This window comes from Syngnathus typhle, linkage group LG3, assembly GCF_033458585.1.
Source record: "Syngnathus typhle isolate RoL2023-S1 ecotype Sweden linkage group LG3, RoL_Styp_1.0, whole genome shotgun sequence".
NCBI lineage: Eukaryota > Metazoa > Chordata > Actinopteri > Syngnathiformes > Syngnathidae > Syngnathus > Syngnathus typhle.
The window spans coordinates 14,435,285-14,507,373 of NC_083740.1; the positions used below are offsets into that span (position 1 = coordinate 14,435,285).

The following is a 72,089-nucleotide window of genomic DNA, read 5'->3' on the forward strand; positions in this document are numbered from 1 at the left end:
AATCAGGCTATCCATGCATATCCAGAAACAGGTGTGTCTCACAGTAGAAGCGTCATTCAAAATCCACCTACTCCGCTGTTGGGGCACAAGTTGACAACCTGTGCTTGTCCACAGTCATTTGTGTAAGGGCAATATTTAATCACACAACTAAATGCCTAATACGTATATCAATTATATTTGAGTCAGAGGACTCAACTAATTTAAAGTGCTTTGTCAAACACACATTAGAAGGATAAGGAATGAATGGTTTATGTCTAACTCCAAAGGTTTATAAATGTATAATGTTTATCCATCCATCTATCCATTTTCTGTACCGCCTATACACACAGGGTTCGCGGACGTCATCGGGCAGTAGGCGGGGGACACCCTGAACAACCATCCTCACTCGCACCTATAGGCAATTTGGAGTGCTCAATCAACCTACCATGCATGTTTTTGGGATGTGGGAGGAAACCAGAGTGCCCGGAGAAAACCCACGCAGGCACAGGGAGAACCTGGAAACTCCACACAGGGAGGGCCAGAGGTGGAATCGAACACGCACCCTCCGAACTCTGAGGCGAACGTGCTAACCAATGCGCCACAGAACTGCCTACAGATGATGATAATTTGTTCCAGAAGGAGCGTCAGAAAGCGAAACCATCGCGTTATGAAGCAACAATACATAAAACCACAATAAACAAAAAATTCAGTACACCAAAAGCTTGAAGCATAACCTTACGTGGTCCGTATGTGGCACTTGACATGTCTGACATTTAAAATATTTGAAATAATAAGCTTGCAATACATTAAACATGACAAAATCACACTAATTAAACACACAATGTACTTCTTCATGTCATGTCTCGTCCCCAGTTTTGTTAGGTGTCTAGGTTGCCATGGTTTCTATTCGGGTTCTGACATGTCTCATCCCCAGTTTTGTTAGGTGTCTAGGTTGCCATGGTTTCTGTTCGGGTTCTGTCATGTCTCGTCCCCCGTTTTGCTATGTATCCCTGATCATGTCCAAAGTTTCTGTCAGTGTGTCTGTGTGCTCGCCCCACCCCTCCTGTGTGCCCATGATTAGTTTGATTATTCTCACCTGCCTCTTGTTACCTGTCGTGTATATACCGTTTTTTTCCGTGTATAGTGCGCAAAATTTAACTAATTTATTGTCCTAAAATCTGGGGTGCGCATTATACATGGGTACAAAAACATTTAAATTTTTTTTTTTTTAATTTTTTTTTTTTTTTAAAGAAAGTCATGGTACAACAAAACCAACAACAGGACTGACCGACAAAGTCGTGGAACAAAAAGACAGGGTGACATTACCAAAGACAGGAACAGAAACCAAACAGAGATCATGACAGTAACACATGCAATGATCCGACGGTGAGCGAGGGGCAGACAGGACTTACATAAATACAAAACACGTTACATCGATTGAGGTGACACAGGAAGAGAGGGGCGACGCGAACAGAAACTATGGCAACCTAGACACATAGCAAAACTGGGGACGAGACATGACAAATCTCCCTTGAAATAAAACTTGAAATCACCTTTCTTCTTGTTTGTTGTCAATCGCGCATCGCACTCAGCCATCCTGCCCAACACACTTAGTAAAATTCATAATTGACGACACATCCTTTGATGCGATGGTGCAATCCTTGATGGTGTGTTATTGTGAAATATTGTTTGTTTTTTAATCTCCATTGCGGACCGGACGTCATACGGAGGCCGCCATTACAGATGCGCAGAACGGTTGCGCAAGACACTTCAGCTATATAAAGAGCGAGAGTTCAGTTCTCCACCTATTAGTTTCAATTCACAGTTTAATTAGCAGTTTCAATCAGCAAATAACAAAATGCGTATTACAGGTAATATTTTATTTCACAACACTTTGCCTTGTTCCTTTGGTCTCTGCTGTTCATCCTAAAACACAAAGGCGCTCTTTAAGCAATGCGACAGTGAGCGCCCGGCGCGCTGCGGTTGCGCGACCGCACCAAATTAAGCTCCCTGCGCAGAGCGCACTGAGGTCCACTTAAATTTTAGAAAGTACATCAGGACTTTAAAAATATCTTCTAAATTTCAGCGACGGCTCTGTCACAATAATGCGACCAGCGCGGTGCAGTTGGGCGGTCGGCGGCGCGCTACGGTTGAGAGTTCTTTCTCGCGCTCTCTCTCTCGCTCTCGCACACACGCGCACACACGCACACGCGCACACACGCAAACCGGATATCATACGGAGGCCGCCATTACAGATGCGCAGAACGGATGCGCAAGACACGTCAGCTATATAAAGAGCGAGAGTTCAGTTCTCTACCTAAATCCGTATTACAGGTAATATTTTATTTCAAAACACCTTGCCTTGTTCCTTTCGTCTCTGCTGTTCACTTCAAACACGCTCCATACGACCGCAATGCTCTGGTATCAGACAAGGCTTGCTCGATCACCTGCTCGTTTGCTGTCACAATGTACCCTACACAAATCCGAAACATTTGTTGCGGCTCCGAGTCACGACGAGGGGCAAGTTTTGGTTTCCAAGGGTGTTTTTATTCCTCTTCAACGTCTCTCCCATACAGAGCCGCCTTTTTCACGTCCGCACGCCTTTTTCACATGCGCGCACGGAGCGCGGTGGTGCGTTTAGGGGCAGTCGGAGAAATCAACGCCAACAAAAAAAATTACATCCAGCCTAGTTAAGACCATACCAAAGACTATAAAAATGGGATCCATTGCCTCCTTGCGTGTGTGACGATCATTGGGACTTAAAAAAAAAAAAAAAAAATTAAAAAAATTCATAAAAATTGGGTGCGTATTATACATGGGTACAGGCTTTTTTCCAGCATCAGCATGCCATTTTTAGGGTGCGTATTATACATGGGGGCGCACTATACACGGAAAAAAACGGTAAGTCCTGTCTGCCCCTCACTCCCCGTCGGATCATTGCATGCATGCTTTTGCTGCTGTCATGATAATGCCACCCTGTCTGTTTTGTCTCACGTCTCTGTTCGGTTCCTGTTGTTGATTTCGTCAGTAAGTTAAGTTAATTTGCCGAGTATGTCTTTTGAGTTCCTCAATAAACCCTGGTCCAAGCTGCACTTGGTCGCCCTGCTCCATTTCCACACTCCGAAACCTGACACTTCATCCATGGTAGAAGAGCCAAAGTCCTGGAAATAATGTCCCAAAAGTAAATCAACGTGAACAAAAGGATGTCTATTTTTTACAAATACAGTGTAACATACGTAGGTAGTCCATACAGTGGGGCAAAATAGTATCTAGTCACCCACCAACTCTGCAAGTTCTCCCACTTGAAAGATGAGAGATGGCTGTAATTTTCATCATAGATTCACTTCAACTATGAGAGACAAAATGAAAAAAAAAATCCAGAAACTTATTTTTAAAGAATTTATTTGCAAGTTATGGTAGAAAATAAGTATTTGGTCAATAATGGCCTCGATCTGGGGCTCCGGTAAGATCTCCCCCCGTGGGGTCAAAATGATCACAAGAACAGTGAACAAAAATCCCAGAACCACACAGGGATTCAAATCCTGCAGTGCCAGACGTGTCCCCCTGTTTAAGCCAGTAAATGTCCAGGCCCATCTGATGTTTGACATTCAATATGACATTCTCTCAATCCTCTTCTGGATCATCCAAATGCTCTCTAGCAGTCTTGTAAGTGCACACAGGCACCCGGACCTACCGTGGCATTGTGCATGTGCGTAAGTTGTGCTGGTGTGTTGCATTTCGTGGATGTGTTCATTACTGAAAAGGCCCCACATTAAAGCTTGTTCTTAAAAAGATCCGTCGTCCAGCCTTTTAAATATAACATAAAATAGTTCTCTTTTTACACAGTTATCTTGTGAACTCAACTCTTCACCGTGAACCCCCATGATCTTGTGGTCTTGTTGGTGCAACTTTCCGTTTATTGTTTACAAATACATACAGTAGCTCTTGGTTCTTATTGCGTGAAGTCAACTCTCAGCGTGAACCCCTGTGATCTTGTGGTCTCGCGGGTGTATCTTTTCCAAGAACCGAGGCAAGAGTTTCTGACATTTTTTGCCAAAAAAACGAAAATGTCTGAGGCGGTTGACTGAAATGGTTGGCAACCAAATCAGGGTGTCCCCTGCCCACTGCACGAAGAAAGCTGGGACAGGCTCCAGCACGTCGGTGACCCTCGTGTGGAGAAGCAGCCATCCATCCATCTGTCCGCCCGCCCGCCCATCTATCCGTCCGTCCGTCCATCCACCCGCACGCACGCACACACACACACACACATACACACGACCCATTAATCCATCGATCCATTGATCCATCCATCCATCCATCCATCCCCATTTTTTGTACCATTTATCCAACTAATATCAGTTCTTGTCATTCTTCAAATTCCAGTTTGTTTACACAATATGGCGATGTATCACAGTGAGTATCGTCACTCCCTTGTCATCTGTTGGCTCCAGTGAAGTGCAGTAAGCCATTAGCACCTTTCAGAAACAACGAAAATAACTTGAGCAGGACTTCTTATGCATATTTTTGAAGATAATACGGAGTACATTTTCTCAGTTTTGTTCATTATGATAGCCATGTACTCATAACCTCAAAAAACAGCCAAGTCCTGAAAAGAAAAAGCTCCCAAAGCAAAGGGACATGTACCATGAACATAGTAATTGTCTTCCAATGTGCACGCCATTATCCAAAATCAGCGGTGTTTTTAGCTACCACAGATTTTGCTGTGATGTTGATTGAACCCACTCAGGATTACATTTATTGATGTCCCAGCATCTGCTTTCTCAGACACCAAAGTGCATGAAAACACCCAATCTAAAGGAATCATAGACTTGTGTAGGAAAGATATCTGGCAACGAAAAACACATTACACATTTGGACAAACAATTCAGCAGAACTGATGTTGACATTCGATTCTATACAATGTTTGATTGGGAACAGCGATCCATAACCTTATGTAGTCTTTTATCCAGTGAGGATTTTCTTTGCTACTTGCAGAGACGTATCTGCAACTTCTGGAGACTGGGTGGGTTGCCAGGGAGTCTCAGGGAATTCACATTAGATTATTTTTCTGGAATCTGTGTACTTTTTTTTTCTAAAGTAAAAAGTATGACAAATACACAACCCACTCAGCAGGCAAACATGACAGGCTGCCTGACCTGGGTGGTATATATGACAAATGGAAGATTGTTGGTTTGACTCCTCGTTGAGCAATTTCAGAGAGTCAGAGAGTAGGAGTCAGCTTTATTGTCAATTCCTTCATGCCAAGACACACAAAGAAATCGAAATTACGTTTCCTCCATCCCACGGTGACGAGACACAGTACACGAGTAACATACAAGTAAACAACGGGGGAGAGAGTTCAGGACCCCAAAAGCCTGGAGATCACAAACTTCGCCAGAGGCGAGCAGTGCTTGCATCCCACCACAGAGTCCCGGCACCATTCGCGCATTCCACCTCCTTGCGATGTTCCCCCTCGTACAATGGCCCGGTCCGCCCGATAGCACGCTAGCCGCTCCAGATGCACAGCAGTTACGCACTGTCCGGTTCGTAGATCTCAGCAGGCATGTTGATGCCCAGCAATCGAACGTTCGCCAGAAGAAAGGAAGGCACGGCCGGGCGAGCTGGGTTGGCCGCCAGCCTGGCCAGGACGCCCCCGCTCTCGCCCCTCTTCAGCCTCCTCGCACACCGCTTCCGACGCTTCAGGACGGAGCAGACCGAGCGCCTTTAATGTCCCCGCTTCAAAGTCCAGATCGCCACAAAAGCCGCTTTCGCCGATGTCGAGCAGAACCAGCCCGCTGTACTTGTAGCACAACCCGGTGCGACGAGACGAACACACAAAACTGTCGGACAAACCCACATTAAACGACAAAACAAAACACCGTTCGGGACAGAGAGAGGCCGCTGCGTGTGCACGCGCCGCCATCTTACTTATTTACAGGCCACACACTGTTTTGAGTATATTTCTTTAGTCGAGGTGTTATGAGTTACAAGTATAAATGTTTTTATACTTTTATACTTTTGGTTTTAAAACCAGCTCAGTGGCCTAGTGGTAGAGTGTCCGCCCTGAGACTGGAAGGTTGTGGGTTCAAACCCCGGCCGGGTCATACCAAAGACTATAAAAATGGGACCCATTGCCTCCCTGCTTGGCACTCAGCATTAAGGGTTGGAATTGGGGGTTAGATCACCAAATGATTCTCGAGCGCGGCACCGCTGCTGCTCACTGCTCCCCTCTCCCCCAGGGGATGAATTAAAATCACATGGGGATGGGTTAAATGCAGAGGACAAATTGGGACTTTAATCTTTAATCTTTTTTTTTCCACGGAGCAATTCAACACGCCTGTGCATACAGACACGCACAGACATACACACATGCTCTCGCATGCGGCTAAAGAGCTTTTGGTTGTGTGTCATAATCACATTTAGTGGAGGCAAGATGACACTAGAAATGTCTGCCAAGGACAGGAAAGGCAATGTGAGAACTTGTGGGTTTGTATTCAAACAAGAAATGAAAAAAAACCCTCAAAATTAGTCATATGCTGAGGTCAGACAGATTATCACTAGCTTCCCAACACCTTAGAGAAGACCAGCATGAGTGTGTGTGTTTGTGAGAAAGGAAGAGAGAGGCAGAAAAAAAAAAATCAAACACCCATGAGCCAAATTGTGTAAAACAATTCCAGGTTTCATGATGGTCAAAGTACAGCAAATGGTTAAACATTTGACTAATCACACAAGATCCACAAAAACAGATCCTTTATTACCCCCACACGCACGCACAAACGCGCACTCATACACGCACGCGCGTGCCCGTGCACACACACGCACGCACGCACACACACGCACACGCACACACACACACACATTGCCCCTTTAGATCAACAACCTTACTTTTCAAGTCCCTCAGCAGTGTATTTAATTATCTCTGTTGGATGAGCACACTTGATATACCCTTGTACCACTGTAATTGCTGATGAATGAAGTTACTGCACAACTCCCTCCGGCTGATGATGAGTGATTAAGTGTTAATAGTCACTAGAGAAGTAACTACCTTTCGGTAAAGTCCCATCAGCAAAATATAGATTTTGTTTTCTTGGTCAGACAAAACAAGTATTACAACTAATAATGACTCTCAACAACAACAAAATGTAGACTGCAGTTTGTAAAGAAAAACAAACTTAAAACACAATACACAGTATATTTTATTTAAATAGCACGACATCTATATACCGTATCTTCCGGCCTATAAGGCGCACCGGACTATAAGGCGCACCTTCAATGAATGGCCCATTTTAAAACTTTATCCTTATATAAGGCGCACCGGACTATAAGGCGCACCATTAATGCATCATGTCAGATTTTTAATCATTCTCCATTTTATCTTTTTTATTTCAACTTCAGACGGAACAAATTACTTTATAATCATAAAATAATGATCCATAGTCTTTTTGAGTCATGATTCATAGTCTTCAGCGGGCCACTTGTGATTGATTTCATGACACAATGCTTTGGGCCAGTTTAAATTTAGGAATTTGGTCCATATATAAGGCGCACCGGACTATAAGGCGCACTGTTGGTTTTTGAGAAAATTTTAGGTTTTTAGGTGCGCCTTATAGGGCGGAAAATACGGTACACACCCTAATCAGCGGGTAACACGGTACAGGTAGCAGCGATCAGTGCTAACTCACGTCCGTGCCACAGGGCGCTCGCTCAGCCGGCAACTTCCTCAGCCACACCCCTTTCATCACCGTAATGACTGTCACCTGTTCCCTCTTGTATTTGAACCCTGCACGTGTATTTCTCCCTGTCGGTGTCTCCTGTTGCTTCCCGTCTGTGTTCCTGTTGTTCCTGTACTGCTCGTCTATTTCCCCTCGGTCTCGTGTGGAGGCTCATGGTCAGAACCTGTCCCAAATCTGTTCCTGGTCCAAGCCGAATTTTGTTTCCTGCCCGCTGTCCGTGAGCCTCTTTCCCACCTGTGTCTTTGTTCACCTACCCCCCTTCCCTTCAATAAACCCTGGTCCTAGCTGCATTTAGTCGCCCTGCTCCACTCATTCCCTGACACTAATCCGCGCGCACAGTTCCACATTGGCGATGTGCGTCACTGCAGACGTGACTGAAGACAAGCGCAGGAGGCGCGGGAGTCCGGCAGCCGACCACGCACGAGGGAACAGCATCAACCGGTTTTGGAAGAGTCGGGGACACGTGACAATACATATTATGTGTTTGTTTTGGAGAGGGTTTACAAAGCCTTAATATTATGTAAAGGACCAAAATCCATCAGGAGATGAATGCGCAACCATAACTCACTTAGGTTTCGCTATGCATGATGTTCCCCAGGTTAGTGCAGTGTTATTTCTGAAGGTTAAAAAAAAACACTCCCCAATTGACTTGAAATACACCCATGTCCTCTAGGACCAACAAGAAATACTATGTCAAAGTGTCACTTCGCATTGCTTGACAAGGTAAACCACACCTCAAATTAACTTGCAATACCCATGCCCTCGAGCAGCAAACAAGAAACACTACGCGTTGGAAATTTCATTACAATGGTGTTTAAATTTCTAAATAATACATACACCGTTTCTACTTTGCAGATCTTCGTTCATTGTGGGTGGTTCTGGAACGCATCTTGCACCGTACAACAAATGAATAAGAAGTGGGGAAAGTGGCAGGCGGTGGTACCGTAAGAGAGGGAGGGCAGTAATGTCCTAATGATGTACTGGCTGTCAGTGCACTTGCTTCAGAGGCCAAATGATACTGTAAGAACAGTAGAGCTATTGATCCAGTCATTACACTGCACCACACAATAATGATTGTTTGTGTGTGTATGCATGTGTGTGAGAGCAGGAGAGCACTATACGTATACTAATACAGACTCACAATGTGTCTTTACAAGGTGGAGTAATAAGTTGAGATAAATGTTATGGTGTTGGTTTGTGTGAGGGAAGTTCTTACATAACAGTTCATCAATACTTCTCTCATTACCATGTGACATGAAACTCGACCTGAACTTGATATGCTTGATATGCGATATAAATTCTCGGCTTGAAAATGTCACTATCCCTAACTCACACACTAGAACACATCACTAGAAAAATAGAACACTGTAGTTCATGTGAATGAAAAAAAAAATTAAATTAGACCTATGTTTCTGTAAAAAGTAGGGGTGTAACGATACATCGATACACATCGATTAATCGATATAATGCTCTACGATTTATTGGCATCGATGCTAAAAGTAAACATCGATTTATATCGCCGTGTTTGACCTCGGACATTAGACGCGACTTTATTTTGAAATCCAGTTCATTGTTGCTTGCTTCCTCTTTCCGGGAGCAGGGAGCAGTGCGCGGCGTTGCTGCACGTGAAAGGGGAGTCGACAACTAGTACGCGGCTCCTGGGCTGGTGCTATGGCTAGTGTCCAAAAAGACGAGGAAATTGGCTCCCCTTTAGGCTTCAAGTCATTCGTTTGGAAGCACTTTGGATTCCAAAGAAAAGATGGCTCAACGGACAAGACACGTGCAGTTTGTAAATCCTGCCATGCGGTGATCAAATATTCAGGGAGCACAAATCTCGCCGCACATTTAAAGAAAAAGTTCAGTGTTAAAGTAAGCAATTTGTATACTACAATACTCTTGTAATTTCCTAAATAAAGAGTTTGCAGTACCTTGTTGATTTTGCGTATGAATTGTTATAAATCAGGATATTGTTCTATATTTTTTATTAAAAAAAAAATATATCGATCGTAGAGCACTATATCGCGATATATCGTGAATGAATTGCAGCAGGCTTTAAGATATCGGCAAATATCGTATCGTAGTTCTTTATATCGATATTATATCGTATTGTGACAAAACCCGCGATTTACACCCCTAGTAAAAAGTGTATGCTTGCATTACACTATACAAAAGTGTCAATCTCCCACTTGGTGTACAGAAAATCACATCACAACTGAGCACAACTGATATTTCTCACAAGCCAAGGAACATCTCAATTTCAAAACAAAACTATGCAAGTAAATCAACATTGGAATCTACCATTATTGTTTCAATAGCTTGCCATGTATTAATTGAAGGACTTGATTGTCACTGTAAAATTTATTATGGTTTTCTTTTCATTCTCTTTGTCAAGCTCACTTGTTTGTTTGCTCTCTCGCTGCACTTCTGGTAATGGATTCTTTCTAAATGGATTCTGAGAAATGAGAGGGCCTGATGATAGAAGGAGTAGATGGAAGTAGATGGAAGTAAAGGACGGAGAGGGGAGAACTTATTGCTCCTGTCAATGGAGTATCTTGGTTATGTATACCTCTCGATAAAAGGGCTAATTAAGCTTTTACAATTGAAAATTGTCTCTTTTACTATAATTTGCCGGTTGGCCATTCACTGTGGTAGGTTTTTGTATAGCTTTAAAACTCTAAATAGATATTACCTCTAAAGTTTAGAGGTAATATCTATTGGTTTAATTAATTAAAGACAATTACGTTTTTTTGCCATGTATAATGCGCAAAATTTAACTAATTTATTGTCCTAAAATCTGGGGTGCGCATGATACATGGGTACAAAAAAAAAAAAAAAGATTTATTTATTTATTTGTTTGTTTTTTATCCGGATATGATACGGAGGCCGCCATTACAGATGCGCTTTCTTCTCTGCTGTTCACTTCAAACACGCTCCATACGAACACAATGCTCTCGTATCAGACGCTTGCTCGATCACCTGCTCGTTTGCTGTCACAATGTACCCTACACAAATCCGAACCATTTCTTCGCTATTGAGTTTGCTAGCGCATGCGCAGTGATACTGACCGACAGAATAACATCCGGTTGTTCCCAAAGATGATCTTTTTTCTGAAATAATTTTACGTTTACGGACTTAAGTAGGGGTCAAAATTTGGGTGCGTATTATACATGGGTACAGGCTTTTTTCCACCATCGACATGCCATTTTTAGGGTGCGTATTATACATGGGGGCGCATTATACATGGAAAAAAACAGTAAGTAATTCCATTGAAAAGTACAGTTGTTTTACTGTTACTGATAACGGTGTTTTTTTTTTTGCTCAGATAATTATCATGATATCATTAAAAGAAAGAAATCAACATGTTTGTGGCACCAAAGTTAATCCCTCAAGGAAGCGAGTGTGTTAGTTATTGATTTCTGTGGTCAGCACCAGATTGCTATTGAATATGACTGGCACCATGGATTCTGAGTGTGTGTGTGTGTGTGTGTGTGTGTGTGTGTGTGCGCGTGTGTGTGTGTGTGCGTTCATGCGTCTTATAAAACAAGCATAACCACTTCTACTAGTCAGTTACTTCTTCCTATGAAAGACCAAAAGCAACACATTAACTCGACTTGATGGACTTGAAAAAGTTTGAGACAGAGAAAGAGAGAGCGAGAGAGAGACAGAGACGGAGAGAGAGACAGAGACAGATAGAGACAGACAGAGAGAGCGACAGACAGAGAGAGAGAGTGAAAGAAAATGAACTGCTATATGGTATAACTGCGATATAAAATCTACTGTATTACCCAGTCCATCTCTTTGCATGGGGATTGGTTTATGAAAGTCTTCATTTCTCACAGTTGTGAGGAAATCCAAATTTCTACCCTAGTCTGTACTTGTAGTCATGTCATCATTACAGTAAATATTTGCATGAAAAGCACTTCGGCTCGGTGATGCACTGGTTAGCACGACTGCCTCACAGTTAGGAGGGTGCAGGTTCGATTCCATCTCCGGCCATCCCTTTGTGGAGTTTGCATGTTCTCCCCGTGCCCGTGTGGATTTTCTCCGAGCACTCCGGTTTCCTTCCACATGCCAAAAATATCACTTACCAAAAACATGCTTGGTAGCCAATTGAGCACTCCAAATTGTCCCCAGGTGTGAGTGCAAGTGCAAATGGTTGTTCGTCTCTGTGTGCACTGCAATTGGCTGGCAACCAGTTCAGGGTGTCCCCCACCTACTGCCCGATGACTGCTGGGATAGGCTCCAGCACGCCCGCAACCCCCTTGGGGACAAGCGGTATAGAAGATGGATGGGGCACTTCTAGGACTTAAATGTAAAACAACCAAATAAAAAAACAGCGAGTAAAGCTATAGCTGAGGGTGCCATTGTGATGTTTTCTTACATCTTTTTTCTTACATCATTCTTTAGCAATACCATTACTTTAAACTACTGTCAGAGTAAGTTCCCATTAAACTTCTGCAACAATAAGTTGTCAGCAGAGTTCACCACCCTGAGAATGACGCAGCAAGCACTATCTTAAGAAGCAAACAGTATATGTTTTTGGATAGAAGCGGTCCCATAAGTGACCATGTGTTGGCATTTCAGCTATTTAATCAAACATGGAAATGAGAGATAGCACAGGTTTAATAAAATGAGCTGCACACCAAACACCCACTCAAAACTAAACAGCTGCATCTTTAAGTGTCAATTAGCCATTGAAAACTTGACGACTACTCACTTTTAGAGGGGAAGTGTATTCACTAGAGCTCTGACATACACAACATAATGTCATCTAATAAAAACATTATCAAACTTAATATAGGAAATGCAGCGACTCAGCACTTTAACTCAGTGTTAATTATCACATCGTCTCTTAATGAAGACTCACTCAGGAGTGTTAGTATGTCTTAATGAAAATACAGTGTACGCTCTGTTTGTGAATGTGTATACATTAATGCCACTGAGAATTTTTTTTGCCGTAATTAATTATGAAAATCACACCTGTTTGACAAACATGCTTTGAGGATAATGAATGTAACCACAGACACACAGAGGCAACCATATACCTGTGAGCCAAGCATTATACAGACTATTACCATACTCTGTTTTGTTAGCCTCACTTTTAAAAAAGTGAAGTTATTGGACACCTGCACATGATGCCAAATGTACAGCAGTCAAGATACTGAAAATGCTTATACTGTACATCTCACATCTCTTTCTCCCAGTCATAGTTCATTCACACTCCAATGACACTGCATCACAAGCAGGGACTTAAAGGTGGGGTTTCAGTAGCAAATCCAAACCTTCAAGTTGAGGAATTACAACTAGTACCTTAGCCACTCTATACCGCGTCTACTGTATATTCTTTCAAGAATTAAGGAAATACTTTAGCTTTGTGATTCATCACACTATCATTTTAACAAGAGCAAAAGACATATGGAGAGAAGACAAAAATTCTGTCCTACCGTTCTCACTGTCGGACTTGTTCTCGTGTTCGGTATCGGTAAGAGTCAGCACTGAGTTGGAGCGGCTGGATAAACAGGAACTCTGAGATGACTTTCCCAAACCTCCGTGGTCCCACAGCCGCATAGCTCTCTCTGATGACATCATAGCTTGACTGTCCACATCTTGGTCCTGGGCTGTAGCAACAGAGAAACCACCGTGGGGGAGGCACATCTCAGAGCAGAATGCTAGGCCTTGGCGTGATGGTGGATCGCAGATGCCCAGTTGACGGAGACTAAAATGATGACCTGTAATATAGTTAGGCTGTTTCAATGTTTCTTGAACCATTTGAAGCAAGACACCGTGATTTCTGGACTATAAACCGCACCCGATTATACAACTAAGATTAGGGGAAAATCCTGCTATATATACAAGCTGCACTGGACTATAAGACGCAGGTGTTTTAATGTTTAATTTCCATGTATAAGATAATATGCTCAAATCATACAATGCCATAAAAATCATGAAAAGTCTATAGATAATCAACACTATAAACCACAGGGTTCAAAGCTTGTGCAAAACGTTGCGGCTTATTGTCGGGAAAGTACGGTAGATAATAACATCGACTTGACGGCAGAACTGTAGAGAGTGGTTAATGCATCTGCTTTTTTATCCCAAAAAATCTGAATCAGAAGAATACAAATTGTCCATTGGTGTTATTGTGACTGATTAGTGTTTGTCTGAGCCCTGCAATTGATTGGGGGTGAGTTCAGACCACCCTGTCTCTGATACAAAATCACCTGGGCGCGGCTACAAGGATAGGCTGCTGCTTACTAATGGCCTCCAATAAAGGCAGGCCCAATAGAAAAGGGATGGATGGCTATTCACTTCATGCAAATGAAACCCGGGAAAAATATTAAACGACAAAAAAAATAAGCATGCCAACTTTTTATATTTGAAAATATGGAACTTTTGTGATTAAAGTATGAATTTACCGTAATTTTCGGACTATAAGTCGCACCAGCCATAAAATGCTCAAAAATGTGAAAATAAACATATTCTCAGTCGCATTTTGGGGGGAAATTTATTCGACAAAATCCAACACCAAGAACAGACATGAACGAGCAACAACAGGCTAAACGATACGGTATCCTAACGTGACAAACACAAACTAAGAGCTGAGAACGGCCCTGACGTAAAATTCAGTTATTTAAAAAAACTATCACATAAATAACACGTTTATAAAACCATCTGTGTCTCTCCAATTCATTAAATCCATCGATCGTCCTTTGTCAACAATGCCGTGTACCGCGCCGCAGTTCAAATTATTTCACAGGCCCATACAACGATATATAAACGATATTTTAAATAACTATCACATAAACAACAATATTATCAAACCATTTGTGTCACTCCAAATCATTAAATCCATCGATCAAATTTCTCGTCTTTTATTGATCACCCTTTGTCAACAATGCTGTGTGCCGCGCCGCAGTTCAAATTATTCCACAGGCCCATACAACGATATAGTATAAACTATATTTTAAATAACTATCACATAAACAACAATATTATCAAATAGGGGTGTAACGATACATCGATACACATCGATTAATCGATATAATGCTCTACGATTTATTGGCATCGATGCTAAAAGTAAACATCGATTTATATCGCCGTGTTTGACCTCGGACATTAGACGCGACTTTATTTTGAAATCCAGTTCATTGTTGCTTGCTTCCTCTTTCCGGGAGCAGTGCGCGGCGTTGCTGCACGTGAAAGGGGAGTCGACAACTAGTACGCGGCTCCTGGGCTGGTGCTATGGCTAGTGTCCAAAAAGACGAGGAAATTGGCTCCCCTTTAGGCTTCAAGTCATTCGTTTGGAAGCACTTTGGATTCCAAAGAAAAGATGGCTCAACGGACAAAACACGTGCAGTTTGTAAATCCTGCCATGCGGTGATCAAATATTCAGGGAGCACAAATCTCGCCGCACATTTAAAGAAAAAACACGACATCAAAGTTCAGTGTTAAAGTAAGCAATTTGTATACTACAATACTCTTGTAATTTCCTAAATAAAGAGTTTGCAGTACCTTGTTGATTTTGCGTATGAATTGTTATAAATCAGGATATTGTTCTATATTTTTTATTAAAAAAAAATATATCGATCGTAGAGCACTATATCGAGATATATCGTGAATGAATCGCAGCAGGCTTTAAGATATCGGCAAATATCGTATCGTAGTTCTTTATATCGATATTATATCGTATCGTGACAAAACCCGCGATTTACACCCCTATTATCAAACCATTTGTGTCACTCCAAATCATTAAATCCATCGATCAAATTTCTCGTCCTTTATGTCATCCTGGTGACAGAGGACATGTCCAGAGGATATGGCGCTTTAAAGTGTTAATTACTTTATTTGATTTTTTCTCTCTGTTTTTCACGTTTTGAATATGTTCAGGATAAAGATATCAAAGCATCTGAAGTGATCAACTATACTAAAAGTAACATGTGAAGTGGTCAACTACACTTGTAAGTGATGTGTTAATGATCAAGTAAACATTTGTGAAAAAAAAAACATATACCGTTTATTTCCGTGTATAATGCGCCCCCATGTATAATACGCACCCTAAAAATGGCATGGTGATGCTGGAAAAAAGCCTGTACCCATGTATAATACGCACCCAATTTTTTTTTTTTTTTGTGTTTGTTTTTTTAAGTCCCAACGATCGTCACACACGCAGGGAGGCAATGGGTCCCATTTTTATAGTCTTTGGTATGGTCTTAACTAGGCTGGATGTATTTTTTTTGTTGGCGTTGATTTCTCCGACTGCCCGTAAAGGCACCACCGTGATCAGTGCGGACATGTGAAAAAGGCGTGCGGACATGTGAAAAAGGCGGCTCTGTATGGGAGAGAAGTTGAAAAGGAATAAAAACACCCTTGGAAACCAAAACTTGCCCCTCGTCGTGACGGAGCCGCAAAAAATGTTTCGAATTTGTGTAGGGAACATTGTGACAGCAAACGAGCAGGTGATCGAGCAAGCGTCTGTTACGAGAGCATTGCGTTCGTATGGAGCGTGTTTGAAGTGAACAGCAGAGACGAAAGGAACAAGGCAAAGTGTTGTGAAATAAAATATTACCTGTAATACGCATTTTGTTATTTGCTGATTGAAACTGCTAATTAAACTGTGAATTGAAACTAATAGGAAGAAAACAACTCTCGCTCTTTATATAGCTGATGGGTCTTGCGCATCCGTTCTGCGCATCGGATCCATAGTGCGCATGCGCAGTGATACTGCCTCCGTATGACGTCCGGTCCGCGATGGAGATTAAAAAACAAACAATATTTGACAATAACACACCATCAAGGATTGCACTATCACATCAAACGATGTGTCGTCAATTATGAATTTTACTGACTAAGTGTGTTGGGCAGGATGGCTGAATGCGATGCGCGATTGACAACAAACAAGAAGAAAGGTGATTTCAAGTTTTATTTTGAGGGAGATTTGTCATGTCTCGTCCCCAGTTTTGCTATGTGTCTAGGTTGCCATAGTTTCTGTTCGCGTCGCCCCTCCCTTCCTGTGTCACCTCAATCAATGTAACGTGTTTTGTATTTAAGTCCTGTCTGCCCCTCGCTCACCGTCGGATCATTGCATGTGTTACTGTCATGATGTCTGTTTGGTTTCTGTTCCTGTCTTTGGTAATGTCACCCTGTCTTTTTGTTCCACGACTTTGTCGGTCAGTCCTGTTGTTGGTTTTGTTGTACCATGATTTTCTTAAAAAAAAAATAAAAAAAATTTAAATACCGTTTTTTTCCGTGTATAGTGCGCCCCCATGTATAATACGCACCCTAAAAATGGCATGCTGATGCTGGAAAAAAGCTTGTACCCATGTATGATACGCACCCAATTTTTATGATTTTTTTTTTTTTTTTTTTAAGTCCCAATGATCGTCACACACGCAGGGAGGCAATGGGTCCCATTTTTATAGTCTTTGGTATGGTCTTAACTAGGCTGGATGTATTTTTTTTGTTGGCGTTGATTTCTCCGACTGCCCGTAAAGGCACCACCGTGATCAGTGCGGACATGTGAAAAAGGCGTGCGGACATGTGAAAAAGGCGGCTCTGTATGGGAGAGAAGTTGAAAAGGAATATTTTGCCCCACTGTATGGACTACCTACGTATGTTACACTGTATTTGTAAAAAATAGACATCCTTTTGTTCACGTTGATTTACTTTTGGGACATTATTTCCAGGACTTTGGCTCTTCTACCATGGATGAAGTGTCAGGTTTCGGAGTGTGGAAATGGAGCAGGGCGACCAAGTGCAGCTTGGACCAGGGTTTATTGAGGAACTCAAAAGACATACTCGGCAAATTAACTTAACTTACTGACGAAATCAACAACAGGAACCGAACAGAGACGTGAGACAAAACAGACAGGGTGGCATTATCATGACAGCAGCAAAAGCATGCATGCAATGATCCGACGGGGAGTGAGGGGCAGACAGGACTTACCGTTTTTTTCCGTGTATAGTGCGCCCCCATGTATAATACGCACCCTAAAAATGGCATGCTGATGCTGGAAAAAAGCCTGTACCCATGTATAATACGCACCCAATTTTTATGAATTTTTTTAATTTTTTTTTTTTTTTTTTAAGTCCCAATGATCGTCACACACGCAAGGAGGCAATGGATCCCATTTTTATAGTCTTTGGTATGGTCTTAACTAGGCTGGATGTAATTTTTTTTGTTGGCGTTGATTTCTCCGACTGCCCCTAAACGCACCACCGCGCTCCGTGCGCGCATGTGAAAAAGGCGTGCGGACGTGAAAAAGGCGGCTCTGTATGGGAGAGACGTTGAAGAGGAATAAAAACACCCTTGGAAACCAAAACTTGCCCCTCGTCGTGACTCGGAGCCGCAACAAATGTTTCGGATTTGTGTAGGGTACATTGTGACAGACAGCAAACTAGCAGGTGATCGAGCGAGCGTCTGATACAAGAGCATTGCGGTCGTATGGAGCGTGTTTGAAGTGAACAGCAGAGACGAAAGGAACAAGGCAAAGTGTTGTGAAATAAAATATTACCTGTAATACGGATTTAGGTAGAGAACTGAACTCTCGCTCTTTATATAGCTGACGTGTCTTGCGCATCTGTTCTGCGCATCTGTAATGGCGGCCTCCGTATGATATCCGGTTTGCGTGTGTGCGCGTGTGTGTGAGAGAGAGCGAGAGAGAGAGAGCGCGAGAGAGAACGCTCAACCGTAGCGCGCCGCCGACCGCCCAACTGCACCGCGCTGGTCGCATTATTGTGACAGAGCCGTCGCTGAAATTTAGAAGATATTTTTAAAGTCCTGATGTACTTTCTAAAATTTAAGTGGACCTCAGTGCGCACTGCGCAGGGAGCTTAATTTGGTGCGGTCGCGCTCACTGTAGCATTGCTTAAAGAGCGCCTTTGTGTTTTAGGATGAACAGCAGAGACCAAAGGAACAAGGCAAAGTGTTGTGAAATAAAATATTACCTGTAATACGCATTTTGTTATTTGCTGATTGAAACTGCTAATTAAACTGTGAATTGAAACTAATAGGAAGAAAACAACTCTCGCTCTTAATATAGCTGACATGTCTTGCGCATCCGTTCTGCGCATCTGTAATGGCGGCCTCCGTATGACGTCCGGTCCGCGATGGAGATTAAAAACAAACAATATTTGACAATAACACACCATCAAGGATTGCACCATCGCATCAAACGATGTGTCGTCAATTATGAATTTTACTGACTAAGTGTGTTGGGCAGGATGGCTGAATGCGATGCGCGATTGACAACAAACAAGAAGAAAGGTGATTTCAAGTTTTATTTCGAGGGAGATTTGTCATGTCTCGTCCCCAGTTTTGCTATGCCATAGTTTCTGTTCGCGTCGCCCCTCTCTTCCTGTGTCACCTCAATCGATGTAACGTGTTTTGTATTTAAGTCCTGTCTGCCCCTCGCTCACCGTCGGATCATTGCATGTGTTACTGTCATGATCTCTGTTTGGTTTCTGTTCCTGTCTTTGGTAATGTCACCCTGTCTTTTTGTTCCACGACTTTGTCGGTCAGTCCTGTTGTTGGTTTTGTTGTACCATGACTTTCTTTAAAAAAAAAAAAATAAAATAAAAAAAAAAAATAAAATAAATTTTTTTTTTGTACCCATGTATAATGCGCACCCCAGATTTTAGGACAATAAATTAGTTAAATTTTGCGCATTATACACGGAAAAAAACGGTATAAGTTGCTCCTGAGTATAAGTCGCCCCCCCACCCAAATTATGAAAAAAAAAACGCGATTTATAGTCCGAAAATTACGGTAGTATGAATAAGTTCAAGTTATTTATCTTGTTATATTAACTATTCATTCATTCATTCATTCATTCATTCATTCATTCATTCATTCATTCATTCATTCATTCATTCATTTATCCTCTGAACCACTTCATTCTTGAAAGGGTTGTGGGCATGCCGAAGCCTGTCCCAGCAGTCTTTGGGCATTTGGCAAACTGGTCACCAGCCAATCGCTAGGCAAATATTTTTTCTGTGAAACTGAATAAAATCATAAAGTGAAATACAAGCAAAATGCCAAGTTTCATCTGCTGCTATTAGATGTAAAATGTAAAAGGTCATTGTAAATATGATACCGAAGGCAGTAAAAACTGTCACGTTGAGCATTCATTTTCTCTGAGGTCAGGCCGTGAATTAACCAAGACTAATATCATAATTTATTTTTATTTAACCTTTATTTACCCAGGCAAACAATTAAGAACAAGTTCTTATTTACAACTGCGGCCTGACGCAAAGAACAAGGGCTCTTTGAGGGGGGTGGGGGATGGAGTCACATTATACATTACAATGTGATGATATCACTGATGGAATTTTTGAAACTATACACTATGACAACAACTGTTTAATAACAACAACTTGGTTATTATTAAGTACTTATAACGATTCATTCACAAACACTATGAATTATGACCAATTTAAAATGGTTACCATTGAATGAAATGTTTTGTACCGTATTTTCCGCCCTATTAGGTGCACCGGGGGAAAGGCGCACCTTCAATGAACGGCCCATTTTAAAACTTTGTCCATATATAAGGCGCACCGGACTATAAGGCGCATAAAATAGAAGCTTTACTGCAACAAACTGAGGTTGACTAGGGTTGCGGTATGCACCCACTAGCCAATAACCAACGAGCCCTCTGTAAACAATCGCGTTTCTCAAACGATCTCCTATAAAATGATTGGAACTGACTAAAGTTCAATCTAACGCATTGGTACTACTAACCTATGTTTCACTTCCATATCGATCCGTAGATTTACTCGAAACATTAACAGAGCAGCCTATTTTGACATGAAATAGCCTCGCGCCTATAGCAGCTATCGTTATAGCATTAGCCATCCGCAATTTCCTATGAGCCTCAGCTCGCAATCTCCCATGAGCCTCAGCAAAGTGTAAACCAGTGGTCACCAAACTACGGCCCACGGGCCGGATACGGCCCACGGGACCGTTTAATCCGGCCCGCCAACCCTGATTATTAAACCTTTTTGTTTTGGTCATTTTGCCTGCAATGACTGCATTTCCCCAGTAGATGGGGAAGCGCTCGCCTGCGCATTTACTACCGGAAGCCGTGTCAGAAAGCTCGGTGCACACTCACAAGTGCGTGTACGTACGGACATGGCGCACTCGCGCTCTATTTGTATCAGTCCCGAATTTAGAGCGTGGGCTGTGACGACAGCATTCTTGTAATTCGCACAAACTGACACCGGCCCCCCATCAGAGAAGGGAAAAGTTATGTGGCCCTCACAGGAAAAAGTTTGGGGACCCCTGGTGTAAACAATCGCGTTTCTCAAACGATCTCCTATAAAATGATCAGAACTGACTAAAGTTCGATCTAACGCATTGGTACTACTTACCTATGTTTCCCTTCCATATCGATCCGTAGATTTACTCGAAACATAAACAGAGCAGCCTATTTTGACATGAAATAGCCTCGCGCGTATAGCAGCTATCGTTATAGCATTAGCCATCCGCAAAAACCCATGACCCTCAGCTCGCAATCTCCCATGAGCCTCAGCAAAGTGTAAACAATCGCGTTTCTCAAACGATCTCCTATAAAATGATCAGAACTGACTAAAGTTCGATCTAACGCAGTGCTTCTCAATTATTTTCTGTTACGCCCCCCCCTAGCAAGAAGAAAACTATTCGCGCCCCCCCTCCCCACCGTGACTATCCTAACTTGTCTTGTAAGTCGTAAAAGGGGGGCGCGCCCCACTATTTGAGAAGCACTGGCCTAGGTGACTGATTCACAATTTGGTTTTGTCTGATATCAGAGATTAAATAAAGAAAACCAACTGGCTGATTGATTTGTTTTAATTGAGAGGGGAAAAAAACAGCAAAAGCATTTCACTAGCTGACCAGGAGATGGCGACAGCGTGGCATCTGAAGACCATGGATTGTTTGTTCTGCTATAGCCTAGGATGGAAGTAAGATGGCGGCGCGTGCACACGCAGCGGCCTCTCTCTGTCCCGAACGGTGTTTTGTTTTGTCGTTTAATGTGGGTTTGTCCGACAGTTTTGTGTGTTCGTCTCGTCGCACCGGGTTGTGCTACAAGTACAGCGGGCTGGTTCAGCTCGACATCGGCGGAAGCGAGTTTTGTGGCGATCTGGACTTTGAAGCAGGGACATTAAAGGCGCTCGGTCTGCTCCGTCCTGAAGCGAGAGCGGGGGCGTCCGGGCCAGGCTGGCGGCCAACCCAGCTCGACCGGCCGTGCCTTCCTTTCTTCGGGCGAACGTTCGATCGCTGGGCATCAACATGCCTGCTGAGATCTATGAAACGGACAGTGCGTAACTGCTGTGCATCTGGAGCGGCTAGCGTGCTATCGGGCGGACCGGGCCATTGTACGAGGGGGAACATCGCGAGGAGGTGGAATGCGTGTCTACATCCGTGACGAATGGTGCCGGGACTCTGTGGTGGGATGCAAGCACTGCTCGCCTCTGGCGAACTTTGTGATCTTCAGGCTTTTGGCGTCCTGAACTCTCTCCCCCGTTGTTTACTTGTATGTTACTCGTGTACTGTGTCTCGTCACCGTGGGATGGAGGAAACGTAATTTCGATTTCTTTGTGTGTCTTGGCATGAAGGAATTGACAATAAAGCTGACTCTGACTCTCTGACTCTCTAGGTGACTGATTCACAATTTGGTTTTGTCTGATATCAGATATTAAATATAGAAAACCAACTGGCTGATTGATTTGTTTTAATTGAGAGGGAATAAAAACAGCAAAAGCATTTCACTAGCTGACCAGGAGATGGCGACAGCGTGGCATCTGAAGACCATGGATTGTTTGTTCTGCTATAGCCTAGGTGACTGATTCACAATTTGGTTTTGTCTGATATCACATATTAAATAAAGAAAGCCAACTGGCTGATTGATTTGTTTTAATTGAGAGGGAAAAAAAACAGCAAAAGCATTTCACTAGCTGACCAGGAGATGGCGACAGCGTGGCATCTGAAGACCATGGATTGTTTGTTCTGCTATAGCCTAGGTGACTGATTCGCAATTTGGTTTTGTCTGATAATAGATATTAAATAAAGAAAACCAACTGGCTAATTGATTTGTTTTAATTGAGAGAAAAAAAAACATCAGCAAAAGCATTTCACTAACTGACCAGGAGATGGCGACAGCGCGGCATCTGAAGACCATGGATCGTTCTGCTAGGCCGGTTTAAAAAAAAAAAAAAAAAAAAAACGTAATTAGCTAGGGGTCAAAGGTCAAAGTTTACGGTTCAAAGTTCACCCAGGGGTCAAAGGTCGGTTCAAAGTTCACGGGGTCATGTGCACATTTTCGATTTTTAACTAGAGTTGAAAGTTCAGGGTTCAAAGGTCACCCAGGGGTCACCACGGGGTCACCACGGGGTCACCGCGGGGCCACGGGGTCACCACGGGGTCACCGCGGGGTCACCGCGGGTTCAAAGTTCAGGGTTCACTTTTTCTTTTTTTTTTTTTTTTTTTTATAAGGTTAACCTTTATTTAACCCAGTGCTTCTCAATTATTTTCTGTTACGCCCCCCCCCCCCCCTAGCAAGAAGAAAACTATTCGCGCCCCCCCTCCCCACCGTGACTATCCTAACTTGTCTTGTAAGTCGTAAAATGTTGCACTGTCGCAAACGTGACAGACGTAACAATGAGAGCGCCACTGCCCCCTGCTGTAGTAAACGCGCAATTACACTTTATTCTAGTACTGCCAAAAAAAAAGCCTGTTCCCCAGGGTCACACGCGCCCCCCCAGGAATAGCACCGCGCCCCCCAAGGGGGGCGCGCCCCACTATTTGAGAAGCACTGATCTAACGCATTGGTACTACTTACCTATGTTTCCCTTTCCTTTTCGATCCGTAGATTTACTCGAAACATGAACAGAGCAGCCTATTTTGACATGAAATAGCCTCGCGCGTATAGCAGCTATCGTTATAGCATTAGCCATCCGCAAAAACCCATGACCCTCAGCTCGCGATCTCCCATGACCCTCAGCAAAGTGTAAACAATCGCGTTTCTCAAACGATCTCCTATAAAATGATCAGAACTGACTAAAGTTCGATCTAACGCATTGGTACTACTTACCTATGTTTCCCTTCCATATCGATCCGTAGATTTACTCGAAACATTAACGGAGCAGCCTATTTTGAAATGAAATAGCCTCGCGGGGTACAACAGCTATTCGGTGACGCCCCCTGACTACAGTTACCGTAATGTTGGGAAGAGATGCGACCTTGTCATTTACTAGTCGTACTAAAACGTACTAAAGCATTTTGGCAGAGGACTGTGTACAACCAGTATGGATCAACAAATTCATCACTTGATCCATATATAAGGCGCACCGGACTATAAGGCGCACTGTTGACTTTTGATAAAAATTTAGGTTTTTAGGTGCGCCTTATAGGGCGGAAAATACGGTAATAGATATTCAAAAACTAAAGAATATATCGTGCCCTATTTTCAGTCAGGGCGCAAGCCTAGGGCAGTGTGGCGCAAAACGGGTGGGGCCAAACAAGGTTTTGATACATTTGGAGACCAATGCTGCTGGGCACAGGGAGACGAAGGCTGTCTGCGCCATGTGAGTGTCAGTACAGTCATTTAGTCATGTGGCTTCTTCCCATCCCTTTAAATATGGCACACCTTTTTTGCATAGAAAGTCTAGACATGGCAGAAAGTGCAAGACAACCCAATTTCTGCAAAAAAACATTTGCTCAAGGTCAAAGTACGCAATATAACCTACGTATTTACGGAACTACAGTGAGGTAAAGCCCTTAGACACGGCTTTACTTCGTGTCCATGCCTTCAGTAAAAAAATAAATGAACAAAATGAAAATTGAAGAAAAAGGAAACGCACACACGCGCACACACAGACACACACACGCGCACACACACACACACACACACACACACACACACACACACACACACACACACACACCTAAAACAATATTATGATGATAATCATGTGTTTTTTTACTAATAATTCCTACAATGATTCAGAAGAATTGTCCCACACAGTTGCTATGGAGAAACGGTTTCCCTGCGCTTTGATCAAAATCCACCAATGGCATCGGACCATCTGCGCCATGAACCAGAGTCCTATTTTTGTGCCCAGCACAAATGTAAGCACGGGCATGGGGATTTCCTTTTTTTAACAATACGCCGGAACGCTTATTGAGGCTGAAAAGTAGTACGGAAGAGGATTAGGGCCAGTGAAGAAAAAAAAAAACGAGGGGTACAGGATTCTGACTTTTTTCTCAGAATTCTGACTTTAAAGTGGGAATTCTGACTTTATTCTCAGAATTCTGACTTTATTCTCGGAATTCTGAGAATAAAGTCAGAATTCCGACTTTAAAGTCAGAATTCTGAGAATAAAGTCAGAATTCTGAGTTTAAAGTCAGAAATTGGGAATTCTGACTTTAAAGTCAGAATTCTGACTTTATTCTCAGAATTCTGACTTTAAAGTGGGAATTCTGACTTTAAAGTCAGAATTCTGAGAATAAAGTCAGAATTCTGACTTTATGGCGTGGGGTGGCGGAGGGAGAGTCAGTGTGGTGTGGTTTTGACTAGAGGGACATTATGTCGTAAACGAGTGACTTTTTGCGTGCCAGAGGATTGCCGGAGGACATCATTTCACACTTGGAGGAGCAGGGGGTGAGTAAATAAAGCATTGTGTTCATTTTCGTGACTGTTGCGTATATAACTGGCTCCGTGTAGCATGTAGCTCCGTTGCTAATTGATAGCTCTTGACGGGACGCGCCGCATTTACACGTAAAGAAGCATTATGCGTATTTTTGTTCATTCAGTAGTCAGTTTCATTAAACCGATGACGTAATGCACGATTATAACTATATATACACGTCACGGCAACGTCACAAAGCGTCGGTAAAACACCGCGACTCGCGGCATAAACTATGCCTTGCTAATTGTGACCGGCCGCAATATCATTAAATTAACCTTAAATTTAACTCAATACACTGATCACACTGTTGTTTAAGAGTGGTGATTCTACGCGCCACAATTCAAGGTTACATCATTTGAAGGATAATCATGCACACACGCACGTCTTTATTTACTCACTGGATGAGACTTGTTTAGTGATGTTACACCTGACATCGTACCAGGAGTATTAGTATTAAAAACAACTTTATACAATAAGCATACTGTCATAAAGTCATTTTTCAAAATGCCCACTGTTGTGTTTGACAAATTGTAATTGTTTTTACTTTGTTGTGCAGATAAAGTGACTGATGGAGGGTGCAACTCAACCAGTGCCTGATTTGGATGACTTAATCAAGCTATGCTTTAGACTTGCATTCAGCAACAAGGAAATACTTGCAGTTTTAGCACATAATGCTCAGACTATTATAAGTATTAGGACTCTGAAGAGAACTTGTAAAAGACTTGGTCTGTTCCGAAGAAAGAATCAGTCGGACCTGGGAGATGTGTTGGCTTTTGTCCAGCATGAAATCCTGACTTGTGGCCAGATGCAAGGTTATCGCTGGCTTCATCGACGTGCGATTCAAAAAGGATTTGTTGTCTCACAAGATACAATAAGACAAATTATAAAATTGGTTGACCCAGTCGGCGTGGAATTAAGAAGAGCACGATGCCTTAGAAGACGCCAGTACAGCTGCAGAGGCCCAAATGCTCTTTGGCACATGGATGGCTATGATAAATTAAAACCCTGAAAATGGTTGTGTTGACAAAACCACTCTGACAATTTTGCTGGGGAGAAAAGTTTTCTTTACGGGAGAAGTACTGCCAATCAGCGCATTGAAGGGTGGTGGTCCATCCTTCGCAAACAGAGCGCACAGTTCTGGATTAATTTATTTCAAACTCTTCAGGAGGATGGTCACTACACAGGAGATTTTCTGGATAAAAGTCTTATCCAGTTCTGCTTTCTTAATCTTGTGCAGGTAAAATATTTTGTCTCTCCCATCATATTTTTGAAGTTGAAATGAATAAATTGAATAATAAAAAATAACAATGTACTTAAATACTTAACTATGCTGCTCTTGTGCAGGATGAGCTGGATGAAGTTGTGAACACATAGAACTCACACAAAATAAGACCAAGGTCGAACGGTGATACAGCTTCAGGCCGGCCAGTCGTCATGTATTCATTCCCTGCCATGCACAGTGCCGAGGATCGACTGAAACCCACTGGAATGCAAGATATCACTGCGTGTATGGAAGAGTGCACTCCAAAATGCCAGTTTCCTTGCGATGAAACTGTATTTGAACTGTGTTGTCTGCTAATGGAGGAAAATGAATGGCATGCTCCATCAGATCCATTGCATGCAAGTGACTTGTATCTTATGTTGAGAGAGGAATTACTGAAGATTGTTTGACAAGCGTATTGATGTAATACATATAAACTCAGAAAATAATTTTTCAGATTTTTTTTAATCAGTAGTCTGTATACTCAGTTACTATGTTTTTTTCGTCCTACAATGCCTTCTTGACCTTTAAATATTCCTTAATGACCCAAATTAAACAGAATAATTCATTGCAAAATTGCATTTTTTTAACTATGCTTACCTGATCTATGGTTATTCTTTTCCATTTGTGACTAACAAGATGTTACATTTTGCTTGAAATGTCCTGAACTTGACTGCTTAAATATGTATTAAGTATTAATGTATTACTTGTATATTAAAAATTGTGTCTTTTCATAGAAGGCATCTGTACAACATAATACTTTATTTTTATATACCAACATTCAGGTGCAGTCAAGAAATACATAGTGGATGAAGAGTGAGTTTATTGAATGCAATAAAATATTACCACTCTTCATTACAGAAGCATTCACTTAATACTATGTAGCTGCTGAAAACAACCATCCAATGGTTATGCATAACATCTTGGGTCATTTTAATAAAGCCCTAGAACTTTTATATAACTGGAACACAATGCCAAATGCAAGCTGTTTCTATAAAATTCTAAAAACTGTGAAGGAACGAATACAAAGTTTGTTTCTATTTGACCAATACGAACAGTGAACAAAATATGTTGTGTTGATGCAACTTACAACGGATAATTAACGGAGTTATGGTTATTGACAGAATTAAACAATATCCATGACCCAGATATTGCTTTCGAGAACGGCATTGAATTCTGATCGGAAGTCTGGGAAATTTTCATAGCTGTCAGCAATGTACAAAACCTTTCCACACGTGTCCCCCACTGGTCTTCTACTAAACTCTGTCATTTGTTGAAACTGTTCCTCTCTGGTCAAAACCACACCACACTGACTTTCCCTCCGCCACCCCACGCCATAAAGTCAGAATTCTGACTTTATTCTCAGAATTCTGACTTTATTCTCAGAATTCCGACTTTATTCTCAGAATTCTGAGAATAAAGTCAGAATTCCGACTTTAAAGTCAGAATTCTGAGAATAAAGTCAGAATTCTGAGTTTAAAGTCAGAAATTGGGAATTCTGACTTTAAAAGTCAGAATTCTGACATTATTCTCAGAATTCTGACTTTAAAGTGGGAATTCTGACTTTAAAGTCAGAATTCGAGAATAAAGTCTTTATTCTTTAAAGACTTTAAAGTCAGAATTCGACTTTAAAGTCAGAATTCCCACTTCAAAGTCAGAATTCGAGAATAAAGTCAGAATTCTGACTTTAAAGTCAGAAATTCGTAATTCTGACTTTAAAGTCAGAATTCTGAGAATAAAGTCAGAATTCTGAGAATAAAGTCAGAATAAGTCAGAATTCTGAGAATAAAGTCAGAATTCTGAGAAAAAAAGTCAGAATCCTGTCACCCTTCGTTTTTTTTTTTCTTCACTGGCCCTAATCCTCTTCCGTAGTACGCCTCTTCCGTAGGAAAAGGGAGCAACAGCAATGTCTAAATGTTTTATGTTAACTTTATATTAATTTATACAAACATAGTTGCTCCGTCAGAGCACAGACACGGTACACACAGCTTGGTAACTTTTCCATTACACATAGGCAGAGCTCATTAACGTCATAACACATTTATTCAAAACATTCAGTAGATAACAAGACATTCTTATGAGGATATGTTTTTCCTTCTTTTCCCCTCCCCTTCCGTATTCCTGCTTGCGGACAGTATAAAACCATCTGATCTGGAGTCTGACGTTGTTCTCATCTCCTGAAGTGCACTTGTACTGACTGCCGTGAAGCAACCCAAGATCTTGCAAAAATAAAGAATGGTTTATGTGGAGGTGGTTGTTTCTTTATGGTTTTCTTCTTTTTTGTGTGTTAAAACTGCCGAGGGTGAATCCAGAGTTTTCTTTTTAATGTGTTAAAACTTCTGAGGGGGAATCCGGGGTTTTCTTTCTAAAGCGTTAAAACTTCCGAGGGGGAATCCGGAGTTTTCTGTCTTTTGTGTTAAAACTCCGAGGGGGAATCCGGAGTTTTCTTTCTAATGTGTTAAAACTTCCGAGGAGGAATCCGGAGTTTTCTGTCTTTTGTGTTAAAACTTCCGAGGGGGAATCCGGGGTTTTCTTTTATGTTGTGTCATTTGTGAGTGTTTTTGTGCTGTTGTGCTCGTGTATTGTCTTGTCTGTATTGTGGAGGGCGATAGGGTGTTGACTTGCTATAAAGCAGAGCAGACATATTCAGGGCGTTGGCTCTTGAATGTCTGGTTGTAATATTGTTGCAGTTTTTTATTCATGATTGTTACAATAGTTGTTTTTATTACTACATATTATTACCGTATTTTCCGCCCTATTAGGCGCACCGGGTTATAAGGCGCACCTTCAATGAACGGCCCATTTTAAAACTTTGTCCATATATAAGGCGCACCGTACTATAAGGCGCATAAAATAGAAGCTATACTGCAACAAACTGAGGTTGACTAGGGTTGCGGTATGCACCCACAAGCCAATAACCAACGAGCCCTCTGTAAACAATCGCGTTTCTCAAACGGTCTCCTATAAAATAATTGGAACTGACTAAAGTTCGATCTAACGCATTGGTACTACTTACCTATGTTTCCCTTCCATATCGATCCGTAGATTTACTCGAAACATTAACAGAGCAGCCTATTTTGACATGAAATAGCTTGCTGCGTATAGCAGCTATCGTTATAGCATTAGCCATCCGCAAAATCCCATGAGCCTCAGCTCGCAATATCCCATGAGCCTCAGCAAAGTGTAAACAATCGCGTTTCTCAAACGATCTCCTATAAAATGATCGGAACTGACTAAAGTTCGATCTAACACATTGGTACTGCTTACCTATGTTTCCCTTCCATATCGATCCGTAGATTTACTCGAAACATTAACGGAGCAGCCTATTTCGAAATGAAATAGCTTCGCGGGTACAACAGCTATTCGGTGACGCCCCCTGACTACAGTTACCGTAATGTTGGGAAGCGATGCGACCTTGTAATTTACTAGTCGTACTAAAACGTACTAAAACATTTTGGCAGAGCACTTTGTACAACCAGTATGGATCAACAAATTCATCAATTGATCCATATATAAGGCGCACCGGACTATAAGGCGCACTGTCGACTTTTGATAAAAATTTAGGTTTTTAGGTGCGCCTTATAGGGCGGAAAATACGGTAATAGTATTAATTTGGATTAATGGTGAAAATGGAAGGTGAATTTGATCGAGAGAAGGATTGGTTTGATCTGGAAGCACTCCCATTGGCAGATAAGAGTCTGAGAGATCAACTGATTGCCACAGTTGCAATTCAAGTGGAAAACATTCCGCCAAAAGAGCGCGATGAAAAACGAAAATAAATGACTGATTGGATTAAGAACTTTCAAAGATCTGGACACTTCCCTACTGATGATCACAAAGCTGATGTGTGGCATTGTTACAAAAAATGAAGCTAAATTAGTTGTCAGATAGGAAGAATTGACTGCTGTTATGTGTTTGTGCGTGATGTCTGTGGAATTTTAATGTCAGTCTGTTGTCGTCCTATTATGTCTTTGTGCGCGCAGAGGATCCTCATGAGTGGGTACATGAGTGTGTGTGAATGAGATGTGTGTTCAATGGAAGAAATCAGTAATGGAGAATGTTCAGGAGGCTGTTGAGCGATAATAGGGAAATTGAGAAGTGGATGATGGTGTGTTTAAGTTGGTTAGAGAAACTAAGATGAGCAAGGTGTGCCAGTAGAGAAAATAAGACGTGTGTGGCAGAAAGTGACTAGAACGGTGGCTTGATAGGATGAGAATAAGAGACAACAAATGTGTAGAAGACAATGAAAGATGACGAAGGGCGCAATAGCAAAGTTGGCCTGCCCTTTGAGAGTGGGAGACTGAGTGTGCATGCGCTCCTCCCGGGGCGTGTGGCCTGGTCTCTGCGCATGGTCGTGTGCTGTGCACGCGCGGGTGGGGGCCGGCAGCATGATCGCTACAGGGGTGGCCAACCTGTGACGTATCGATGTTGCAATGCCGGGCCCTCTCTCGCTTGGGCGGGGCTGTGGCTGCGCGCGGGGTCGGGATGTGCCAGCTTCGGGGGTGTGTGTGATGGCGAGTGAGACTAAGACAGGATGATGGGAGAATGAATGATGACGGGCAAAGAATTCATACGCGACATTGACTATTGAAACTGCCGCCCAGAGAGATGAACGTTTAACTGCTTGCCAACAGGTGTGAAAGAAGCATGCTTAGACTAATCATTGCAATATTATGTGTAACTGTGGGCCTAACGAACGCCTACATGATATATATATATATATATATATATATATATATGTGTCTATATATATACCGTTTTTTTTCATGTATAATGCGCAAAATTTAACAAATTTCTTGTCCTAAAATCTGGGGTGCGCATTATACATGGGTACAATTTTATTTTATTTTTTTTGGACATGTCAGCTATATAAAGAGCGAGAGTTCAGTTCTCTACCTAAATGCGTATTACAGGTAATATTTTATTTCACAACACTTTGCCTTGTTCCTTTCTTCTCTGCTGTTCACTTCAAACACGCTCCATACGAACACAATGCGTCAAAAGTGGAATGGAGTGAATCGGTTGAATTATGTGGAAGTAGTAGAAGGACAGAAAAGTGAGGAGAATAAAATAGAAGAAGAAGAAGATGAAGGAAATGAATGGTGTAAAATAACATAAATGTGAAGGCCTATTATTAAATATTATGAATATTAAAAGAAATTTAGCAGTTGAACCATGAACCATTTTGGAAAAATGATGAATGATTTGAACATGAATTGAATTGAACATGAGATATAGATAAATAAAAGAATTAACTAAATTTGAATTGGGTTCAAGCACTCCGTCTCGCATTGATGTGTGTGCATGTGTCTGTTAATGCCCGAACTGGGCACACCCCTTTTGAGTTGCAGAAAGGTCGCTGTTTTCCTGGACCAATTTCGTCCCTTCCAGTTGCTGATCCGGATGGTGGTAAGCGCACACCCACACATCTTAGACCAATTGTCCGGTTTTATGATTCCAGGTTTGCTGAGCACACTGCAGCGGACCCAGATGGGGCCTCCGAGATTCAAATCACCGCAACTATCTGGCTGAAATCCTGAAGAGAAAGTGGACAGAGCCTCGGTGGACTGGACCCTTTGCAGTGGTGGAGCGCACATCGCATGCTGTTCGGCTGGCCGGCAAAGGAGACACGTGGTATCATCTATCCTAGTGTGCCCCTGTGAAGGATTCTTGAAAAGATCTAGATCCGCCATCGACAGCGTCCCCACTCCCAATTGAAAAAGAGGCAGAATAATCCTCTTCCCCTTGGTGGCCAGGTAGTCTACCCTGAGCCACTGAAGACAAAGACTGGACAGCAGACATTTTCAGGTTCCTTCCCGACGGAGCAGAGCTGCAAAGGGGGTAAGAATTGTGCTTACCCTCCACCAGTGGGCGTGCCAAGCCCCCAACGGCTGAACTACGATGAGCAAGTGTTATCTCGGACTGATGTTATTGATAACATTTTGGTCACCTAAGACAAAGGGACCGTGTGAGCCTTTTCCCGCATTATAGCATGCCGCAGGTTTTTCACTCACACACTCAAGTTGAACAGGAGAATTGAGGTTAGACATCCTGCTCACGGCGGTTTCTTGCTGACATTGAAGTTTTTGATCATGTATCACCTTTTGCAACCCCCACCCTGTCCTCCCTCATTTACTCTCTTAATGTTAGGTATTTGTGCTCTTGCTCTCTTTATCATGTCTCCACTTATTTGAATTGAATTGCAGCCTTCCCTCGAAGTGATACAAATTTCTGCCGCACATTCTAATGACACCTGCACGGACATTGATACTCTCATGCTTACAGCCGCGACTATTCCCCCAACCCCGACATAAGATTGACCTATCAGATGATCCAATATTCCCGTGTTCATGACGCACTTTGTTCGTTTGTCCTTGTCTTTTGGTTGACCTCTGTCGAAGTCAATAGGGGGACTGAAAAGGGAGCAACAGCAATGTCTAAATGTTTTATAATAATTTTATATTAATTTATACAAACATAGTTGCTCCATCAGAGCACAGACACGGCACACACAGCTTGGTAACTTTTCCATTACACATAAGGCGGAGCTCATTAACGTCATGACACATTGATACAAAACATTCAGTAGATAACAAGACATTCTTATGATGATATGTTTTTCCTTCTTTTCCCCTCCCTTTCCATATTCCTGCTTGCGGACAGTATAAAACTTTCTGATCTGGAGTTTGACGTTGTTTTTATCTGGTGAAGTGCACTTGTACTGACTGCCATGAAGCAACCCAAGATCTTGCAAATAAAGAACCAACTATTACTCCACGTCTTTGTTTTCTTTGCTCCACGACGGACATATTGAGCAAAACGCAACAAGGCGTATCATGGTCAGCCACAATCACAAAAACACTAAACTGGACCGACCCCAACATGAAAATTACAATGCAACCCTTTTTATGTAGAGCGAAGTCAACTCAACGAATTTCCAGCCCGTTACTAGACTCGTGCCAGCAACGAAAATGTATTTCCGTCAGTTTTTGCATCAAACGCAAGGGCGCCAGTCTACCAAAATAGGGCTCATAGTGCTCAACATGAGCATGCCTCAAACAGATTTGTTAAAAAACCTTGAGTTTATTTTAAGACTCACTATTTTATGGCATACAGAAATACTGCAAGAATATTTCACAAATGTAACAGACGTCAAATGTGTACACCTAAAAGCTTACTTTGGAAGGTGGGAGTATTGATTTATTTTGACCAATGTAGAAATAAAGATTTTCTTGGGGAAAAACACTAGGAGCAATTTTGCACTGAGAAATTCTAAGCACAGGACATGCCCCCTCCACCATTCTTTCTGCCATCTGCACCCAGGAATGAGTCAGAGTCAGATGACTTGGAGGCTTGTCTAGATTTGAACATGGTGGTGGTGTTTACCGAAATAGGCCGTAGTTTGTCTGGTGGTCATGATGAAGACACAACGTTGGCAGCAAAATGGACAAACAACACAGTACAACATAAATGTGAGGCTGCTTTTGGCTATTTCCCGTCACGCTCCATGTCCCTTATTGGTTTCAGTTTTCAGGGAGAAGGTAAATTCTAATGAACAATAGCGGCAACAAATGCCTTCAATTTGGATGATAGTAATACATTTGAGATGGGGCAAATAAGTATGGAGGGGAAATTGAGCTACTTTCTTTTTCAAACAGTAAATCAGGTTTAGATTACATGCATATCAGTCCATTGAAAAATAAATGAAAACGGGCAAAGGAATGACCTGAAAAATCACAAAATGCCCCTTTTCATCTTTAATCAGCAAATGAAAGGGGAATTATAAAAGCTTTTTGTAATTAATGTCACAGCTGAAGATGAAGAGCGCTGCTCTCCAATTAAAAGTTGTATTAATTTTAAATGAGCTCCAATTAGACAAACTGGAAAAAAGGAGATAAGAATTTCCCCAAAATGATGGTGTATTAATTGGTGCTGGAGAGCAACTCTGACGGTTGGCATATTTTATTACAATTTGTTATTTTGCCCTCCCCCTTTTTTTTACATTTACTTAGCAATATGCTTACTATTGCATAATGTGTTAAATTCTGTCATACTGCTGTACTCAATGTATTGTATTTTTCGGACTATAAATCACGTTTTTTTTTTATAGTTTGGGTGGGGGGGCGACTTATACTGAGGAGCGACTTATATGTGATTTCTTTCACAAATCTTCGAAATTTAAACAAAAAAAAGTGAAACCGCGATAAACGAACCGCGATGTTGCAATGGATTACTGTAGTTTGAACTGAAAGTGACGTCAGTGGCGCGGCGGTTGTTTACACGAAGGACAAACGATTCGATCACGGGATGACAAAGATGACGTACTACCGGCATCATTAGCGGCTTTATTTGTAAGTGACACGGAGGACGAAGAGTTTGAAGTATTTAATGATTTGGAGTGACACAGAAGGTTTGAAAAACTATTATGGCTTTTACGCACGCCCGGTCCTACTCTACGGAGCTCTCTTTCACCTCCGTGGATGGATGTTGGGGGCCGGCGCCCGGCCGGGTGGCTGTCCGGGGACGGTGGATGGGGCTCGGACATGGCTTTTACGCACGCACGGTCCTATTCTATGGAGCTCTCTTCCACCTCCGTGGCTGGAAGTGCCCCCTCCGGGGATGGAAGTCCACGCCGCCACTCGCCGCGGTGAACTATTTATGTTATACTTATTTGATATATTTTATTTCGTGTAGCAACTTGTATACGTTTTTATCATTACAGTTCAGTAGTTTTTGGCTCGTTGAACTCTTGTTTTGTTAAATAAAGAGCCGTTTACCAAACCCACGTCTTTCCTGGTACTTTGTTAACGCTACAATATTGTTATATAATAGATCTGTGGAATAACGACGAGGCTGACGTCAGTGGCGCATGCGCGGCGTTGTTGACAAAGGACGAGGAATTTGATCGATGGATTTAATGATTTAGAGTGCACAGATGGTTTGATTATACTCTTGCTTATATAATAGTTATTTGATATCTAATTTATATATCGTTATATGGGTCTGTGGAAATTTAGAATATTTAGACGTCAGCGGCGCAGCGCTTACGCGGCATCGTTTCCTAAAGGACGATCGATGGATTTAATGAATTGGAGTGACACAGATAGTTTGATAAATGTGTTATTTATGTATGTAATAGTTATTTGAATAACTCTGAATGTTATGTCAGGCCCGTTCTCAGCTCTTCGTTTGTGTTTGTCATGTTAGCATACCTATCGTTTAGCCTGTTGTTGCTCCTTCATGTCTGTTCTTGATGTTGGATCTTGTCGAATAAATCTCCCTCAAAATGCGATTTATACACCGGAGCAACTTATATATGTTTTTTTTTCACTTTATTGGCCATTTTATGGCTAATGCGACCTATATTCCGGAGGGATTTTTAGTCCGAAAAATACGGTAAGATTTAACCAGCTCGTACTAGTTGTATCAGCTTTCAAATCACAAAAGCAAATTAAATATTCATACATATAAGGAAACAGTGATTTTGGTCTAAATGCCGGCACTTGAAGTTCTAAGGTTCTTGTAAAAAAATGAAATATAAAAGAAGTAGAAGCTGTATTACAATATTCTATTATGCTCATGTCATGGGTGTGTTTTGGCTGACAGCTTCCTTTAGTGTGTGTTTGATTTTTTCAGATTTCTTCATTTATGTTATGTCAATTCTGCCTTTGGCTTTCTAAATCATGGGTTCACATAAACGTACACACCGTGAGGCTGTTTCTTAACCAGTCAAATTTCATTTTTAACACGCCTGGTCTTCATGAAGCCTCGATATACGTATATATGTTTTTCGCATTGAAATAAGACTTGTGCGCACCGGTAAGTTAAATGTTGAGTATGTTGCTGTGAACGTGTGCGTCTTTGACACAAAGTGCGTATATACATTTTATTGTTACTACTGTCCACTGTTGTGCTGTCTGTCCTATCGTGGTTTGCTTCATGTGTGCGCCATTTGATTGACAGCTCCGGCACACTCCTTTAAGTTTGCCTCTGATCGCACGAGTAGCTGTTATGCAGCGGCACGGCGACTAATGGTCGCCAGCAAATGTATTTTATTGTCTCGATCATTTATGTTTGGTGTGTTGCAGAAAATATTTCATTTACACACACACACACACGCACGCACCCCCACACACACGCACACACACACTATCGATCTATCTATCTATCTATCTATCTATCTATCTATCTATCTATCTATCTATCTATCTATCTATCTATCTATCTATCTATCTATCTATCTATCTATCTATCTATCTATCTATCTATCTATCTATCTATCTATCTATCTATCTATCGTTTTTTTCCGTGTATAGTGCGCAAAATTTAACTAATTTATTGTCCTAAAATCTGGGGTGCGCATTATACATGGGTACAAAAAAAAAATTTAATTTTTTTTTTTTTTAATTTTTTTTTTTTTTTTAAAGAAAGTCATGGTACAACAAAACCAACAACAGGACTGACCGACAAAGTCGTGGAACAAAACGACAGGGTGACATTACCAAAGACAGGAACAGAAACCAAACAGAGATCATGACAGTAACACATGCAATGATCCGACGGTGAGCGAGGGGCAGACAGGACTTAAATACAAAACACGTTACATCGATTGAGGTGACACAGGAAGAGAGGGGCGACGCGAACAGAAACTATGGCAACCTAGACACATAGCAAAACTGGGGACGAGACATGACAAATCTCCCTCGAAATAAAACTTGAAATCACCTTTCTTCTTGTTTGTTGTCAATCGCGCATCGCATTCAGCCATCCTGCCCAACACACTTAGTCAGTAAAATTCATAATTGACGACACATCGTTTGATGCGATGGTGCAATCCTTGATGGTGTGTTATTGTCAAATATTGTTTGTTTTTAATCTCCATCGCGGACCGGACGTCATACGGAGGCCGCCATTACAGATGCGCAGAACGGATGCGCAAGACACGTCAGCTATATTAAGAGCGAGAGTTGTTTTCTTCCTATTAGTTTCAATTCACAGTTTAATTAGCAGTTTCAATCAGCAAATAACAAAATGCGTATTACAGGTAATATTTTATTTCACAACACTTTGCCTTGTTCCTTTGGTCTCTGCTGTTCATCCTAAAACACAAAGGCGCTCTTTAAGCAATGCGACAGTGAGCGCCCGGCGCGCTGCGGTTGCGCGACCGCACCAAATTAAGCTCCCTGCGCAGTGCGCACTGAGGTCCACTTAAATTTTAGAAAGTACATCAGGACAGTACATCTTCTAAATTTCAGCGACGGCTCTGTCACAATAATGCGACCAGCGCGGTGCAGTTGGGCGGTCGGCGGCGCGCTACGGTTGAGCGTTCTCTCTCGCGCTCTCTCTCTCTTGCTCTCTCTCGCTCTCGCACACACGCGCACACACGCACACGCACACACACGCAAACCGGATATCATACGGAGGCCGCCATTACAGATGCGCAGAACGGATGCGCAAGACACGTCAGCTATATAAAGAGCGAGAGTTCAGTTCTCTACCTAAATCCGTATTACAGGTAATATTTTATTTCACAACACTTTGCCTTGTTCCTTTCGTCTCTGCTGTTCACTTCAAACACGCTCCATACGACCGCAATGCTCTCGTATCAGACGCTTGCTCAATCACCTGCTCATTTGCTGTCACAATGTACCCTACACAAATCCGAAACATTTGTTGCGGCTCCGAGTCACGACGAGGGGCAAGTTTTGGTTTCCAAGGGTGTTTTTATTCCTCTTCAACGTCTCTCCCATACAGAGCCGCCTTTTTCACGTCCGCGCGCCTTTTTCAAATGTGCGCACTGAGCGCGGTGGTGCCTTTACGGGCAGTCGGAGAAATCAACGCCAACAAAAAAAAGACATCCAGCCTAGTTAAGACCATACCAAAGACTATAAAAATGGGACCCATTGCCTGTGTGACGATCATTGGGACTTAAAAAAAAAAGAAAATTAAAAAATTCATAAAAATTGTGTGCGTATTATACATGGGTACAAGCTTTTTTCCAGCATCAGCATGCCATTTTTAGGGTGCGTATTATACATGGGGGCGCACTATACACGGAAAAAAACGGTATCTATCTATCTATCTATCTATCTATCTATCTATCTATCTATCTATCTATCTATCTATCTATCTATCTATCTATCTATCTATCTATCTATCTATCTATCTATCTATCTATCTATCTATCTAATTTATGAAATGATTATAATATATTAAAATGATGTAATTATTTTATTTATCGTTTATCTATTTATTTATATATGCATGCATGCTTTTACATTCATACTCACCATCTATGTTGTACTCATCTTGTACGCGATGAACCATGTCCTTGTGTCCTTTTGATGTCCCATAAAATAACCTGTCAAAACATGATGTTAGAAATAATGTAACAAGGGGACTTTTCATGATAGTTGGGTATTCCTATAATTAGGTTCCTTTTAAATTGGAGTGAGAGTCCACAATGCAAATTAATATTGTTTTATTTTGAAACGTATACAACTCTAATATCTGTATCTGTTTTGTTTTATCCCGGTAAAGGTACAAAGAAGTATTGTACATCCTGGGATAGGCACGAACAGCGACAATGATCATTGTTTTGTTTTTGGCCCAACATTGCGCAGAATATCAGGTGACACATTCCTTGGCTGACGCAAGGTGTAGCGAGTCAAAAATTAGTCCGCTGAGAGGCAGAAGCGTATCTGTGGAGCACCCTGATACGTCCCAAGCAGCTTAAGTAACGTGCGACATTTCACTGTTAGTAACGGTAAAATCATTATAACAGTTAACATAGAAATTGAGTATCTTATTTGTTACTGGAAATCTACAATGGTGTTGGTAACGCCGTTAGCCCCAACACTGCCAATAGCAACCATGAGTCATCCTTACAGTACAGGTACAGTCTGCTTGGAATCACTGCAGACCAGTTTCTACAAAATGTAGATTACCGATCAGTACCTGATTTTTACAATAAGTGTTTTAAGATTCAAGAGTTTTTTATTCGCCATGTTTGAGCGTGCCAAACAAGGAATTTGACTTCAGTAAAACACACCCTCTGTTCAACATTTAGGTGACTAACAACACTCAGGACATGTGAAAAATGGCAAAAACAGTGTAGACAAATTCAAAAAAGGTGTGAAGAGTAGGATGTTATTGCACAGTAATGACTGTGAGACTCTAAGAGTGGTGTGAGTTCATCAGAGCAACAGCCTGGGGGAAGAAGCTGTCTCTGTGTCTGCTGGTTTTGGCGTACCGAGCTATAACCATGACAAGGGAAATAACCACTGTTTAGTATCAAAGGGGACTTAATGCTACACGTATAATTTAATTTCTCACCTGGTCTGGTCTTGGTGCTGGTCAAAGACCTTGAGGGTCTCACTAGAGGAGTAAGACTTCTGGGTTGGAACACGTACTTCTTGGTGGCCAATAGCACAGTCTTCACTGTTCCCTGAAGAATGAAAGATAGATAAAAGTAGAAGATAGATTCGTAATGTACAAGATGATGACTATTCGGTTGTTGCTGTAGTAGTTACATTCATACAAACGTAACACAGGCAGTGTTCCCTCTAATCTGGGCAGCTGCACAATTGCACACTGGTCGCGCAGTCTTTGCGCACAAGAAACTCCATGCTGCGCACAAAATAAAATTGGGTTTGAAAAAACCGATTGATTAATATCTAATGTTAGACGTAATCTAATCTAATTAAGTGGATGAATGATTTTCTTTCTGTGCCTTTTTGTGGTTCACTTACGCTACATATACGTATGACACATGTGTCCTGCTCATCCGTGTCGCGCAGATTAGCTAGCTAACAACAGTGCAGTGGAGTCAACCGATGCAAATACTAAATTAGCTAATCATGGCGAAACGAATGAGCAGCGACACATCCACTCGCCAAGCCAAAATAAATAAGAGATGCGGCAATTCTTTTAAGATTGGATGGTTGTCGGAGTGTGTGCAACTACAAGAGGAAACGGTGAAACTGGATGAGGTTTTCTCTTTTTTGAATGAGAAAGGTCTCCTCTGCAAAACATGCAGTGAAGCCAAAGTGGCGGGCGAGTTTACGTAGGGAAAAATATGGAAGAAATGGAAGTTGGACTACCACAAGGGTCACATTGAGCAGAAATGTTATTTGAAAGCTGTTTGAATTGTATAAAGACTCAAGATGGGACAGGGGATCAGTACATTATTGCGAGAGAGGGCAAAAGATTGACAGAAAAGGAACGAGCTGACACACAAAACAAAATCCGACCACGAGCTAGTTAAAGTTCTCACTGACAATATATACATATTTATTCATTCATTCATTCATTTATTTATTTATTTATTTATTTAATAAATAAAGTGTGCACAGGGAGCTTGTGTGTTTCCACAGACACTTGAAAAATTAGAGGGAACACTGAACACAGGTAACTGTTACTTATTTAAAAGTACTTTTTTCCAACGATTTACACACCCCAAGGAGTCCATTAGGGAAACCATGCCTAAGTGAACAAATTAATTAACAAATGTTGGCTATCTCACCAGGATATGCCCCCTCCTTGTCCTTGTGGGCCTTAGTGAGTGAGCAGTATAGACGTTGCTCTTTCACTTCCATAATGCTTCCTCTGGTGTTGCTGGCAAACATTGAGGCATGCTGTGTAACAGCTTAGTTGACAGGAAGAAAGATAGGTAGAGAGAAAAAAGAAAGAGAGATTTAAAGGAAGAAAATGGATTACAGAAGACGGAGGGCAGATCTCCTCCTGTGAACATAGTACATGGAAAAAAAGATTTCATTATTAATGTCTTACAGAGAACTTTTTTAAACTATATTCATGGCTTACTGCAATTGTAACTGTTTGTTGACAGTGTACAGTATATAAATGTTAATAAACAACTACACAACACAACTCAGGCTTTGATAATACAAATTTAGACTATTGTATACAAAAATCCCTCACTACATCGCGGTTCTTTTATCGCGGCTTCAGTACATCGCAAATAAAAGATTCAAAATAAAAATTCTAAATTGAGGAATCATGGCACGAAAGTTGCCCGCGCGCCAGCAGAAGGCAGGGAGTGCCCACACAATTGCAGTACGTATCCTTGGACCTTGTTATAAAAACGTTGTTATAATAATAATACTAACAATAATAAGAATTCGAAAAGCATATTTACAGTATTGTACCTTGTTATAAATTTGTTTTAATAATGATAAAAGAGTTCTAAAAACATATTTACAGCATACACTTGTTCCTTGTTATAAAAAAGTTGTTATAATAATAGAGTTCTAAAAATATATTTACAGTACCGTAATTTTCGGACTATAAGTCGCATTTTTTTTCATAGTTTGGGTGGGGGGGCGACTTATAGTCAGGAGCGACTTATATACATATATATGGTTTCTTTCACTTTTTTGGGCATTTTATGGCTGGTGCGACTTATACTCCGGTGCGACTTATAGTCCGAAAATTACGGTATGTTTCCTTTTTATGTTACACACACACACGCACGCACACGCACGTACACACACACACACACATGTATCAAATTTATATTATTTCTACATTTTTTCTGTATGTCATTGTTAGAATAATTAGTTTTGCTGAAGCGCTGGTCGGCCTGGAACCGAAGGTCACATATCTTCGCTCAAGTCAACATATGTGCCGGCTAGCCTTGGGGAGTCCTTATACTCCCTTTCCTTGTCTTATCTTTGAGAGGGCCTCACAAGTTAGAAACAGAACATCTTTGTTCTTTGTTTCTTGTTAGTTCAAGAGAAGTCCTCTCTCTGTTAATTGTTTTGTCCGAGACAGTGTTTAGTTATCCCATATTTACTCAATGTTTGTTTAAGTAGACTTCATGCAAGTTATCTCACATCTACTTAACGTTTGTTAGAGTGTTTGCACGAGAGGTATCTGATTATCTACTTATTATTATTATTATTGTGTGAAATGTAGCAAGAAAGTCTAGAGCATTGTTTTACAGAGACACGGCATCCAGATTTGGAGATTGCAGCCAGGAACGAGGTTGCCAACCATCTAAGAACAGACTCTGCATTCCTGGGGTCACGGATTGGCCAAGGCCATGCGGCCTCGCACCACACAACATTATTAGTTAGGTGAAACAGCGTTGCTACAGACACACTCTCCCCTCCCTTTAGTGTAGCAACGCCTCTTGTAACCAGGGCAACCCAAAATAAAAGGAGGAGATAGCGGTGGGGGAAGTCCAGAATTGGTGGAGGACTGTGAACTGGGCCTTCTACCTAATTCTCCTCGCGAGCAAAAGAATACTGGTTGTCTTCTCCTCTTTGTTTCCAGCGTGTAAATAAATGTCTGATGGTATTTAGACCTGACAGTCATTTATACTATTAATACAGTATTTACATGTTTGAAACTATTATTTAATGTTCTAATGATAACATATGCACTTATATGGTTTAATATACATTTATTGATACACAAAAAATGTATGTACGTTCAAAATGAGAGGTTTTCACCTCTGCCGTGGTGCTGTGGTCTTGGAACCAATTATCCGCGATAAACGAGGGATGACTGTACATCATTTGAAATTTTTTCTCTTATGTGCCTGTGCAAACAACTTCCCTCAGGCACACCCCTCTCATCACCGTAATGACTGTCACCTGTTCCCTCATGTTACCTACTATTTAAATCCTGCCCGTGTGTTGTTCATTGTCGGTGTCTACTGTTCCTCTCCTGTCTGTTTCTGCTCCCGGCGTTCCTGTCCTGTTATGCATTTCCCCGATCTCATGGGTAGTCTCACGGTCAGTACCTGTTTTTACGTATCAATTCCTGGTCCGAGTGGACCTTCTGTCCCTGCCTGCTGTCCGTGAGCCTCCGCCTGCCCCGTCTGTGTCTCTGTCCGCCCACCTCCCTTCCCTTCAATAAACCCTGTTCCAAGTGCATTTGGTTGCCCAGCTCCACTCATTCCTGACACTTTTCCGCCAATAATCTGACATAAAATGTACAATTCAGTCAATTCCACCTGATACCATTTAAAGGTCCTCTGAATAAGCCCAAATACATTTTAGATGCACTCCAAATTGCCCATAGGTGTGAATGCGAGTAAGAAGGGTTGTTTGTGCCGTGCGATTGGCTGGCAACCAGTTCAGGGTGTCCCCCGCCTACTGCCCAATGATTGCTGCTCCAGTACACCCGCAACCCTCAAGCGGGACAAGCGAAAAAGATAATGGATGGATGGATATTCAAAAATATTTCAGAATGAAGGGGATGTACAAAACCTAAGAGGGGGAGGAAATTTTAAACCACCAAGTTTTCGCACACACCAAAACATAGGTTCATATCAGCCTAAGTAAGGAAAAGGTAAAATCATCTATCAGTTCTACATTCTTGAAAGTAAAAATGTTGTCCATTTAAAAAAAAAGCTCATGAACAACATTTTTGGAAAGTATTATCATAGAAGGGGTGGCACGGTGGCGCACTCGTTAGCACGTCCGCCTCACAGCAGTCCTGCCTGTGTGGAGTTTGCACATGTTTCCCCATGCCGCCATGGGTTCTCTGGGTATTCCGGTTTCCTCCCAACATCTTAAAAACATGCACAGTAGCCCGATTGAACACTCCAAATTGCCCATAGGTGTGAGTGGGGATGATTGTTCATCTCTGTGTGCCCTGCCCTGTGTGTCTGGCAACCAGTTCAGGGTGTCCCACAACTGCTGCCCGATGACTGCAGGGATAGGCTAGGCTTTTGCACTCCAAGAGGGTTGGCCTTTGGCTATGGTCTGGACTGCTATCCAGACATACACTATATACGTATATATATATATATATATATATATATATATATATATATATATATATATATATATATATATATATATATATATATATATATATATATCTGTGGTGGTATGCGAGCACTGTTTTTATTTTGCGTTGTTTACTTGTATGTTTATCGTGTACTGTGTCTCGTCACCGTGGGATAGGGGAAACGTAATTTCGATTTCTTTGTGTGTCTTGGCATGAAGGAATTGACAATAAAGCTGACTCTGACTCTGATATACATATATAGATATAGATATACCGTTTTTTTCCGTGTATAATGCGCCCCCATGAATAATACGCACCCTAAAAATGGCATGTTGATGCTGGAAAAAAACCTGTACCCATGTATAATACGCACCCAATTTTTATGATTTTTTTTTAATTATTATTATTATTTTTTTTTTTTAAGTCCCAATGATCGTCACATACGCAGGGAGGCAATGGGTCCCATTTTTATAGTCTTTGGTATGGTCTTAACTAGGCTGGATGTAATTTTTTTTGTTGCCGTTGATTTCTCCGACTGCCCGTAAAGGCACCACCGCGATCAGTGCGTACATGTGAAAAAGGCGTGCGGACGTGAAAAAGGCAGCTCTGTATGGGAGAGACGCTGAAGAGGAATAAAAACACCCTTGGAAACCAAAACTTGCCCCTCGGCGTGACTCGGAGCCGCAACAAATGTTTCGGATTTGTGTAGGGTACATTGTGACAGCAAACGAGCAGGTGATCGAGCAAGCGTCTGATACGAGAGCATTGCAGTCGTATGGAGCGTGTTTGAAGTGAACAGCAGAGACGAAAGGAACAAGGCAAAGTGTTGTGAAATAAAATATTACCTGTAATACGCATTTTGTTATTTGCTGATTGAAACTGCTAATTAAACTGTGAATTGAAATTAATAGGTAGAGAACTGAACTCTCGCTCTTTATATAGCTGACGTGTCTTGCGCATCCGTTCTGCGCATACTGTCATGGTGGCCTCCGTATGATATCCGGTCTGCGATGGAGATTAAAAAACAAACAATATTTCACAATAACACACCATCAAGGATTGCACCATCGCATCAAACGATGTGTCGTCAATTATGAATTTTACTGACTAAGTGTGTTGGGCAGGATGGCTGAATGTGATGCGCGATTGACAACAAACAAGAAGAAGGGTGTGATTTCAAGTTTTATTTCGAGGGAGATTTTCTTAAAAAATTGTTGTACCCATGCATAATGCGCACCCCAGATTTTAGGACAATAAGTTAGTTAAATTTTGCGCATTATGCATGGAACCGCAGCGCGCCGGGCGCTCAGTGTCGCAATTGCTTTAGGAGCGTCTTTGTGTTTTAGGATGGCTTTACTGCTCCCACTTGCTTCCTTTGGAGGCATGATTAGAGTTGATGCGATCCTCAGAGTAATGAGAACGTAATAACGAACGGAGTCAGTTGGCATGCGGGTCCTCTCGGCTCATCTCGCGAGGTTCGACAACCGAATTTCGTCCGACATCCGGAGCAAAAAAATCTCGAATTTCTTGTTCGAATACTGATTTGTTCGAGAACCGGGACGTTCGAAAACCGAGGCTCCACTGTGTGTGTGTGTGTGTGTGTATATATATAATTTCTGATACAAATGTAAAAATAGATATGCACAAGTATTTTTTCAACATTATGTTTTCAGTTTTGTTGAAGAGCCAAATAAAGATTTAGATTTAAAAAATCTTTTCTGTCAATTTTTTGGGGGCTTCCAGCATTCCAGGGTCAACAGGCAAAAAACAACGATCCTACAGAATCATCTTATCATCTTCAAATGTAGGTATGAGTATGGAAGAGTGTAGAACTGACACTAACAGAAGGAAACTTTATTCCTTCTTTGTCGCCTTCTTCTTATTGTCAATAATATTATTGGTGCCACGGTGACGCACTGGTTAGCATGTCCGCCTCACACTTCAGAGGGTGCGGGTCGATTCCACCTCCGACCTGCCCTGTGTGGAGTTTACATGTTCTCCCCGTGCATGCGTGGGTTTTCTCTGGGCACTCCGGTTTCCTCCCACATCCCAAAAACATGCATGGTAGGCTGATTGAGCACTCCAAATTGTCCATAGGTGTGAGTACGAGTGCGGATGGTTGTTCGTCTCCGTGTGCCCTGCACCTACTGCCCAATTGCTGGAATAGGCTCCAGCATGCCCAAGACCCCGATGGGGACAAGCGGTGAAGAAAATGAATGGATTATTATTATTATTAGTGTGAAGGTGAAGACCTTCACACTATTGTTATTCCTGTACTTTATTAGTGTGAAGGTGAAGACCTTCACACTATTGTTATTCCTGTCCTTTATTATTCAACATCTTCCGCTCACTTTTTTGTCCATTAACTAGTTCCACATACTTCAACCGATTCACTCTGTTCCACTTTTCACTTATTCCAAAAATTCATGGCATGGGTGCTCACATTTTTTTCGTTCCAAACATTTTCCCGTTTTCGCATAATTCACAAATTTATGGCGATTTTTGCCCCATTCATTCTTAATGGCAGATTCAACATTTCACATTTACGTTGTTCCTGTTTGAAATTCACATCATTCAACACATTCAAATCACATTGGGGACATTCCCAAACTTGCCAAATTCAAAATTTTCACTTTTAAAATTTGCATAAAATTTTGCAAAATTTCATAAAATTTCGTTCTCTTCTAAACTTCTACATTTTTCCACCGATTCAACTCGTTCCAACTTTCAACTGTTCATCTTTTGCCTACCTATGCCACAACTTCCCACTTACCAAAAACTTCACATCTTTTATTTTGAAATTCAACCAAAATTCTCTAAAATTTCGTTTTTCTACTCTTATTTCAACATTTTTCAACCGATTCAACCCATTCCAACTTTCAACTGTTCATCATTTTTCTACCTATTCCACAACTTACCAAATACTTCACATCTTTTATTTTGAAATTCACTCCCAATTCCTTTTTCCCTTCTCATTTCTACATTTTTCAACCGATTCAACCCATTCCAACTTTCAACTGTTCATCATTTTTCTACCCATTCCACAATTTCCCTCTTACCAAAAACTTCACATCTTTTATTTTGAAATTCACACCCAATTCCCTTTTCCCTTCTCATTTCGACATTTTTCAAACGATTCAACCCATTCCAACTTTCAACTGTTCATAATTTTTCTACCTATTCCACAACTTACCAAAAATTTCACATCTTTTATTTTGAAATTCACACCCAATTCCCTTTTCCCTTCTCATATCTACATTTTTCAACCGATTCAACCCATTCCAACTTTCAACTGTTAGTCATTTTTCTACCTATTCCACAACTTCCCACTTACCAAAAACTTCACATCTTTTATTTTGAAATTCACACCCAATTCTTTTTTCCCTTCTCATTTCTACATTTTTCAACCGATTCAACCCATTCCAACTTTCAACTGTTCATCATTTTTCGACCTATTCCACAACTTCCCAAAAACTTCACATCTTTTATTTTGAAATTCACACCCAATTCCTTTTTCCCTTCTCATTTCTACATTTTTCAACCGATTCAACTCGTTTCAACATCATTCTGCAACATTCCTTACATATTTATTCAACTTCTTCACCTTCACACGCAATTCCTTCAGGAATTGCAAATTCTAGTTGTGTGAAGGCGAAGGCCTTCACACATATGTTATTCTACTCCATTTACTTTATTATTGTGTGAAGGCGAAGGCCTTCACACATATGTTATTCTACACCATTCTCTATTATTAGTGTGAAGGTGAAGACCTTCACACTATTGTTATTCCTGTCCTTTATTGTGTGAAGGCGAAGGCCTTCACACATATGTTATTCTACACCATTCTCTATTATTATTATTAGTGTGAAGGTGAAGACCTTCACACTATTGTTATTCCTGTCCTTTATTAGTGTGAAGGTGAAGACCTTCACACTATTGTTATTCCTGTCCTTTATTAGTGTGAAGGTGAAGACCTTCACACTATTGTTATTCCTGTCCTTTATTAGTGTGAAGGTGAAGACCTTCACACTATTGTTATTCCTGTCCTTTATTAGTGTGAAGGTGAAGACCTTCACACTATTGTTATTCCTGTCCTTTATTATTATTATTATTATTCAACATCTTCTGCCCACTTTTTTGACGCTTAACTACTTCCACATACTTCAACCGATTCACTCCATTCCACTTTTCACTTATTCCAAATATTCATGGCACGACTGCTCACATTTTTCTCATTCCAAAAATTTTCCGTTTTCGCATAATTCATAAATTTATGGCGATTTTTGCCCCATTCATTCTTAATGGCAGATTCAACATTTCACATTTACGTTGTTCCAGTTTGAAATTCACATCATTCAACACATTCAAATCACATTGGGGACATTCCCAAACTTCCCAAATTCAAAATTTTCACGTTTTCACTTTTAATATTTGCATAAAATTTTGCAAAATTTCATAAAATTTCCTTTTTCACTTCTAACTTCTACATTTTTCCACCGATTCCACTCGTTCCAACTTCCAACTATTCATCTTTTGCCTACCTATTCCACAACTTCCCACTTACCAAAAACTTCACATCTTTTATTTTGAAATTCAACCAAAATTCTCTAAAATTTCGTTTTTCTACTCTAATTTCTACATTTTTCAACCGATTCAACCCATTCCAACTTTCAACTGTTCATCATTTTTATACCTATTCCACAACTTCCCAAAAACTTCACATCTTTTATTTTGAAATTCACACCCACTTCCTTTTTCCCTTCTCATTTCTACATTTTTCAACCGATTCAACCCATTCCAACTTTCAACTGTTCATCATTTTTCTACCTATTCCACAAATTCCCACTTACCAAAAACTTCACATCTTTTATTTTGAAATTCACTCCCAATTCCTTTTTTCCTTCTCATTTCTACATTTTTCAACCGATTCAACCCATTCCAACTTTCAACTGTTCATCATTTTTCGACCTATTCCACAACTTCCCACTTACCAAAAACTTCACATCTTTTATTTTGAAATTCACACCCACTTCCTTTTTCCCTTCTCATTTCTACATTTTTCAACCGATTCAACCCATTCCAACTTTCAACTGTTCATCACTTTTTCTACCTATTCCACAACTTCCCACTTACCAAAAACTTCACGTCTTTTATTTTGAAATTCACACCCATTTCCTTTTTCCCTTCTCATTTCTACATTTTTCAACCGATTCAACCCATTCCAACTTTCAACTGTTCATCATTTTTTTTCCTATTCCACAACTTACCAAAAACTTCACATCTTTTATTTTGAAATTCACACCCAGTTCCTTTTCCCTTCTCATTTCTACATTTTTCAACCGATTCAACTCGTTTCAACATCATTCTGCAACATTCCTTAAATATTTATTCAACTTCTTCACCTTCACACGCAATTCCTTCAGGAATTGCAAATTCTAGTTATTATTCAACATCTTCTGCCCACTTTTTTGACGCTTAACTACTTCCACATACTTCAACCGATTCACTCCATTCCACTTTTCACTTATTCCAAATATTCATGGCACGACTGCTCACATTTTTCTCGTTCCAAAAATTTTCCGTTTTCGCATAATTCATAAATTTATGGCGATTTTTGCCCCATTCATTCTTAATGGCAGATTCAACATTTCACATTTACGTTGTTCCAGTTTGAAATTCACATCATTCAACACATTCAAATCACATTGGGGACATTCCCAAACTTCCCAAATTCAAAATTTTCACGTTTTCACTTTTAATATTTGCATAAAATTTTGCAAAATTTCATAAAATTTCGTTTTTCACTTCTAACTTCTACATTTTTCCACCGATTCAACTCGTTCCAACTTTCAACTATTCATCTTTTGCCTACCTATTCCACAACTTCCCACTTACCAAAAACTTCACATCTTTTATTTTGAAATTCAACCAAAATTCTCTAAAATTTCGTTTTTCTACTCTAATTTCTACATTTTTCAACCGATTCAACCCATTCCAACTTTCAACTGTTCATCATTTTTATACCTATTCCACAACTTCCCACTTCCCAAAAACTTCACATCTTTTATTTTGAAATTCACACCCAATTCCTTTTTCCCTTCTCATTTCTACATTTTTCAACCGATTCAACCCATTCCAACTTTCAACTGTTCATCACTTTTTCTACCTATTCCACAACTTCCCACTTCCCAAAAACTTCACATCTTTTATTTTGAAATTCACACCCATTTCCTTTTTCCCTTCTCATTTCTACATTTTTCAACCGATTCAACCCATTCCAACTTTCAACTGTTCATCATTTTTTTCCTATTCCACAACTTACCAAAAACTTCACATCTTTTATTTTGAAATTCACACCCAGTTCCTTTTCCCTTTTCATTTCTACATTTTTCAACCGATTCAACTCGTTTCAACATCATTCTGCAACATTCCTTAAATATTTATTCAACTTCTTCACCTTCACACGCAATTCCTTCAGGAATTGCAAATTCTAGTTATTATTATTCTACTTATTCTGCCCACTTTTTCGGCGCTTAACTACTTCCACATACTTCAACCGATTCACTCCATTCCACTTTTCACTTATTCCAAATATTCATGGCAACACTGCTTAGATTTTTTTCCTTCCAAAAATTTTCCGTTTTCGCAAAATTCACAAATTTACGGCGATTTTTGCCCCATTCATTCTTAATGGCAGATTCAACATTTCACATTTATGTTGTTCCAGTTTGAAATTCACATAATTCAACACATTCAAATCACATTGGGGACATTCCCAAACTTGCCAAATTCAACATTTTCACGTTTTCATCTTTTATTTTGAAATTCACACTCTATTCCTTTTTCCCTTTTCCCTTCTCATTTCTACATTTTTCAACCGATTCAACCCATTCCAACTTTCAACTGTTCATCTTTTCTCTACCTATTCCACAACTTCCCACTTACCAAAAACTTCACATCTTTTATTTTGAAATTCAACCAAAATTCTCTAAAATTTCCTTTTTTCTACTCTAATTTCTACATTTTTCAACCGATTCAACCCATTCCAACTTTCAACTGTTCATAATTTTTCTACCTATTCAACAACTTCCCACTTATCAAAAACTTCACTTCTTTTATTTTGAAATTCACACCCAATTCCTTTTCCCCTTCTCATTTCTACATTTTTCAACCGATCCAACCCATTCCAACTTTCAACTGTTCATCATTTTTCTACCTATTCAACAACTTCCCACTTATCAAAAACTTCACTTCTTTTATTTTGAAATTCACACCCAATTCCTTTTTCCCTTCTCATTTCTACATTTTTCAACCGATTCAACCCATTCCAACTTTCAACTGTTCATCATTTTTCTACCTATTCCACAACTTCCCACTTACCAAAAAATTCACATCTTTTATTTTGAAATTCACTCCCAATTCCTTTTTCCCTTCTCATTTCTACATTTTTCAACTGATTCAACCCATTCCAACTTTCAACTGTTCATCATTTTTCTACCTATTCCACAACTTCCCCCTTACCAAAAACTTCACATCTTTTATTTTGAAATTCACACCCACTTCCTTTTTCCCTTCTCATTTCTACATTTTTCAACCGATTCAACCCATTCCAACTTTCAACTGTTCATCATTCTTCTACCTATTCCACAACTTCCGACTTACCAAAAACTTCACATCTTTTATTTTGAAATTCACACCCAATTCCTTTTTCCCTTCTCATTTCTACATTTTTCAACCGATTCAACCCATTCCAACTTTCAACTGTTCATCATTTTTCTACCTATTCCACAAGTTCCCACTTACCAAAAAATTCACATCTTTTATTTTGAAATTCACGCCCAATTCCTTTTTCCCTTCTCATTTCTACATTTTTCAACCGATTCAACCCATTCCTACTTTCAACTGTTCATCTTTTCTCTACCTATTCAACAACTTCCCACTTACCAAAAACTTCACTTCTTTTATTTTGAAATTCACACCCAATTCCTTTTTCCCTTCTCATTTCTACATTTTTCAACCGATTCAACCCATTCCAACTTTCAACTGTTCATCTTTTTTCTACCTATTCCACAACTTACCAAAAATTTCACATCTTTTATTTTGAAATTCACACCCAATTCCTTTTTCCCTTCTCATTTCTACATTTTTCAACCGATTCAACTCGTTTCAACATCATTCTGCAACATTCCTTAAATATTTATTCAACTTCTTCACCTTCACACGCAATTCCTTCAGGAATTGCAAATTCTAGTTATTATTCTACTTATTCTGCCCACTTTTTCGGCGCTTAACTACTTCCACATACTTCAACCGATTCACTCCATTCCACTTTTCACTTATTCCAAATATTCATGGCAACACTGCTTAGATTTTTTTCCTTCCAAAAATTTTCCGTTTTCGCAAAATTCACAAATTTACGGCGATTTTTGCCCCATTCATTCTTAATGGCAGATTCAACATTTCACATTTATGTTGTTCCAGTTTGAAATTCACATAATTCAACACATTCAAATCACATTGGGGACATTCCCAAACTTGCCAAATTCAACATTTTCACGTTTTCATCTTTTATTTTGAAATTCACACTCTATTCCTTTTTCCCTTTTCCCTTCTCATTTCTACATTTTTCAACCGATTCAACCCATTCCAACTTTCAACTGTTCATCTTTTCTCTACCTATTCCACAACTTCCCACTTACCAAAAACTTCACATCTTTTATTTTGAAATTCAACCAAAATTCTCTAAAATTTCCTTTTTTCTACTCTAATTTCTACATTTTTCAACCGATTCAACCCATTCCAACTTTCAACTGTTCATAATTTTTCTACCTATTCAACAACTTCCCACTTATCAAAAACTTCACTTCTTTTATTTTGAAATTCACACCCAATTCCTTTTCCCCTTCTCATTTCTACATTTTTCAACCGATCCAACCCATTCCAACTTTCAACTGTTCATCATTTTTCTACCTATTCAACAACTTCCCACTTATCAAAAACTTCACTTCTTTTATTTTGAAATTCACACCCAATTCCTTTTTCCCTTCTCATTTCTACATTTTTCAACCGATTCAACCCATTCCAACTTTCAACTGTTCATCATTTTTCTACCTATTCCACAACTTCCCACTTACCAAAAAATTCACATCTTTTATTTTGAAATTCACTCCCAATTCCTTTTTCCCTTCTCATTTCTACATTTTTCAACTGATTCAACCCATTCCAACTTTCAACTGTTCATCATTTTTCTACCTATTCCACAACTTCCCCCTTACCAAAAACTTCACATCTTTTATTTTGAAATTCACACCCACTTCCTTTTTCCCTTCTCATTTCTACATTTTTCAACCGATTCAACCCATTCCAACTTTCAACTGTTCATCATTCTTCTACCTATTCCACAACTTCCGACTTACCAAAAACTTCACATCTTTTATTTTGAAATTCACACCCAATTCCTTTTTCCCTTCTCATTTCTACATTTTTCAACCGATTCAACCCATTCCAACTTTCAACTGTTCATCATTTTTCTACCTATTCCACAAGTTCCCACTTACCAAAAAATTCACATCTTTTATTTTGAAATTCACGCCCAATTCCTTTTTCCCTTCTCATTTCTACATTTTTCAACCGATTCAACCCATTCCTACTTTCAACTGTTCATCTTTTCTCTACCTATTCAACAACTTCCCACTTACCAAAAACTTCACTTCTTTTATTTTGAAATTCACACCCAATTCCTTTTTCCCTTCTCATTTCTACATTTTTCAACCGATTCAACCCATTCCAACTTTCAACTGTTCATCTTTTTTCTACCTATTCCACAACTTACCAAAAATTTCACATCTTTTATTTTGAAATTCACACCCAATTCCTTTTTCCCTTCTCATTTCTACATTTTTCAACCGATTCAACTCGTTTCAACATCATTCTGCAACATTCCTTAAATATTTATTCAACTTCTTCACCTTCACACGCAATTCCTTCAGGAATTGCAAATTCTAGTTATTATTATTATTATTCAACTTATTCCGCTCACTTTTTCGGCGCTTAACTACTTCCACATACTTCAACCGATTCACTCCATTCCACTTTTCACTTATTCCAAATATTCATGGCAACACTGCTTAGATTTTTTTCCTTCCAAAAATTTTCCGTTTTCGCAAAATTCCCAAATTTACGGCGAATTTTGCCCCATTCATTCTTAATGGCAGATTCAACATTTCACATTTACGTTGTTCCAGTTTGAAATTCACATCATTCAACACATTCAAATCACATTGGGGACATTCCCAAACTTGCCAAATTCAACATTTTCACGTTTTCATCTTTTATTTTGAAATTCACACCCAATTCCTTTTTCCCTTTTCCCTTCTCATTTCTACATTTTTCAACCGATTCAACCCATTCCAACTTTCAACTGTTCATCTTTTCTCTACCTATTCCACAACTTCCCACTTACCAAAAACTTCACATCTTTTATTTTGAAATTCAACCAAAATTCTCTAAAATTTCCTTTTTTCTACTCTAATTTCTACATTTTTCAACCGATTCAACCCATTCCAACTTTCAACTGTTCATCATTTTTCTACCTATTCAAGAACTTCCAACTTACCAAAAACTTCACTTCTTTTATTTTGAAATTCACACCCAATTCCTTTTTCCCTTCTCATTTCTACATTTTTCAACCGATTCAACCCATTCCAACTTTCAACTCTTCATCATTTTTCTACCTATTCCACAACTTCCCACTTCCCAAAAACCTCACATCTTTTATTTTGAAATTCACACCCAATTCCTTTTTCCCTTCTCATTTCTACATTTTTCAACCGATTCATCCCATTCCAACTTTCAACTGTTTGTCTTTTGCCTACCTATTCCACAACTTCCCACTTCCCAAAAACTTCACATCTTTTATTTTGAAATTCACACCCAATTCCTTTTTCCCTTCTCATTTCTACATTTTTCAACCGATTCAACCCATTCCAACTTTCAACTGTTCATCCTTTTTCTACCTATTCCACAACTTCCCACTTACCAAAAACTTCACATCTTTTATTTTGAAATTCACACCCAATTCCTTTTTCCCTTCTCATTTCTACATTTTTCTACCGATTCAACCCATTCCAACTTTCAACTGTTCATCATTCTTCTACCTATTCCACAACTTCCCACTTACCAAAAACTTCAGATCTTTTATTTTGAAATTCACACCCAATTCCTTTTTCCCTTCTCATTTCTACATTTTTCAACCGATTCAACCCATTCCAACTTTCAACTGTTCATCATTTTTCTACCTATTCCACAACTTCCCAAAAACTTCACATCTTTTATTTTGAAATTCACACCCAATTCCTTTTTCCCTTCTCATTTCTACATTTTTCAACCGATTCAACTCGTTTCAACATCATTCTTCAACATTCCTTAAATATTTATTCAACTTCTTCACCTTCACACGCAATTCCTTCAGGAATTGCAAATTCTAGTTAGTGTGAAGGTGAAGACCTTCACACTATTGTTATTCCTGTCCTTTATTAGTGTGAAGGTGAAGACCTTCACACTATTGTTATTCCTGTCCTTTATTAGTGTGAAGGTGAAGACCTTCACACTATTGTTATTCCTGTCCTTTATTATTATTAGTGTGAAGGTGAAGACCTTCACACTATTGTTATTCCTGTACTTTATTATTATTATTATTCTACATCTTCCGCTCACTTTTTTGACGCTTAACTAGTTCCACATACTTCAACCGATTCACTCCGTTCCACTTTTCACTTATTCCAAATATTCATGGCACGGCTGCTTAGATTTTTTTCGTTCAAAAATTTTTCCGTTTTCGCAAAATTCACAAATTTATGGCGAATTTCGCCCCATTCATTCTTAATGGCAGATTCAACATTTCACATTAACGTTGTTCCAGTTTGAAATTCACATCATTCAACACATTCAAATCACATTGGGGACATTCCCAAACTTGCCTAATTCAACATTTTCACGTTTTCACCTTTTATTTTGAAATTCACACCCAATTCCTTTTTCCCTTTTCCCTTCTCATTTCTACATTTTTCAACCGATTCAACCCATTCCAACTTTCAACTGTTCATCTTTTGCCTACCTATTCCACAACTTCCCACTTACCGAAAACTTCACATCTTTTATTTTGAAATTCAACCAAAATTCTCTAAAAATTCGTTTTTCTACTCTAATTTCCACATTTTTCAACCGATTCAACCCATTCCAACTTTCAACTGTTCATCATTTTTCTACCTATTCCACAACTTCCCAAAAACTTCACATCTTTTATTTTGAAATTCACAATATTCCCTTTTCCTTTCTCATTTCTACATTTTTCAACCGATTCAACCCATTCCAACTTTCAACTGTTCATCATTTTTCTACCTATTCCACAACTTCCCACTTACCAAAAACTTCGCGTCTTTTATTTTGAAATTCACACCCATTTCCTTTTCCCCTTCTCATTTCTACATTTTTCAACCGATTCGACCCATTCCAACTTTCAACTGTTCATCTTTTTTTTTCCTATTCCACAACTTACCAAAAACTTCACATCTTTTATTTTGAAATTCACACCCAGTTCCTTTTCCCTTCTCATTTCTACATTTTTCAACCGATTCAACTCGTTTCAACATCATTCTGCAGCATTCCTTAAATATTTATTCAACTTCACCTTCACACGCAATTCCTTCAGGAATTGCAAATTCTAGTTATTATTATTATTATTATTCAACTTCCGCTCACTTTTTTGACGCTTAACTACTTCCACATACTTCAACCTATTCACTCCATTCCACTTTTCACTTATTCCAAATATTCATGGCACGTCTGCTCACTTTTTTTTCCTTCCAAAAATTTTCCGTTTTCGCAAAATTCACAAATTTACGGCGAATTTTGCCCCATTCATTCTTAATGGCAGATTCAACATTTCACATTTACGTTGTTCCAGTTTGAAATTCACATCATTCAACACATTCAAATCACATTGGGCACATTCCCAAACTTGCCAAATTCAACATTTTCACGTTTTCATCTTTTATTTTGAAATTCACACCCAATTCCTTTTTCCCTTTTCCCTTCTCATTTCTACATTTTTCAACCGATTCAACCCATTCCAACTTTCAACTGTTCATCTTTTCTCTACTTATTCCACAACTTCCCACTTACCAAAAACTTCACATCTTTTATTTTGAAATTCAACCAAAATTCTCTAAAATTTCCTTTTTTCTACTCTAATTTCTACATTTTTCAACCGATTCAACCCATTCCAACTTTCAACTGTTCATCATTTTTCTACCTATTCAACAACTTCCCACTTACCAAAAACTTCACTTCTTTTATTTTGAAATTCACACCCAATTCCTTTTTCCCTTCTAATTTCTACATTTTTTAACCGATTCAACCCATTCCAACTTTCAACTGTTCATCTTTTTTCTACCTATTCCACAACTTACCAAAAACTTCACATCTTTTATTTTGAAATTCACTCCCAATTCCTTTTTTCCTTCTCATTTCTACATTTTTCAACCGATTCAACCCATTCCAACTTTCAACTGTTCATCATTTTTCTACCTATTCCACAACTTCCCACTTACCAAAAACTTCACATCTTTTATTTTGAAATTCACACCCACTTCCTTTTTCCCTTCTCATTTCTACATTTTTCAACCGATTCAACCCATTCCAACTTTCAACTGTTCATCACTTTTTCTACCTATTCCACAACTTCCCACTTACCAAAAACTTCACGTCTTTTATTTTGAAATTCACACCCATTTCCTTTTTCCCTTCTCATTTCTACATTTTTCAACCGATTCAACCCATTCCAACTTTCAACTGTTCATCAGTTTTTTTCCTATTCCACAACTTACCAAAAACTTCACATCTTTTATTTTGAAATTCACACCCAGTTCCTTTTCCCTTCTCATTTCTACATTTTTCAACCGATTCAACTCGTTTCAACATCATTCTGCAACATTCCTTAAATATTTATTCAACTTCTTCACCTTCACACGCAATTCCTTCAGGAATTGCAAATTCTAGTTATTATTATTATTATTCAACTTATTCCGCTCACTTTTTCGGCGCTTAACTACTTCCACATACTTCAACCGATTCACTCCATTCCACTTTTCACTTATTCCAAATATTCATGGCAACACTGCTTAGATTTTTTTCCTTCCAAAAATTTTCCGTTTTCGCAAAATTCCCAAATTTACGGCGAATTTTGCCCCATTCATTCTTAATGGCAGATTCAACATTTCACATTTACGTTGTTCCAGTTTGAAATTCACATCATTCAACACATTCAAATCACATTGGGGACATTCCCAAACTTGCCAAATTCAACATTTTCACGTTTTCATCTTTTATTTTGAAATTCACACCCAATTCCTTTTTCCCTTTTCCCTTCTCATTTCTACATTTTTCAACCGATTCAACCCATTCCAACTTTCAACTGTTCATCTTTTCTCTACCTATTCCACAACTTCCCACTTACCAAAAACTTCACATCTTTTATTTTGAAATTCAACCAAAATTCTCTAAAATTTCCTTTTTTCTACTCTAATTTCTACATTTTTCAACCGATTCAACCCATTCCAACTTTCAACTGTTCATCATTTTTCTACCTATTCAAGAACTTCCAACTTACCAAAAACTTCACTTCTTTTATTTTGAAATTCACACCCAATTCCTTTTTCCCTTCTCATTTCTACATTTTTCAACCGATTCAACCCATTCCAACTTTCAACTCTTCATCATTTTTCTACCTATTCCACAACTTCCCACTTCCCAAAAACCTCACATCTTTTATTTTGAAATTCACACCCAATTCCTTTTTCCCTTCTCATTTCTACATTTTTCAACCGATTCATCCCATTCCAACTTTCAACTGTTTGTCTTTTGCCTACCTATTCCACAACTTCCCACTTCCCAAAAACTTCACATCTTTTATTTTGAAATTCACACCCAATTCCTTTTTCCCTTCTCATTTCTACATTTTTCAACCGATTCAACCCATTCCAACTTTCAACTGTTCATCCTTTTTCTACCTATTCCACAACTTCCCACTTACCAAAAACTTCACATCTTTTATTTTGAAATTCACACCCAATTCCTTTTTCCCTTCTCATTTCTACATTTTTCTACCGATTCAACCCATTCCAACTTTCAACTGTTCATCATTCTTCTACCTATTCCACAACTTCCCACTTACCAAAAACTTCAGATCTTTTATTTTGAAATTCACACCCAATTCCTTTTTCCCTTCTCATTTCTACATTTTTCAACCGATTCAACCCATTCCAACTTTCAACTGTTCATCATTTTTCTACCTATTCCACAACTTCCCAAAAACTTCACATCTTTTATTTTGAAATTCACACCCAATTCCTTTTTCCCTTCTCATTTCTACATTTTTCAACCGATTCAACTCGTTTCAACATCATTCTTCAACATTCCTTAAATATTTATTCAACTTCTTCACCTTCACACGCAATTCCTTCAGGAATTGCAAATTCTAGTTAGTGTGAAGGTGAAGACCTTCACACTATTGTTATTCCTGTCCTTTATTATTATTCAACATCTTCTGCCCACTTTTTTGACGCTTAACTACTTCCACATACTTCAACCGATTCACTCCATTCCACTTTTCACTTATTCCAAATATTCATGGCACGACTGCTCACATTTTTCTCGTTCCAAAAATTTTCCGTTTTCGCATAATTCATAAATTTATGGCGATTTTTGCCCCATTCATTCTTAATGGCAGATTCAACATTTCACATTTACGTTGTTCCAGTTTGAAATTCACATCATTCAACACATTCAAATCACATTGGGGACATTCCCAAACTTCCCAAATTCAAAATTTTCACGTTTTCACTTTTAATATTTGCATAAAATTTTGCAAAATTTCATAAAATTTCCTTTTTCACTTCTAACTTCTACATTTTTCCACCGATTCCACTCGTTCCAACTTCCAACTAGTCATCTTTTGCCTACCTATTCCACAACTTCCCACTTACCAAAAACTTCACATCTTTTATTTTGAAATTCAACCAAAATTCTCTAAAATTTCGTTTTTCTACTCTAATTTCTACATTTTTCAACCGATTCAACCCATTCCAACTTTCAACTGTTCATCATTTTTCTACCTATTCCACAACTTCCCACTTACCAAAAAATTCACATCTTTTATTTTGAAATTCACTCCCAATTCCTTTTTCCCTTCTCATTTCTACATTTTTCAACTGATTCAACCCATTCCAACTTTCAACTGTTCATCATTTTTCTACCTATTCCACAACTTCCCCCTTACCAAAAACTTCACATCTTTTATTTTGAAATTCACACCCACTTCCTTTTTCCCTTCTCATTTCTACATTTTTCAACCGATTCAACCCATTCCAACTTTCAACTGTTCATCATTCTTCTACCTATTCCACAACTTCCGACTTACCAAAAACTTCACATCTTTTATTTTGAAATTCACACCCAATTCCTTTTTCCCTTCTCATTTCTACATTTTTCAACCGATTCAACCCATTCCAACTTTCAACTGTTCATCTTTTTTCTACCTATTCCACAACTTACCAAAAATTTCACATCTTTTATTTTGAAATTCACACCCAATTCCTTTTTCCCTTCTCATTTCTACATTTTTCAACCGATTCAACTCGTTTCAACATCATTCTGCAACATTCCTTAAATATTTATTCAACTTCTTCACCTTCACACGCAATTCCTTCAGGAATTGCAAATTCTAGTTATTAGTGTGAAGGTGAAGACCTTCACACTATTGTTATTCCTGTCCTTTATTATTATTATTATTATTATTCAACTTATTCCGCTCACTTTTTCGGCGCTTAACTACTTCCACATACTTCAACCGATTCACTCCATTCCACTTTTCACTTATTCCAAATATTCATGGCAACACTGCTTAGATTTTTTTCCTTCCAAAAATTTTCCGTTTTCGCAAAATTCCCAAATTTACGGCGAATTTTGCCCCATTCATTCTTAATGGCAGATTCAACATTTCACATTTACGTTGTTCCAGTTTGAAATTCACATCATTCAACACATTCAAATCACATTGGGGACATTCCCAAACTTGCCAAATTCAACATTTTCACGTTTCATCTTTTATTTTGAAATTCACACCCAATTCCTTTTTCCCTTTTCCCTTCTCATTTCTACATTGTCCAACCGATTCAACCCATTCCAACTTTCAACTGTTCATCTTTTCTCTACCTATTCCACAACTTCCCACTTACCAAAAAATTCACATCTTTTATTTTGAAATTCACGCACAATTCCTTTTTCCCTTCTCATTTCTACATTTTTCAACCGATTCAACCCATTCCAACTTTCAACTGTTCATAATTTTTCTACCTATTCCCCAACTTCCCACTTACCAAAAAATTCACATCTTTTATTTTGAAATTCACGCCCAATTCCTTTTTCCCTTCTCATTTCTACATTTTTCAACCGATTCAACCCATTCCAACTTTCAACTGTTCATCATTTCTTTACCTATTCCACAACTTAACAAAAACTTCACATCTTTTATTTTGAAATTCACACCCATTTCCTTTTTCCTTTCTCATTTCCACATTTTTCAACCGATTCAACTCGTTTCAACGTCATTCTGCAACATTCCTTAAATATTTATTCAACTTCTTCACCTTCACACGCAATTCCTTCAGGAATTGCAAATTCTAGTTATTATTATTATTCAACTTATTCCGCTCACTTTTTCGGCGCTTAACTACTTCCACATACTTCAACCGATTCACTCCATTCCACTTTTCACTTATTCCAAATATTCATGGCAACACTGCTTAGATTTTTTTCCTTCCAAAAATTTTCCGTTTTCGCAAAATTCCCAAATTTACGGCGAATTTTGCCCCATTCATTCTTAATGGCAGATTCAACATTTCACATTTACGTTGTTCCAGTTTGAAATTCACATCATTCAACACATTCAAATCACATTGGGGACATTCCCAAACTTGCCAAATTCAACATTTTCACGTTTTCATCTTTTATTTTGAAATTCACACCCAATTCCTTTTTCCCTTTTCCCTTCTCATTTCTACATTTTTCAACCGATTCAACCCATTCCAACTTTCAACTGTTCATCTTTTCTCTACCTATTCCACAACTTCCCACTTACCAAAAACTTCACATCTTTTATTTTGAAATTCAACCAAAATTCTCTAAAATTTCCTTTTTTCTACTCTAATTTCTACATTTTTCAACCGATTCAACCCATTCCAACTTTCAACTGTTCATCATTTTTCTACCTATTCAAGAACTTCCAACTTACCAAAAACTTCACTTCTTTTATTTTGAAATTCACACCCAATTCCTTTTTCCCTTCTCATTTCTACATTTTTCAACCGATTCAACCCATTCCAACTTTCAACTCTTCATCATTTTTCTACCTATTCCACAACTTCCCACTTCCCAAAAACCTCACATCTTTTATTTTGAAATTCACACCCAATTCCTTTTTCCCTTCTCATTTCTACATTTTTCAACCGATTCATCCCATTCCAACTTTCAACTGTTTGTCTTTTGCCTACCTATTCCACAACTTCCCACTTCCCAAAAACTTCACATCTTTTATTTTGAAATTCACACCCAATTCCTTTTTCCCTTCTCATTTCTACATTTTTCAACCGATTCAACCCATTCCAACTTTCAACTGTTCATCCTTTTTCTACCTATTCCACAACTTCCCACTTACCAAAAACTTCACATCTTTTATTTTGAAATTCACACCCAATTCCTTTTTCCCTTCTCATTTCTACATTTTTCTACCGATTCAACCCATTCCAACTTTCAACTGTTCATCATTCTTCTACCTATTCCACAACTTCCCACTTACCAAAAACTTCAGATCTTTTATTTTGAAATTCACACCCAATTCCTTTTTCCCTTCTCATTTCTACATTTTTCAACCGATTCAACCCATTCCAACTTTCAACTGTTCATCATTTTTCTACCTATTCCACAACTTCCCAAAAACTTCACATCTTTTATTTTGAAATTCACACCCAATTCCTTTTTCCCTTCTCATTTCTACATTTTTCAACCGATTCAACTCGTTTCAACATCATTCTTCAACATTCCTTAAATATTTATTCAACTTCTTCACCTTCACACGCAATTCCTTCAGGAATTGCAAATTCTAGTTATTATTATTATTCTCTTTTATTCTCCACACTTTTTTGACACGTTTCATCTTCCACATAATTCATCCGATTCACTCCATTCCACTTTTCACGTATTCCAAATATTCACGCGACGAGCGCTTATATTTTTCTCGTTCCGAAAATTTTCCGATTCCGCAAAATTCCCAAAATTCCGACAAATTTTTCCCCATTCATTCTTAATGGCACATTCGACATTTCACATTTACGTCGTTCCAATTTGAAATTCACATCATTCAGCACATTCTAATCACATTCGGAAGGATTCTCGACATTCCCAAAATTCCCAAATTCGAAAATTTCACGTTTTCACGTTAAAAATTCCGACAAATTTTCACAAAATTTCGTTTTTCACCTCTAACTTCTACATTTTTCAACCGATTCAACTCGTTCCAACTTTCAACTGTTCATCTTTTGCCTACCTATTCCACAACGTCCCACTTACCAAAAACTTCACATCTTTTATTTTGAAATTCAACCAAAATTCTCTAAAATTTCGTTTTTCTACTCTAATTTCTACATTTTTCAACCGATTCAACCCATTCCAACTTTCAACTGTTCATTATTTTTCTACTGATTCCACAACTTCCCACTTACCAAAAGCTTCACATCTTTTATTTTGAAATTCACACCCAATTCCTTTTCCCTTCTCATTTCTACATTTTTCAACCGATTCAACCCATTCCAACTTTCAACTGTTCATCATTTTTCTACCTATTCCACAACTTCCCACTTACCAAAAACTTCACATCTTTTATTTTGAAATTCACACCCAATTTCCTTTTCCCTTCTCATTTCTACATTTTTCAACCGATTCAACCCATTCCAACTTTCAACTGTTCATCATTTTTCTACCTATTCCACAACTTCCCACTTACCAAAAACTTCACATATTTTATTTTGAAATTCAACCAAAATTCTCTCAAATTCCGTTTTTGTACTCTAATTTCTACATTTTTCAACCGATTCAACCCATTCCAACCTTCAACTGTTCATCATTTTTCTACCTATTCCACAACTTCCCAAATACTTCACATCTTTTATTTTGAAATTCACACCCAATTCCTTTTTCCCTTCTCATTTCTACATTTTTCAACCGATTCAACCCATTCCAACTTTCAACTGTTCATCTTTTGCCTACCTATTCCACAACTTCCCACTTACCAAAAATTCCACATTTTCAAATTTGAAATTCAACCAAATTCTCAAAAATTCAGTTTTTCTACTCTCATTTCTACATTTTTCGACCGATTCAACCCATTCCAAATTTATTCACCTTATGCTTCCCACATTCACTCCCATTCACCCCCACTTCCACTACGCTTACACATTCAACCCTTGACCCCCAATTCCAGTGTGGCGGCCATCTTGGATGACCCTCAAGTGCCCCCAATGAACCCAAAATGAACCGGAAGTGCCCCAAATCAAACCGAAAGTGACCCCAAATAGACCGGAAGTGACCTCAGGTAAACCGGAAGTGACCCCAAATCAAACCGGAAGTGACCCCAAATGTACCGGAAGTGACCTTTTTAGACCGGAAATGACCCCTAATAAACCGGAAGTGACCTCCGACGAACCGGAAGTGACCCGAATTAAACCGGAAGTGACCCAAATAAACCGGAAATGACCCAAATCAAACCAGAAGTGACCCCAAATAGACCGGAAGTGACCTCAGACGAACCAGAAGTGACCCAAATTAAACCGGAAGTGACCCAAATAAACCGGAAGTGACCCAAATCAAACCGGAAGTGACCCCAAATAGACCGGAAGTGACCTCTGGTAAACCGGAAGTGACCCCAAATCAAACCGGAAGTGACCCCAAATGTACCGGAACTGACCTTTTTAGACCGGAAATGACCCCTGATAAACCGGAAGTGACCTCAGACGAACCGGAAGTGAACCAAATTAAACCGGAAGTGACCTCTGGTAAACCGGAAGTGACCCCAAATCAAACCGGAAGTGACCCCAAATGAACCGGAAGTGACCTTTTTAGACCGGAAATGACCCCAAATAAACAGGAAGTGACCTCAGCTAAACCGGAAGTGACTTGTTTTAAACCGGAAGTGACCCAAATAAACCGGAAGTGACCCAAACTAGACCAGAAGTGACCCGAATCAAACCGGAAGTGACCTTATTTCAACACTGAGTGGCCCAAATAGCTACATTTGCGCTAACTTTTTCGTTTTTTGTCCGATTTAACCCGTTTCAACATTTTTACCCCAAAAGTGAACCTCCTGAGGCCGTTTTTTTTGTTTTGTTCCAAATTTAGAAAGATTTTGGCGCAATTGCTTTTTTTATTTTCCCATTCATTCTCTATGGGGATTCAACATTTGCTCTAACTTCTACATTTTTTAACTGATTCAACCCGTTCCAACTTTTAACTGTACATCTTTTGCCTACCTTTTCCACAACTTCCCACTTACCAAAAATTCCAAATTCGAAATTCAACCAAATTCTCCAAAATTTCGTTTTTCTACTCTAATTTCTACATTTTTCAACCGATTCAACCCATTCCAACTTTCAGCTGTTCATCGTTTGCCTACCTATTCCACAACTTCCCACTTACCAAATATTCCAAACTTTCAATTTTGAAATTCACCACAAATTCTCCAAATATTCTACATTTCTCAAGTAATTCAACACGTTTCAACATCGTTCGGCAGCATTCCCCGAAAAAGTTATTCATACATTTCGCCTTCACACGCAATTTCTCCAGAAATTGCAAAATTCTAGTTATTATTATTATTCTACTTATTCTGCCCACTTTTTCGGCGCTTAACTACTTCCACATACTTCAACCGATTCACTCCATTCCACTTTTCACTTATTCCAAATTTTCATGGCAACACTGCTTAGATTTTTTTCCTTCCAAAAATTTTCCGTTTTCGCAAAATTCACAAATTTACGGCGATTTTTGCCCCATTCATTCTTAATGGCAGATTCAACATTTCACATTTATGTTGTTCCAGTTTGAAATTCACATAATTCAACACATTCAAATCACATTGGGGACATTCCCAAACTTGCCAAATTCAACATTTTCACGTTTTCATCTTTTATTTTGAAATTCACACTCTATTCCTTTTTCCCTTTTCCCTTCTCATTTCTACATTTTTCAACCGATTCAACCCATTCCAACTTTCAACTGTTCATCTTTTCTCTACCTATTCCACAACTTCCCACTTACCAAAAACTTCACATCTTTTATTTTGAAATTCAACCAAAATTCTCTAAAATTTCCTTTTTTCTACTCTAATTTCTACATTTTTCAACCGATTCAACCCATTCCAACTTTCAACTGTTCATCATTTTTCTACCTATTCCACAACTTACCAAATACTTCACATCTTTTATTTTGAAATTCACTCCCAATTCCCTTTTCCCTTCTCATTTCTACATTTTTCAACCGATTCAACCCATTCCAACTTTCAACTGTTTATCTTTTGCCTACCTATTCCACAACTTCCCACTTACCAAAAACTTCACATCTTTTATTTTGAAATTCACACCCAATTCCCTTTTCCCTTCTCATTTCTACATTTTTCAACCGATTCAACCCATCCCAACTTTCAACTGTTCATCATTTTTCTACCTATTCCACAACTTACCAAAAACGTCACATCTTTTATTTTGAAATTCACACCCAATTCCTTTTTCCCTTCTCATTTCTACATTTTTCAACCGATTCAACCCATTCCAACTTTCAACTGTTCATCATTTTTCTACCTATTCCACAACTTCCCAAAAACTTCACATCTTTTATTTTGAAATTCACACAATTCCCTTTTCCCTTCTCATTTCTACATTTTTCAACCGATTCAACCCATTCCAACTTTCAACTGTTCAGCATTTTTCTACCTATTCCACAACTTCCCACTTACCAAAAAATTCACATCTTTTATTTTGAAATTCACGCCCAATTCCCTTTTCCCTTCTCATTTCTACATTTTTCAACCGATTCAACCCATTCCAACTTTCAACTGTTTATCATTTTTCTACCTATTCCACAACTTCCCACTTACCAAAAAATTCACATCTTTTATTTTGAAATTCACGCCCAATTCCCTTCTCATTTCTACATTTTTCAACCGATTCAACCCATTCCAACTTTCAACTGTTCATCATTTTTCTACCTATTCCACAACTTCCCACTTACCATTAACTTAACATCTTTTATTTTGAAATTCACACCCAATTCCTTTTTTCCTTCTCTTTTCTACATTTTTCAACCGATTCAACCCATTCCAACTTTCAACTGTTCATAATTTTTCTACCTATTCCACAACTTACCAAAAACTTCACATCTTTTATTTTGAAATTCACACCTAATTCCTTTTTCCCTTCTCATTTCTACATTTTTCAACCGATTCAACTTGTTTCAACATCATTCTGCAACATTCCTTAAATATTTATTCAACTTCTTCACCTTCACACGCAATTCCTTCAGGAATTGCAAATTCTAGTTATTATTAGTGTGAAGGTGAAGACCTTCACACTATTGTTATTCCTGTCCTTTATTATTAGTGTGAAGGTGAAGACCTTCACACTATTGTTATTCCTGTCCTTTATTATTAGTGTGAAGGTGAAGACCTTCACACTATTGTTATTCCTGTCCTTTATTAGTGTGAAGGTGAAGACCTTCACACTATTGTTATTCCTGTCCTTTATTATTAGTGTGAAGGTGAAGACCTTCACACTATTGTTATTCCTGTACTTTATTAGTGTGAAGGTGAAGACCTTCACACTATTGTTATTCCTGTCCTTTATTATTATTATTATTATTCAACTTCCGCTCACTTTTTTGACGCTTAACTACTTCCACATACTTCAACCGATTCACTCCATTCCACTTTTCACTTATTCCAAATATTCATGACACGTCTGCTCACATTTTTCACGTTCCAAATTTTTTCCGTTTTCGCAAAATTCACAAATTTATGGCGAATTTCGCCCCATTCATTCTTAATGGCAGATTCAACATTTCACATTAACGTTGTTCCAGTTTGAAATTCACATCATTCAACACATTCAAATCACATTGGGGACATTCCCAAACTTGCCTAATTCAACATTTTCACGTTTTCATCTTTTATTTTGAAATTCACACCCAATTCCTTTTTCCCTTTTCCCTTCTCATTTCTACATTTTCCAACCGATTCAACCCATTCCAACTTTCAACTGTTCATCTTTTGCCTACCTATTCCACAACTTCCCACTTACCAAAAACTTCACATCTTTTATTTTGAAATTCAACCAAAATTCTCTAAAATTTCGTTTTTCTACTCTAATTTCCACATTTTTCAACCGATTCAACCCATTCCAACTTTCAACTGTTCATCATTTTTCTACCTATTCCACAACTTCCCAAAAACTTCACATCTTTTATTTTGAAATTCACAATATTCCCTTTTCCTTTCTCATTTCTACATTTTTCAACCGATTCAACCCATTCCAACTTTCAACTGTTCATCATTTTTCTACCTATTCCACAACTTCCCACTTACCAAAAACTTCGCGTCTTTTATTTTGAAATTCACACCCATTTCCTTTTTCCCTTCTCATTTCTACATTTTTCAACCGATTCGACCCATTCCAACTTTCAACTGTTCATCTTTTTTTTTCCTATTCCACAACTTACCAAAAACTTCACATCTTTTATTTTGAAATTCACACCCAGTTCCTTTTCCCTTCTCATTTCTACATTTTTCAACCGATTCAACTCGTTTCAACATCATTCTGCAGCATTCCTTAAATATTTATTCAACTTCTTCACCTTCACACGCAATTCCTTCAGGAATTGCAAATTCTAGTTATTATTATTATTATTCAACTTCCGCTCACTTTTTTGACGCTTAACTACTTCCACATACTTCAACCTATTCACTCCATTCCACTTTTCACTTATTCCAAATATTCATGGCACGTCTGCTCACTTTTTTTTCCTTCCAAAAATTTTCCGTTTTCGCAAAATTCACAAATTTACGGCGAATTTTGCCCCATTCATTCTTAATGGCAGATTCAACATTTCACATTTACGTTGTTCCAGTTTGAAATTCACATCATTCAACACATTCAAATCACATTGGGCACATTCCCAAACTTGCCAAATTCAACATTTTCACGTTTTCATCTTTTATTTTGAAATTCACACCCAATTCCTTTTTCCCTTTTCCCTTCTCATTTCTACATTTTTCAACCGATTCAACCCATTCCAACTTTCAACTGTTCATCTTTTCTCTACTTATTCCACAACTTCCCACTTACCAAAAACTTCACATCTTTTATTTTGAAATTCAACCAAAATTCTCTAAAATTTCCTTTTTTCTACTCTAATTTCTACATTTTTCAACCGATTCAACCCATTCCAACTTTCAACTGTTCATCATTTTTCTACCTATTCAACAACTTCCCACTTACCAAAAACTTCACTTCTTTTATTTTGAAATTCACACCCAATTCCTTTTTCCCTTCTAATTTCTACATTTTTTAACCGATTCAACCCATTCCAACTTTCAACTGTTCATCTTTTTTCTACCTATTCCACAACTTACCAAAAACTTCACATCTTTTATTTTGAAATTCACTCCCAATTCCTTTTTTCCTTCTCATTTCTACATTTTTCAACCGATTCAACCCATTCCAACTTTCAACTGTTCATCATTTTTCTACCTATTCCACAACTTCCCACTTACCAAAAACTTCACATCTTTTATTTTGAAATTCACACCCACTTCCTTTTTCCCTTCTCATTTCTACATTTTTCAACCGATTCAACCCATTCCAACTTTCAACTGTTCATCACTTTTTCTACCTATTCCACAACTTCCCACTTACCAAAAACTTCACGTCTTTTATTTTGAAATTCACACCCATTTCCTTTTTCCCTTCTCATTTCTACATTTTTCAACCGATTCAACCCATTCCAACTTTCAACTGTTCATCAGTTTTTTTCCTATTCCACAACTTACCAAAAACTTCACATCTTTTATTTTGAAATTCACACCCAGTTCCTTTTCCCTTCTCATTTCTACATTTTTCAACCGATTCAACTCGTTTCAACATCATTCTGCAACATTCCTTAAATATTTATTCAACTTCTTCACCTTCACACGCAATTCCTTCAGGAATTGCAAATTCTAGTTATTATTATTCTACTTATTCTGCCCACTTTTTCGGCGCTTAACTACTTCCACATACTTCAACCGATTCACTCCATTCCACTTTTCACTTATTCCAAATATTCATGGCAACACTGCTTAGATTTTTTTCCTTCCAAAAATTTTCCGTTTTCACAAAATTCACAAATTTATGGCGAATTTTGCCCCATTCATTCTTAATGGGAGATTCAACATTTCACATTTACGTTGTTCCAGTTTCAAATTCACATAATTCAACACATTCAAATCACATTGGGGACATTCCCAAACTTGCCAAATTCAACATTTTCACGTTTTCATCTTTTATTTTGAAATTCACACCCAATTCCTTTTTCCCTTTTCCCTTCTCATTTCTACATTTTTCAACCGATTCAACCCATTCCAACTTTCAACTGTTCATCATTTTTCTACCTATTCCACAACTTCCCACTTACCAAAAAATTCACATCTTTTATTTTGAAATTCACGCCCAATTCCTTTTTCCCTTCTCATTTCTACATTTTTCAACCGATTCAACCCATTCCAACTTTCAACTGTTCATCATTTTTCTACCTATTCCACAACTTCCCACTTACCAAAAACTTCACATCTTTTATTTTGAAATTCACACCCACTTCCTTTTTCCCTTCTCATTTCTACATTTTTCAACCGATTCAACCCATTTCAACTTTCAACTGTTCATCATTTCTTTACCTATTCCACAACTTAACAAAAACTTCACATCTTTTATTTTGAAATTCACACCCACTTCCTTTTTCCCTTCTCATTTCTACATTTTTCAACCGATTCAACCCATTTCAACTTTCAACTGTTCATCATTTCTTTACCTATTCCACAACTTAACAAAAACTTCACATCTTTTATTTTGAAATTCACTCCCAATTCCTTTTTCCCTTCTCATTTCTACATTTTTCAACCGATTCAACCCATTCCAACTTTCAACTGTTCATCATTTTTCTACCTATTCCACAACTTCCCACTTACCAAAAACTTCACATCTTTTATTTTGAAATTCACGCCCAATTCCTTTTTCCCTTCTCATTTCTACATTTTTCAACCGATTCAACCCATTCCAACTTTCAACTGTTCATCATTTCTTTACCTATTCCACAACTTAACAAAAACTTCACATCTTTTATTTTGAAATTCACACCCATTTCCTTTTTCCTTTCTCATTTCCACATTTTTCAACCGATTCAACTCGTTTCAACGTCATTCTGCAACATTCCTTAAATATTTATTCAACTTCTTCACCTTCACACGCAATTCCTTCAGGAATTGCAAATTCTAGTTA

At 39.1% G+C, this 72,089-nt stretch overlaps 1 protein-coding gene and 1 long non-coding RNA gene across 2 annotated transcripts; one reads left to right on the forward strand and one right to left on the reverse strand.

The window, feature by feature from the left end:
* Nucleotides 1-12,923: 12,923 nt before the first annotated feature.
* LOC133151115 (teneurin-3-like) lies at nt 12,924-41,234 on the reverse strand. Its single transcript, XM_061273879.1, has 5 exons — nt 41,161-41,234; nt 39,973-40,092; nt 38,928-38,998; nt 13,157-13,441; nt 12,924-12,943 (listed from the first exon to the last, which is right to left on the reverse strand). Exons 1-5 carry the CDS (start codon nt 41,232-41,234, stop codon nt 12,924-12,926), a joined length of 570 nt encoding a protein of 189 aa, XP_061129863.1.
* On the forward strand, nt 26,405-27,985 carry LOC133151397 (uncharacterized). The gene is made up of 2 exons (XR_009713901.1): nt 26,405-26,613; nt 26,721-27,985. It is a non-coding gene; the product is annotated as an uncharacterized LOC133151397 (long non-coding RNA).
* Nucleotides 41,235-72,089: the final 30,855 nt, after the last annotated feature.

Bases quoted from the DNA above. Each gene is read 5' to 3' on its own strand.
- LOC133151115 (XM_061273879.1), bottom strand. From the start codon at position 41,234: ATGGAAGTGAAAGAGCAACGTCTATACTGCTCACTCACTAAGGCCCAC. The intron at 40,093-41,160 runs TGAGATAGCCAA...ATCTATCTTTCA, and splicing joins AAGGAGGGGGCATATCCTGG to TTCTTCAGGGAACAGTGAAG. The intron at 12,944-13,156 runs GTAGGACAGAAT...CTTGTGATGCAG, and splicing joins CAAGTCCGACAGTGAGAACG to TGTCATTGGAGTGTGAATGA.